The sequence below is a fragment of the Manacus candei genome, unplaced genomic scaffold (genome assembly GCF_025592945.1).
Source record: "Manacus candei isolate 608988 ecotype Guabito, Panama unplaced genomic scaffold, ASM2559294v1 h1tg000148l, whole genome shotgun sequence".
In the NCBI taxonomy this organism is placed as follows: domain Eukaryota; kingdom Metazoa; phylum Chordata; class Aves; order Passeriformes; family Pipridae; genus Manacus; species Manacus candei.
The window spans coordinates 922,347-983,294 of NW_026138196.1; the positions used below are offsets into that span (position 1 = coordinate 922,347).

The 60,948-nt window shown below is 49.2% G+C and overlaps 3 protein-coding genes across 9 annotated transcripts in view; all 3 read right to left on the reverse strand.

Annotated features, from left to right (window-relative positions):
• Positions 1–1,029, reverse strand: part of LOC127462997 (lymphocyte antigen 6E-like) — a 4,776-nt gene extending 3,747 nt beyond the window's left edge. The window contains exon 1 of the mRNA XM_051771965.1: positions 853–1,029. Within this exon, the coding sequence (XP_051627925.1) occupies positions 853–904 (52 nt within the window). The 5' untranslated portion in view covers positions 905–1,029. The remainder of the gene's footprint in view (positions 1–852) is intronic.
• Positions 1,030–18,681: 17,652 nt separating this feature from the next.
• On the reverse strand, positions 18,682–22,528 carry LOC127462981 (lymphocyte antigen 6E-like). Its single transcript, XM_051771919.1, has 3 exons — positions 22,477–22,528; positions 19,966–20,085; positions 18,682–18,839 (listed from the first exon to the last, which is right to left on the reverse strand). The coding sequence occupies exons 1-3, from the start codon at positions 22,526–22,528 to the stop codon at positions 18,682–18,684; spliced, it is 330 nt and encodes a 109-aa protein (XP_051627879.1).
• A 14,930-nt stretch (positions 22,529–37,458) lies between these two features.
• Positions 37,459–60,208, reverse strand: TOP1MT (DNA topoisomerase I mitochondrial). 7 transcript variants are annotated; one of them, XM_051771950.1, is made up of 21 exons: positions 60,127–60,208; positions 59,417–59,513; positions 59,065–59,155; positions 58,841–58,929; positions 58,314–58,404; positions 56,675–56,733; positions 54,303–54,375; positions 53,318–54,165; positions 50,119–50,234; positions 48,227–48,348; positions 47,476–47,598; positions 46,545–46,732; positions 45,370–45,514; positions 44,338–44,481; positions 43,380–43,565; positions 42,202–42,270; positions 40,972–41,086; positions 40,388–40,515; positions 39,583–39,677; positions 38,941–39,090; positions 37,459–37,845 (listed from the first exon to the last, which is right to left on the reverse strand). In XM_051771950.1, the coding sequence occupies exons 2-21, from the start codon at positions 59,455–59,457 to the stop codon at positions 37,743–37,745; spliced, it is 2,976 nt and encodes a 991-aa protein (XP_051627910.1). In that variant the 5' UTR covers positions 59,458–59,513; positions 60,127–60,208; the 3' UTR covers positions 37,459–37,742. The 7 variants fall into 7 exon arrangements, with proteins under 7 accessions (XP_051627910.1, XP_051627908.1, XP_051627914.1 ...); XM_051771948.1 differs by having other exon boundaries at positions 58,314–58,407; XM_051771954.1 differs by lacking the exons at positions 50,119–50,234; positions 53,318–54,165; positions 54,303–54,375; ... (4 more) ...; positions 59,417–59,513; positions 60,127–60,208 and adding an exon at positions 49,597–50,109.
• Between the last annotated feature and the right edge of the window lie 740 nt (positions 60,209–60,948).

A 60,948-nucleotide genomic window follows, 5' to 3' on the forward strand; every position in this document is an offset into this window, starting at 1 on the left:
TCACTCAGAAAAAAGACTAAATCACACAAAATATTTCCAGGCAACTCTGCAGAACTCACCCAGAAACTAAGATTAAACCTCACTAAATATTTCCAAGTACCTTGGCATAACTCACCCAGAAAAAAGACTAAATCACACAAAATATTTGCAGGTGCCTCTGTAAAACACACAAAAACTAAGACTAAACCACACAAAATATCTCCAGATACCTCTGCAGAACTCACCCAGCAACTAAGACTTAACCACACTAAATATCCCCAGGTACCTCTGCAGAACTCACCCAGAAAAAAGACTAAATCACACAAAATATTTCCAGGTACCTTTGCAGAACTCACCCAGAAACTAAGACTTAACCACACTAAATATCCCCAGGTACCTCTGCAGAACTCACCCAGAAAAAAGACTAAATCACACAAAATATTTCCAGGTGCCTTTGCAGAACTCACCCAGAAACTAAGATTAAACCACACTAAATATTTCCAGGTACCTCTACAGAACTCACCCAGAAAAAAGACTAAATCACACAAAATATTTCCAGGTATCTCTACAGAACTCACCCAGAAAGTAAGACTAAACCACCCCAAATATCTCCAGGTGCCTTTGCAGAACTCACCCAGAAACAAAGACTAAACCACCCCAAATATTCCTCGACGTGCCCAATGCAAAACTTCCCCCCCAAGACCTCACCAGCTGCACTAAAAGCTGCCAAACGCTCTTGTCCCTAAGTTAACCTGGATTTCTCTTCTGGTGTTCCCATTCCCAAAACCCTCTTGTCCCTGAGTTAACCTGAATTTCTCTCCTGATGTTCCCATTCCCATCCTGGTTCTCCCAAAAGCCTCCCAAGCTCCTTACCTTGCTGGGCACACAGGACGGCCGCCAGCAGGGCAACCAGAAAAGCCTTCATGGTTGAAGGAGAGCCCTCAGAGCCCCAAAGGTGTGGGACGGGGCACCACAGGAAGGTTTTATACCGGGACTGAGTTGTCTTTTCCTTCCCTTGATTGCAGTAATTTGAGGGTTGGGGAGTGACAGCACCCAAGGTGTGATCAGGGCTGGGTGTGTTCGTGCGTAGGAACCTGTTACAAAGCTGCAGGGGTAGAGGTGTTTTCTTCCATCTCATCTCCAGATCCAATCTTTTCTTTTTTTTTTTTTTTTTTCCCTGCTGACCTTGCCTGCATTGCTAATTTGGGGAGCAATTTATCTGATTCCAAGGCGGGACTCCCTTCTCGGGCTTGAACCGCGAAACTCGGAGCCGGGTTGTCTGGAATCCTCCATCCTTCCTCTCTGCCATGGAATGGGAGCTGAATATTTGTGGGAAGTGGGAGAGGAGGAGATTTTTTTTTTTGCTGGGTTGTCCACAATCACCCAGCTTTCTCTCGCTTGCCCAAAGAAACTTCAAACAGAAACCAGCAGTGACCACAGAATCGGGGGAAGGTTTGGGTTGGAAGGGACCTCAAAGCTCACCCAGTTCCAACCCTGATGCCACTCTTGTGCCTGGAGGTTGTCCCTCAGAGGCTTCCATGCTCCAGGCAGGGATGGGGACTGATGTTCTTGTTTTGTTCTGCTCCCCTGTCCTCCAGAACCATCTGGGGTTTCCAAGCAACAATGTTTGTTGTTACCTGTCAACCAGCTCTGGGCTCTGTCAGGTTTTTCCAGTCCCTCGTGACCTCTCCAATCTTTCTGGGCTCCCTCCTTCTGCTCCCACAACACCTCTTGGCAGATGACTCAGGATGCAGAAGAGGGACATGGAAACATCATGGAAACATGGAAACATCATGGAAACACCTGCAGGAGTTCAACTGTGGAATGGGAGTGAAAAAGACTGAGAAATAAAACAAGTCCTGGTCAAGGAGACACCTCAGCAGGACCTTTGGTCTTTAGAGAGAGAAAGGACCAAGGGAAGCTCAAAGTAAAGGGTTGTAAGGTCACAAATGGGGTGGAAACAGAATAAAGAACATCCAGTTGCTCTTTGAGTCCCCAAATTGCTCATCAAATCACAGATTATCCTGAGCTGGGAGAGACCCATTGAGCCCAGCTCCTGGCCCTGCACAGGACAACCCAAAAAGTCCCACCACGTGCCTCAGAGTGTTGGCCAAACACTTAGACTCTGGCAGGGTTGGTTCCATGATCACTCCCCTGGGGAGCCCAGAAACCAACTTCCCAAGAGTCTCTGATCGCCTTCCTGCAGGATCCTGGGCAGCTGGACCCATTCCCAACCCCTGGGATGTCTTTTCCTTCTGGTCATTCCTCCTTTTGCCCAGTTCCTCCTTTCCTGCAGCAGTTTTAACCCTCAGTGGTTTCTGTCTCCATGTCCAGGGAAGGTTGGAGGGGATGAACATCCTCTTCGCCAAGTTTTCCACTCTGTTCTCTGACCTTGAGCACAAATCTTTAACTCCCCTTTTAGCCAGGATGTGAAAGACCCACGGGACAGATAATGTGGCAACAATATTTCAGAAATAATCTGTGAAAAAAAACCCCAAAACATCCTTTCCAAACAAGATTCTTTATAAATACAACATCAGGTTGGAAAAATGCTGGAGCATGGAGGGAAGGAGTGGGTATTAATCTACATGTTTGTTTTATTTATAATACCAGGGTTGTCTCAGGCAGCTGGGAAAATGGAAAATGGGACTTTCTACACTTTCTACTCTTCCATCCCATCAAAAAACCCCAAATGAAAATGAATTATCCCACAAAATCCGGCTCATCTTGGAGCAAATCGAGCAGAAAAATGCAGCTCCTCAGCAGGAGTGAAGCCCAAACACAGCCCAAGACAGGGGAGGAGAGGAAAGGCTTGGAAATGAAAGCAAATAAATGAACAGTAAATAAATGAGGCTGTTAAAGCAAAGTGCAGCTGAACAGAAAAATCTGCAAGTGAGAAATTGGGCCGGAGGAAGTGGAAATGTGAGAAAGCATTTAAATAGATTAGAGAAAAGGGGAAGTTAATAATAATAAACAAGATGAATATTTCACCCAGACAAGAGAGAAGGAGGGAGGGAGGGTGAGGAAATATTGGTGCAAAGCAAAATAAATCAAAGCAAACACACTAAGTTTGAGGGGAAATAATTAAACACAAGAAAAGTGAGGGTCAGAAATAAGATGGGAATGAGATTCACTGTTGTTCCTGTGGTGGCATCATTCAGTGCTGTGCAAAATGTACATTTTGTTATGTGCAGACACTCTTTAAGTATTAAAATCATTTTTTTAAGGTTCTGGGGGTTGTAGAATTCCCCAAATCCCAGTTTAACCAGCTGCTGGAGCCAAAGCAAACACACAAAGTGAGGGTCAGAAATAAGATGGGAATGGGAATGTTGTTCCTGTGGTGGCAACACTCAGTGCTGTGAAAAATGGACATTTTGTTATGTGCAGACACTGTTTAGGTGTTAAAAACAGTTCTTCAGGAGTCTGGGAAGGGTGGAACTCCCAAAAATCTCAGTTTAACCAGCCACTGGAGCCAAAGCAAACACACAAAGTTGGGGGGGAAATAATTAAAGACAAGAAAAGTGAGGGTAAGAAATAAGATGGAAATGGGATTCATCATTGCTCCTGTGGTGGCAACACTCAGTGCTGCGAAAAATGGACACCTTGTTACGTGCAGACACTGTTTAGGTGTAAAAATCAGTTCTTCAGGGGTCTGGGAAGGGTGGAACTCCCAAAAATCTCAGTTTAACCAGCCACTGGAGCCAAAGCAAACACACAAAGTTGGGGGGGAAATAATTAAACACAAGAAAAGTGAGGGTAAGAAATAAGATGGAAATGGGATTCATCATTGCTCCTGTGGTGGCAACACTCAGTGCTGCGAAAAATGGACACCTTGTTACGTGTAGACACTGTTTAGGTGTAAAAATCAGTTCTTTAAGATTCTGGGGGTTTGTACAATTCCCCAAATCCCAGTTTCACCAGCTGCTGGAGCCAAAGCAAACACACAAAGTTGGGGGGGAAATAATTAAACACAAGAAAAGTGAGGGTAAGAAATAAGATGGGAATGGGATTCAGTGTCGTTCCTGTGGTGGCATCATTCAGTGCTGTGAAAAATGTACCTCTTGTTATGTGCAGACACTGTTTAGGTGTTAAAAACAGTTCTTCAGGGGCCTGGGAAGGGTGGAACTCCCAAAATCCCAGTTTAACCAGCCACTGGAATCAAAGCAAACACACAAAGTTGGGGGAGAAACAAACACCAAGTGAGGGTAAGAAATAAGATGGGATGGGATTCACTGCTGTTCCTGTGGTGGCAACACTCAGTGCTGTGAAAAATGGACATTTTGTTATGTGCAGGCACTGTTTAGGTGTTAAAATCAGTTCTTTAAGATTCTGGGGGGGTTGTACAATTCCCCAAATCCCGGGTTTACCAGCCACTGGAATCAAAGCAAACACACAAAGTTGGGGGGGAAATAATTAAACAAGGAAAGTGCGGGTAATCACTAAGATGGGAGGGGCTTCAGCGTCGTTCCTGTGGTGTCGTTTTCAGTGCTGTGAAAAATGTTACCTCTTGTTATGTGCAGACACTGTTTAAGTATTAAAATCAGTTCTTTAAGGTTTGAGGGTGTGTAGAATTCCCCAAATCCTGGTTTAACCAGCTGCTGGAGCCAAAGAAACCACGCAAAGTGAGGGTCAGAAATAAGATGGGAATGGGATTCACTGTTGCTCCTGTGGTGGCATCACTCAGTGCTGTGAAAAATGTACATTTTGTTATGTGCAGACACTGTTTAGGTGTTAAAAACATGTCTTCAAGTGTCTGGGGAGGTGTAGAACTCCCCAAATCCCGGTTTAACCAGCCCCTGGGGGAGCTCCTGTGCGACCTGGCTGGTGAAAGCATCAGGGGCATCACTTGGCCCCCATCACTGTGTCCCTGCAGGACACTGTCAAAACTTTGGGAGCCAGACTGGGGGCTGGCAATGTCCCAAAGCCACAGTGCTATTCTGGGGCACTGTTGCTATTGCAGTCACACCCAGGGCCACTGCAAGGTCTCCACCAGCACCATGGTGGTGCCTCTGGAAGCAGAGAACAGCCTGGTTTTTCCAAGTAAAGGGGTGGAGAGAGCTGGAAGAAAATCCAGGGCAAAGCCAACTGAGGGAGTGGGAGGGCAGATGGTGCCAGGAGAACACAGAGGGGAGGTGTTAAAACATTTCCCAGGGACATAAAAAAAGGAGAGGGGAGGGAGGGGAGGGGGTGAATCTCACAGTAGAAACTGGGCCGGGCGGGTGTCACGAGGGGGATCGGGGAGTTAACGGAGCCTGGGAGTTTGGAGAAAGGAAAACCTTCACCCACTTGGAGCTTGGCAGCCAACAGGGTGTGTTTGTGCCAGACCTTGGCAGTGGGTTGTGCAAGGCCAGTCCTTTTTGTGTAACTGGAGTCGCACAAAGCGTGTTTTCAACCCATGATGGAGCGAGTGCCAGATCCAGGGACGTTTAAATGTCAGCTCTCCCCACTTTCTTCCCTTTTTTGTTTCCCCTGTCTGGAGGGTGGCTGTGACCTCAGATCTCCCCCCTGGTGCAGAGGGGAAGCTCTGTTTCAGCTCAGGGTGGTCAGGGGGAGTTCAGGAGGGGAGCAAGGGGCCGTGGGACAAGCTGAGGAGGTTCCAGGCGTGGATGGTTCTCCTGGTCTTCCTGAGTCATGCAGATGGGGCACAGAGGGCAGGAGGGCCAGCCTGGCTCCTGACAACACCAGGTTGACCTGGGCACATCATCTCCTCCTTCCTTGGAGGGTCAGGGAAGGCTGAATTGCTTCATTTAGATGTGCAATGACAACATGGTTTGGTGAAGGAGAACAGGGAAATTGGGGAATACAGAAATACCAGTTAAAAAAAAAGGAAGACCCCAGTAGGACCTTTTGGAAAACCACCTGAGGCCTGTTGCAGGCAGCTGCTCTGTTCACCCCTTGCCAAAACACAGCTGGGTTTGTAACTGTTCTGGGAGGCTCCAGACAGCAGGACAGAGCTCCTCAGGTCACTCCCACAGCAGAATGACCAAGTTAGGAAAGATTGGAAGAGCCCAAATCCACCAAGTCTGGCTGAAATACCAGGGGGATCCACGCTGGTTTCAAGGCCAGGTCAGGTGGAGCTTGGAGCAACCTCATCTAGTGCTTGGCAACCCCACTCATGGAGGGGGGAATGGAACAGGATGGTGTCTAAGGCCCCTTCCAACCCAAACCATTCCATGATTCCATGTTGCTGTGGCTTCCACGGCAGCTGTGTCAGCCACCAGGAGCTTTGATATCGATATTGAGTCCTTTGGAGCCTCAGCCAAAGCCATTTTGTCACATTCCCTTAAACTCCAAGGTCCTAAGGGGTGTTCCAGTCCCCATTTCCAGTCCCATGAGCTCGGAGATATCAACCAGCACCATCACACCCGGAGCCAACCCCCTTTGATTCCCAACCCCACCAAAGTCCTGATGGAAGGGCCAGGCCCAGCCCAGCTCCCCAGACAGGGCCCAAGCCCAGCCCAGACGCCATCTGTGCCATCAAGGGCATCCATCAGACATGGCTTGGGCACACCCCAAACAGCATCACCCTGCCCAGGGCCCTCACACGGGGGATGGAACCACCCTGCTTGGAGAGGGAAGAGCTGGAGAGTCAGGGGGGTGAATCATCCTTCTTGCATCCAGGGCCAAGGCTTGTTGTTCTGGATCCTGGTGTTTTCTCTCTTTTCTTCCACATCACCATCCCACAGCTTTGCAGGCCTCAGTCCTACAAGGAAAGATCCCATGGGATGGTTCAAACTGGTGGATCCCAGTGCTTTCCCTCTTTTCTCCCTTCCCACATCACCATCCCACGACCTTGCAGGCCTCGGTCCTACAAGGAAAGATCCCATGGGATGGTTCAAACCAGAACAACAAGCCTGGAGACCTGCAGGGTCTGAGAGGATGGTTGGGAGGGGGAAGAAGAGGCGAGACAGAAACCCCAGTGCCCTCTTGGAATTCCCCCCAAATATTTAACCCCAGTCCTTCCCGAGGAGGACACCACTGGCTACAACTCTATCTGGGGAGAAATAACACTGCTTGGTTGATAATTCTCGTTGTTTTTTCCACTGGAAGTAGGAATTTCCCCTTGTCACAGGCCCAGCCCTCCTGATCCTCTTTCATAACATGAGCAGTCAACGTGAGGGCACTGGAATGGGACCATCCCCTCCACCACGAGACCTCACAGGTCCTGACAGGAGAGGCTCTGATGTCTCTTGGGAAATCTTGGCCTGTGAGAGGCATCTCAAGCCCGCCAGGAAAAATATTTACAACAACACCGCCAAGAACCTCGTGAAGGAAGGTTTTGGCCCAACCTTTTGAGGAAGAAGAGTGGGTGACAGCTCTTGTGTTTGTCTTCACAACCGTCTCAGTGATCACTGGGGGCAGGGAGGGGGGGTTGTGTTTGTCTTGTGGGTGTTTTTAGAATAAATTTGAAGATCTTCGAGATGCAGGGTGGTGGAGAGAGTAGGCATTTGAACCTGCCGGGCCAGTGATACATGAAAATCATCCATGACACAGCTGTGGTGGCATCAGGCTTTGTGGGAGCTCTCCATGGAGCCTCCAAGACAACCCTGAGTCTTCTCATCCATTTTGCTTCCATCAGAACCACAATTTTCCAGGTCTACCCATTTTTTTGTGCTTTGGGTTCTGGACTTGTCTCTCCCGTGATGGGCCTGAAAATGATCCTCAGCACTGACACCCAAGAGCTGAAATTCCCAAGGATGAGGGAAAGCTGAGAAGAAAACGATATAAATAAGTTTTTCTCTCTGTGGAAAAAAGTTGTGAGGAGCTCCATGGACAACCTTTGTAATCTTCACAGCATCACAGAATGGTTTGGGTTGGAAGGATTCCTAAGGATTGTGGAATTCCAACCTGCCTGCCATGGGCAGGGACACCTTCCACTATCCCAGGATGCTCCAACCTGACCTTGAACACTTCCAGGGATGGGGCAGCCACAGCTTCTCTCGGAATTCTATTCCAGCACGTCACCACCCTCCTAAGGAGGAATTTCTTCCCGATATCTCTTCTAATCCCATTCTTTTTCAGTTTCAATCCATTCCCTGTTGTGCCATCACTACCCTTAATTCATTTTAGCTTCTCTGCATCTGGTTTTTTTGGTTTTTTTTTTTTCACAAGAGGGTCCCAACTGAGAGTGGGAAAACCCAACAAGAGCGGGAAAAACTCGTGGGAAGATCGGGATGCTCCGGTTTCTCTCCTGCCCTGCTCCTGCTGACCCAGCCAGGCATGGTGCGAACAAGAGCTTGGGCCAGCCCTTGTTACGTCTCGAAACTGGTCCCACCTCATGTAATAGCCCTGCTGAAACCTCCAGCAGTGCCCAGGCAGGGCCAGGAGAGCAGGGTCTGTCCCCTGGGAGAGCCCACACTGGCTCAGGGGCAGGAGCAAGGAAACATCCTTGGCTGAAACCATTCCAGGAGCAAGGAAACATCCTTGGCTGAAACCATTCCAAGAGTAGGGAAACATCCTGGCTGAAAACATTCCAGGAGAAGGGAAACATCCTTGGCTGAAACCATCCCAGGAGCAGGGAAACATCCTTGGCTGAAACCATTCCAGGAGCAGAGAAACAACCTGGCTGAAATCTTCTCAGGCTGATGGGTGTGTTCTCCAGGGCCCAGGAACAAACAGAGCCCTATCTGAGATCACAATCAAATCCCTCACTGGGAAGGCACCCGGGCATTTTCCCAGCAGGATTGGCCAAAAATTCCTGGTTGTGTGTTGCTTGGGTTTGGATTTTTTTTTAAATATTGTTGCTTTGGAAGATCAGGGAATGGTTTGGTTGGGGTTCATCGGTGCTGGTGGGAAGGTAGAAGGTGGGAAAGGCTTTGTTCCACCTCAGGAGCATCTCTGCAAACTCCAGTTGGGTTTGGATTCTCCCACCCCATTCCCAGCCACTCGTGGGGTATGGTGAGAGCAGCTCCACCAGCAGAGCATCCCCTTTGATCCCAAAATCACAAACAAGGGCTTGTAAAGCTCCTGGATGGCAGCCACGGGAACCCAAAGCCACCCACGCCAAACCAGGGAGAAAAATAGGAAGGTGAAAAAGCCATCCTGGGGTTTCAGGCACCCCAAGGAAAGGGTGTGGGAGGAATGACTCACCCCATCTCCATTTTGGACATGGTGAACCAGGCTTTGACTCACCCCTAACTTGTTAAACCATCAGAAAAGGGACAACCATGTCTTGGAGGGACTTTAGGATGTTCCAGCAAAGGTTTGCAGAGCCTTAAAATTACTGAGTTTTTAAGCCTGAGTGAGGAGTGATGTGTCCAAAGTCACAGGCCTGGGAGAGCGGTGGCCTTGGCTCTTCAGCCTCCCTCCAGCTTTGCTTTGCAACCCAACTGCTGCTTGAGGAAGGAAACAGGATCTCTGGTGGAAAAAGAGGTCCATGAAGCTTTCTTTTCTCTGCTAGCAAGGCCCAGATGTGTCCCCTTCTCCCATTTCTGGGCTGTAAACACAGTGTTTGGCATCAGGGCCTGGTTTTGCTCTCTCAGCCACCCTCTTCTGCCTTCCCACATGGAAGAAAACTCACTTTTGTAGGGAGATGGGGTGAAGGAAGTGCCAACAGAAAGGAATTTGGGATGGGGTCGGCACCAGGAGACCAAAAGCTCATCCTGTGTCCTCCAGGCACAGATTTCCCAGCGGACATGGTGGGTGTCTCTTCTCCTCGACATCCATAGCAACAAGAAGTGCCTCTGGTGTCACTTCCACAGCCAAAACCCAGCCACGACACCTCTGGTGTCCTCATCCTGCTGGTGGGATGTCCCAACCACCCACTCTGATCCACCTCATTCCCCTGTGGAAGGAGGAGGATTCACGACCATCCAAGTGTTCCCTGCATGGGCTGGAGTCAGGCATTGCTTCCTTTGGGTTCCTCCTGCCGGCTGTACCACCCAGTGGAGTCCTGGCCAGACCCACAGAGAGCTCTGGCACAAAAAAGAGTTGTGAAGCCACTTCCACACCAATAAATAAGTCAAAGACTCGGCACGTTCCCCTCTCAGCACTCTCCCATGCCAAGAAACACTTCCCAACCCATGTCCAGGAACAGCCCATGGACCATTTGGGTGTGATCACCCTGTTTTGGGAATGGAAAGGGTGTCACAAACAGGTCACACCATGTGTCCTTACAGCTGGGGGACACCCCTTGCCCTGTTTTCCCTGTGTGGGTGGAGCCTTTCCCTGTAGGATTTCACCTCAGGATCTTGCTTTCACCCTTTTGTTTCTTCCCATTCCTGTGGGGCAGAATTTAGGGAGGAGGATTTAGGGTGGAGGCGCTGCTGTGATAGTCCCCAGCCCAGCTCCCTCTTGCTCCAGAGAAGAGGAAGGATCAGTTCAGGAAAGCCTGGGAGATGCTGAGCAATCCCTTCTGCCGGTTTTCTTGGAAGCAAGGCAGCATCTCCAGGGAGCTCTGCCACCAAACCTTGGTGACTGTGGGTATTTTGGGAAATGAAATATGGTCAGGCACAGAAAATCACCCAGCTCTGCTCCCCCTGAGCCCTTCAGCCCCACAGCAGCAGGAAACCTTGGGAAGAGCATCTGAATCCAGACACATCCACCCCGGGAGCGAGGACCACGTGCCAAGGGAAAGCTTTGAACCCCTCCAAGCACAGGGAAAAAAGCAGCTTTTAAACTAAAAGAGGAGAGGTTTGGATTAGATATTAGGAAGGAATTCTTCCCTGGGAGGGTGGGGAGGCCCTGGAATGGATTTCCCAGAGAAACTATGGCTGCCTCATCCCTGGAAGTGTCCAAGGCCAGGTTGGAGCAACCTGGTCTCTGAAAGGTGTCCCTGCCCATGGCAGGGGGGTAGAATGAGATGATCTTTAAGGTCCCTTCCAACCCAAACCCTTCTATGATTCTGTGAGGGTTTTTTTTCCTGTGGAAAGAGGGTAAAAGCACCACCTTCCTTCTCATCCCTGCTGACTTCCAGCTGGGAGCTTGGGATGAGCAGACGAGCCAGTTCTCCAGCTTTTTCAGGGTGGAGCTCATTCCCAACTCCTTCTTGCTCTCCTGTCTGCTGGGCTCTGCCCTCCTTCTCTCCTGTGCCAGTGCTGGAGAGGGGGCATCTGCCTGCTGAAGGGGGAGACAGGCCAGTGGGACCTTCCTGCTCCCTTCCAGAGCTTTCTGAGGGCACAGGACTCTGCACCTCAGCCAGGCAGGAAGGGACCTGGGAGTTTGGATTGACAGGAAGTTGAACATGAGCCAGAGTGTGCCCAGGGGGCCAAGAAGGCCGATGGATCCTGGCCTGGATCAGGAGCAGTGTGGCAGTAGGAGCAGAGAAGGGATTCCCCCCTGGACTCAGCACTGGTGAGGCCTCCCCTGGAGTGCTGTGTCCAGCTCTGGGCCCTCAGCTCAGGAAGGACATGGAGGGGCTGGAGCAGGTGCAGAGAAGAGCAATGAGGCTGGGGAAGGGTCTGGAGCACAATTGCCATGAGGAGAGGCTGAGGGAGCTGGGGGGGCTCAGCCTGGAGAGGAGGAGGCTCAGGGGAGACCTCCTCACTCTCTGCAACTCCCTGACAGGAGGGGGGAGCCGGGGGATGACGGGCTCTTCTCACAGGCAACTATCATTTGGACAAGAGGATTTGGTCTTCAGCTGTGCCAGAGGAGGTTTAGGTTGGATATTAGGAAGAAATTCTTTCCAGAGAGGGTAATCAGCCATTGGAATGGGCTGCCCAGGGAGGTAGTGGGTTCTCCGTCCCTAGAGGTGTTTAAGGACAGACTGGATGTGGCATCAGTGCCATGGGCTGGGAACCACGGCAGGGTTGGATCAAGGGTTGGACTTGATGATCTCAGAGGTCCTTTCCAACCCGTCTGATTCTATGATTCTGCGATTTTATGATTCTATGATTCTATGATTCTGTGATTCTGTGATTCTATGATTCCATGATTCCATGCTTCTATGATTCTGTGATTCTATGATTTTATGATTCTATGATTCTATGGTTCTATGATTCTGTGATTCTATGATTCTATGATTCTGTGATTCTGTGATTCTATGATTCTACAATTCTATACCTCACCCTGACAGAGGGCTCATTCCAGACACCAACCCCGGGTTCATTCCAGAGACCAATCCTGCTCTCAGAGCTCCTCTGTTTACACTGCCAGGAGACTCAAAGCTGACCAAGGGGTCCTGGATGCCACCAGACCTGCTGAGCAGCCTCAGCCCAGCAGGAGCCCCATCACCCTGATGCCACCAACTTGGCAGCGGCACCGGGCGATGCCCACACCCTTGTCTTCACCTCTGTGTCTCCATCCAGCCATTGTCAAAGCTCCTTTGTGCTGGGGCAGCAGGACAAGGATGTCTTTGGGCAATGTTGGCATGCCCGGCTCCTGAAGAACTCCCAACCAAAGCTCTCCAGTGAGTCAAAGAACAGCATTTCTGGGGGAGGGAGCAGCGTGGGAGCAGCCCTGGCTCTGCCACAGCAGGTTTGTGCCTGGTGGTGTGGAAAGAAGGAGTGTTCCTGCCAGGCAGAGTGGCACAGAGCTGAGGGAGAGGCAGATCTGGGGGCACACATACCGTGGGTAGGCACCTGAGCCTTCCTGGGCCTGGCCTAAGGTCCTGGACCAGCTGGGGGGGCTCAGCCTGGGGAGGAGGAGGCTCGGGGGAGACCTCCTCACTCTCTGGGACTCCCTGACAGGAGGTTTAGGTTGAACATTGGGAAGAAGTTCTTTCCAGAGAGAGGGATCAGCCCTTGGAATGGGCTGCCCAGCGAGGGGGTGGAGTCCCTGTCCCTGGGGGTGCTGAAGCAGAGCCTGGACGTGGCACTCGGTGCCATGGGCTGGGTGCCAAGGTGGGGTTGGGGCACGAGTTGGACTCAATGATCTCAGGGGTCTTTCCCAAGCCTTGTTGATCCTGTGAAACATCCCCAAGACACTGAGTGCTGAGATCCAAAGAGTCCTCCAGGTCAGGGAGAGAAGCCCTGAGTTATCTCCACCTTCAGCACATGAATCAGAGGCACCCAGTGACTCTTCCAAGGTCACACATGGGGAAGTGGTGGCAGAGCTCAGTTTGGAGTCTCACCTGGGTCACCATGTCCTTGAAGAACTTGGAGAACTTCCCTGCTCTGCTCCCACAGAACTGCTGGAGGCCTCAAGCAGGTTGAAGACAGGGTTAGAACCCACAAAAGGAGGAGAGAAAAAGGGGAATTTCCCTTATTTTGATGCATGGTGGGTTGTAGGCACTTGTGTTTCCAGAGGGATTTAGTGGAATTTAGTACTGGAGTGGCAGGAAGAGGCTCAGGGAGTCACTGCAGAGAGGGAATCTGTAGGAAAATCAGGAGGATTTTCACCCAGAATGGGGCAAAAAAGCACAGCACCATCTGTTTTGATCCCCTCTTTATTCCCCAAGCCCTCACAGATACCAAGAAAACAAGATTCCCAGGCCCATCCCAACAATTTTGGGCACTTCCAAGAGCGTCGCAGCCATAGGAGGTGGGGGGGGACAGAGCCACCCACTTCCAAGCACTCCATGGGTTAACTCTGGGTTAAATCTTGCAGGGCTTTGGCATTTGGATGTAAAATATCTTCTCCTAGCACAGGATATTCCGTGCTCCAGAATTATCCCACAATCCAAACCAAGGCACGTCCCGGTTGCCGCCGGCTTGGGACGAGAGGAGCCTGGAGCGTGGCCAGGACCCGCTGGCACCTCAGCACAGTTGGCACGGGTTGGCACCCAAAGCCACCCTTCTCCGGGTTCTTTCCAGCCCAGCAGCCTCATCCCTCCCTCGGCTGCTCGTTTTCCCCCCTGGAATTTGCTCCGGGAGCAGAGGCACCAGCTCCCCCTCGTGGGCTTCGTCGTGCGCTTCCAGCTCCTCGTGCTGGAAACCAGCCAGAATTTCCCGGGAAAGCGGGTTTTATTTTGTTGTTATGTCTCCCCTCTCAACATTAGTGCACCAGACCTGGAAATTTCTTGGAAACGCTCCAACTTCCATCAAATTTCGCCTCGTAGGTGTGTGTGGTTTTATTCTTTTTTTTTTTCATAATTTTGCCATCTTTTTCTTAATTTATTTTATTTCTCTCACCAAGTCTGGGATTTGTAACAACTAATTTAGGTATGATCTCTCTGATTCACTTGCCCAGAGGGGCCGGGAAAAAAAAAGTTGGGAATCTCCACTGAGCCCTTCAAATGCTACTTGTGGTGCCTGTGCCAGGAAGGGGGGTGGGCACAGACTGGGGCATCCAGCATTTAAATAAGTGAATTAAGGCCCAAACACGAGTCCCCAAAGGCTGTTTCAGGTGGAAGTGCTTGAAAGCAAATGTGCTTTATGAAGTCAAAAGTCAAGAAAGAAAAGGAGAATTCCAGTTTTTTTAAAAAAAAAAAAAACCTCTTTTGATTTGTTCTGAGCAGCGCCAGGGATTTCAGCTTTTGGAAAAATTTGGAGCTGGAATTTCCCCCAGAGCTGCGTTTCCTGCAGTTTTTCCATACAAACCCCAACGGGAAGGGATCGCAAGCCCAGAGAGGTGTTTGTCCACTCTGGGGACATCCAGATCACTTGTCCCCTCTCCATCCTCTCTGGTTCCTGTGACCCAGCAGGTCTCTCCAACAGTCACCCTGCAACACAAACAAAGACCTCACCCCCTTCTTGGAACCCTCCAAAGAATTTAGGCAACACATCTGGGGCTGCTGCAGCTCCCAACGGTGGTTTGGTGTTTTCCTGCCTGGAACAATCCACATCTCAGTGGTGTGAGGGCCACGTGTCCTCATGGGATGTCCCCTCTCCCACAAATCCCTGTCTGGGGAACTTCTCCTCCTTTTTCAAGGCTCAATAGCTCCATCCCAATTCTTCTCCAGCCCCGCCCACACACACATCTCGGCACAGGGATAAATTTATCCCTGGATTTGGCTGTTGGAGGCTCTGATAGCAAAGGTGAAGGGTGGCAACCACACACAGCGATTCCAAGTGTCCCCCATCCCGAAGGAACCACGTCACAGCCACCCCTGATGTCCACCCAGTGCATCCCTCAGGCATTTAAACTGCTGGTTATTATCTCTAACCAGGCATTTATGATTCCATTTGGAATTGTTCGTTGCCTCATCCCGATCCCACGTGTTCCTGCTGCTGGAAGGACTCTGTGTCCACTTCATGCTGCCTCTTCCAAGCTCCAACCTCAGGCACTTCTTTCTCCAAGGACCTTTTTCCAGGCCTTGGAGGACAACAGCTGGCTCTTCCCTCTCTCTGCATGTCCAGATAATTGGGGATCCCCTCCCCGAATTCCTGTGTGCCGAGATCTCCGTGGATTCTTTGTCCTTCATCTCTCTCCCACCATCCCCATCACGTTTTTGGATGGGTCAGACAAGTCTGGAGCGACGAGAACAAGTTCTTTTCCAACCTCTTTTTGTTGCAACTTTGCAGCCCAAAGGGGTGGATTCTGCCAGGAGTGACACAGCCGAGGGGAAAGGCTCAACGGGACTGAATCCCTGGAATGTCTCTGGGATCAAAACCGGCCCCAATTCCTCGTTAAAATTAGTGGTTTGGAATCACACCCTCCTCTTCTTCCTCCTGGGGCATCTCAGATGTATCAGAGAGGAGTCATTACCACCAGGACAGGTTTGGACCACTGGAGAAGGCCAGATTTCCATGGGCTTGAGCTGCAGTGCCCCTTAGGCAAGGGAATCCTGGAATTTTATGAAATGGCAGAAGGGCAGATTTCCACAGGCTCCAGCTGCAGTGGCCTTTGGGCAAGGGAAACATGGAATTTTATGGACTGGGAGAAGGGCAGATTTCCACAGGCTTGAGCTGCAGTGGCCTTTGGGCAAGGGAATCATGGAATCATGGAATGATTTTATTTGGAAGGGACCTTAAAGACAATCCAGTTCCACTCCCCTGCCATGGGCAGGGACATCTCCCACTATCCCAGGTTGCTCCAAGCCCTGTCCAACCTGGCCTTAGACACTTCCAGGGATGGAACAGCCACAGCTCCTCTGGGCAACCTGTGCCAGGGCCTCCCCACCCTCAAATTAAAGATTTTCTTCCTAATATTCCATGTAAACCTCCTCTCTTTTAGTTTAAAGCCATTCCCCCTTGTCCTGTCACCATAAAAAAGTACCCCTTTGCTCCTCAGCCCTGCCCAGGGCGATTTATTTCCCCTCATATCACCCAGGGGATATAAAAGAGGGGTTGTTTTGCTGCAAAGGAACAGCAAATCAAGTCAAAAAAAAAAAAAACCAAAAAAACAAAAAACTGAAACCCAGCCAGTTTTAGCTTTAAAGCAGCAAAAAAACATCGTTTTGTGTTTTCCTGCAGGCTGGGGGTGGGGTGGGGGGAGCTCCGCTACTGCAGGACTTGTAAATCCAATCCAATGAAATATTAATTATTAGAGTCTGTCCAACTGGGACTCCTCGGTGCTTTCAGAGAGCTGAATAATTCCAGCCCACAGGAGGAAAACCACACAACTCCCTTTTTTTTTAATTATTATTTTGTCATTGTTTTTCTTCTTCTTTTTATGAGAAAACATCATGTGATGGGTAAATTAGAGCTTCGAGTGGAGGGAGGGGAGGGGGCTTGGGTTGCTTCAGGGTAAGAAATGTGGATTCCTAAAGAGGATTTGGGAGGGATGGGGATCTAAAAAAGGACTAGAAGGGGGTGAATTGCCTACAGGACTTGTGCTCCAGTCCCTTCACCAGCCTTGTTGCTCTTCTCTGGACTTTTTTTTTGTTGTTTTGGTTTGTTTTTTTTTTTTTAAATAAAAAAATTTTGATTTTATCTCATTTCTGCAGCAGAGAGGGGAAAATACAACACCCGACCTGGCTTTAAAATCAACCGGGACAAAGGGTCGAGATCGTGTTTTAAATTAATTCTTAAATAGGGGCTTGACAGGGGTTTAATTAACCCTTAAATAGAGGCTCATTAGGGGTTTAATTAACCCCTAAATAGGGGCTTGACAGGGGTTTAATTAACCCCCAACACAGAGGGATCCAGCTTCAAGAAATCCAGCTTATAAATCACTTGACAATTAAAACCAAGAAATCCAGGTTGGAAATTATTTTTCCCCACTCCAGCTCTGGAGGGATGGAAGTGCCTTTCCCTGGGCAGCACCCAGGTGGGCTGGAGAGAAGTGGATTAATTAGAGAGAGAGACACACATCTCTGAGGGTTCCTGTTCTGCAGCACTTGAGAAGAAAAGCTCCAGCAGCCCGAGGCGGCCCCGCTCAGCTGGGCTCAAAGTCTCTTTTGTCCCCCTTGTTTACCGAGGGTTGGGTTCCAAACACAACACAGAACGTCACCCCTTGGCTCACAAACGGTTTGTGCACTCGGGAGCCCGAGCTGAACAGAGTTAAAGCACTTTCCAGAGCAAAATTCTGCCCCCCTCCCAAAAAAAATGCTGCCTGGGGGAAAACAGAGACGCTTCGGCAATGAAAAAAAATCTCTGCTGTCATCGTCGTTCTTTTCTGCTTCTTTTTACCCTCATTTCTCTGCAGGCTCTGGAAACATCTGCATGAAATATTTGGCTGCTGTGAAATCTCTTTTTTTTTCCTTACAAAACCTCTGGAATGTTCCTCAGCAGCTCGACCCAAATAGTTTTCACGAGGGGAGGCAAAGGAGCAGCTCCGATCTCTGCTCTCTTGGAGCAGCGACAGGACCAGAGGGAACGGCTGGAGCTGTTTCAGGGGAGGGTTAGGCTGGATTTTAGGAAAAGGTTCTTCATCCAGAGGGTGGTTGGGCACTGGAACAATCTCCTCAGGGAAGTGGTCACAGCCCCAAGCCTGCCAGAGTTCCAGGAGCGCTTGGAAAAAGCTCTCAGGCACGTGGTGGGATTCTTGGGGTTGGACTTGGATGATCCTCGTGGTTGCCTTCCAACTCAGGACATTCCACGGTTCTGTGATTACTCTGCAGTCGATTTTGGGGGGATGTCAGAGGGAAGGATAAATGAAGGGGTTTCTGGAAGACACAATTCCAAGTGGGAAGGCTGGGGCAGTGCTGGCCCGAGGTGAGGCCACTCGGCTCCAGCAACAAAAGGGCAATGTGGAGAAAGGGATTCCCAGGGATGCTGGAAGTGGAGGTGGGGCCAAAACCAAGCAGATGTTTGTGCAGATGTGCAGAGAAGCATCATTTTGAGAAGAAATGTGGCACCCGAGGCAGAGCCAAGAGGAAGAGGAGGGGTGTGGGTGATGTGTCTGCCTGTTCCTGGGGTTCTGGGGGTGTCACTGTGCCCAAGCTGGGGAGGGAGAGGATGGACAGAGCAGGGTGAGAGGTGCAAGGGGGGAGCTGTGACTCTCACTCATCACAGGCTCAGGCTCTTTCACCCAGGAAGCTTTTCCCCTTCCCTGGTAACAAACCCACGAGTTTGCACAGTTTCCCCTCTGAGTTGGTTGTTATTTTTGCCCCCTCCCCTCCCTCAGCCTGGAAGCTGCCGCTCCATGGCTCCAGCTGCACCCAAAATAAGACAAAACTGCAGCAGAAACCCCTCTAGAGATGCAGGAGATGCAGAAGCAGCACCTCCCTGCCCCAGGTAGCAGGATAGAGCAGGGCCATTCCTCCAGGAAGCTGCTGAGGTGACAGAGCTCGGGTGTGAGAATCGAGTGAGAAGCCACAGGTCAGGAGGCAACACAGGGCAGGAGGTGCTGACCATAATATTTTATCTATTCCACAGCATGTTCCATGGCCATGCCCTCCTGGGGGAATCTGGCCACGTTCTTCAGGCCTTCAGGAACCCCCTTTCTTCCCTCAGCATGGAGCAGGTGAAGAAGGACACCGGAATGGGGCTCCCTGGCACCTCACTGCCGGGCCAGCCTGGGCCCCGGACACGCACTCAGGTTGCACAGGAAGGTTTGGCAGCAGTAGGAGGTGTAGGAAGCCAGGCCCAGGCTGAAGTTGTGGTGTGGGCAGGTCTCAGAGCACTTCTTGGTGATCCTCTTCCACAGAGACAAAAAGCCTTGGCCGAGGGAGGGAGGGAGAGAGCGGGGTCAGTGACGAGAGTTTGGGGAGTTCTCCTCCAGCTTTCACAGGAGGGAGATGGATTAATGGGTCCCACTGTTCCCCCATGAGACCCACCCCAGTCCCACCACAGCCCAACAATTGTTGGTGACCCCCACACAAGGCATTCAATGTCCTTGCTGGGCACTTCCCAGTGTGAACCCTCGTGTCCAAGGTGTAGGGTGGGATCCGTGAGACAACGTTCATCCCTGGATTGGAAACACATTCCCAGGCTTCTCTGCCTGAAGGAAATAATTCTGTTCTCCTCTCTATCTGCCTTGTGTCAGAAATAGTGTGACCTGCAGGACCAGGGAAGGGATCCTTCCCCTCTCCTGGCGCTGGTGAGGCCACACCTCAAATCCTGGGATCAGTTTTGGGCGCCTCATGACAATAAGGACATTGAGGGGCTGGAGAGTGTCCAGAGAAGGGAATGGAGCTGGGGAAGGGGCTGGAGCAGCTGAGGCAGCTGGGGGGGCTCATCCTGGAGAAAAGGAGGCTCAGGGGGGACCTTTTTGCTCTCTCCAACTCCCTGACAGGAGGGGGGAGCCAGGGGAGGTCGGGCTCTGCTCCCAGGGAACAAGGGACAATGCCCAGGGCAGTGGTGGACTCACCATCCCTGGAAGTGTTCAAAAAATGTGTGGATTTGACATTTGAGGACGTGGTTTAGTGGTGAACATAGTGGTGGTGCACTGATGGTTGGATTTGATGACCTTAGAGGTCTTTTCCAGCTTTAACAATTCCCTGATTCTCCATCTCTCTAGACCTTCTCATCCACCCCCACTACTCGTTTTTTTCCATCTCCTTGTCTAACCAAGGTTCAAATTTACTTATTCTTTCTCTGAAGGATCCTTCCCCTTCTCCCACTGTCCCCCTGCCTTTCATGCAGGAATGAAACAAAGGACAATCTCAGTGTGGTGGGGAGGAGCATTTCAAACCTTCAGCACTGCCAGGCTGGGCCACCAAGGACTCCACTTCCCAGTGACTCCTCCACCCATCCATCACCACAGGGCAACCATGACAAATCCAGCCCAAACCCCACATCCCATTCCCGAGTCCCCAGGAGGGGACACACAACCAGCACCTACCAATCCCTACAGAGGCCACATTGGTCACACAGTACTCGTCCTTCTCCGAGCACTTCTCGGCCTTCAGGCAGCTCCAGTTGCTTTGTTCCCAGTTGCAGGTGTAGCAATACAGGGCATTGGCTGCAGGAGGGGACACAAGACATGGAAGGTGGAGGAAAAAATCATCAGAAAATCAGAGAAGGAGTTGTCCCTCTGTATTTGACACTGATGAGGCCACACCTCAAATCCTGGAATCGGTTTTAGGCCCCTCAGGACAAGAAAGACATTGAGGGGCTGGAGCGTGTCCAGGGAAGGGAAATGGAGCTGGGAAGGGGCTGGAGCAGCTGAGGGAGCTGGAGGGGCTCATCCTGGAGAAAAGGAGGCTCAGGGGGGACCTTCTGGATCTCTGCAACTCCCTGACAAGAGGGGGAGCTGGTTGGGCTCTGCTCCCAGGGAACAAGGGACAGGAGAGGAAACAGCCTCAAGGTGCACCAGGAGAGGTTCAGTTTGGACATCAGGATGAATTTCTTCATGGAAAGGGTTGTCAGACACTGGAAGGGGCTGCCCAGAGAGGTTTGGAGTCCCCATCCCTGAAGGTGTCCAAGGAAGGCCTGGACATAGCACTCAGTGCCCTGGGCTGGGGGACAAGGTGGGGATGGGTCACAGGCTGGACTTGATGACCTTGGAGGTCTTTTCCAACCTGAAGGATTTTGGGATTCTGTGAAATGCCACCAGCCCTGGCAGCAAAAATTATCACCTTCTTTTCCCTGAGTCTCAAATACATGAGGTGCAGGTCTGATGGGAGGGATGGAGCTCAAAGACCCAATCCACTCTTCCATCCCCACACTGGAATATTTGCACCAACACGTGGGTCAGGGACACACATCTGTGCACACACCCACCATGTCCTACCCTGCACTCCAAATAACACCCCAAAGGGCCAGGGGGCTCAAAATAACACAACAATCATAGAATCATGGCATGGTTTGGGTTGCAAGGGACCTGAAAGATCATCCAGTTCCAACCTGCCATGGGCAAGGACACCTTCCACTAGCCCAGGTCGCTCCAAGCCCCATCCAAGCTGGCCTTGGACACTTCCAGGGATGGGGCAGCCCCAGCTTCTCTGGGCAACCTGTGCCAGGGCCTCCCCTCCCTGCCAGGGAAGAATTTCTTCCCAATATCTAAACTAAATTTCCCTCCTTCAGTTTGATGGGGCAAGGACACTGAGTTTGATGTGATGCCTGGAGCAGGGAAGGGCAGGAACTGCTGGAGGATCTACAACGGTGTCCCAAGGCCTGGGGTCACCCTTTCTAGTTCTGGAGATCATTAGGCTGCAGCCTAATTAGGCAGAAAGCCTAAGACAGATGAAGAGCATTAATTGGGACCTCCACAGCCTAAAGAAGTCAGGCTCCCATGCCCTCGTCCTTCGGTGGGACGTCAATACCCTCAAAAATACACCCAATACCTGGATTAAGGAAAAAAGAAGGGGAGGAGAAGGGCTTTTAACTCTTTGCTGGGAGAACTCAGCCCTAAAACACGTGCAATGTAACACTTCATTTTTCCTGCCTGGATTATCCAGCATGGATTAGCCCAGTCTTCATTTTGGCACCGAGGACAAACTCTCTGTCTCCCAGGCCTTGTTAACGCTTGGAAATCTGTCAGAACCTCTATTCTGGTGAGTGAACAAAGCTAAATAGCAGAAAGGTATTCTTAGGCCACAATGAGACAGAAATAACTATTCCAAGGAATTCTTTCTCTGCACCAGACAACGTGGCAGAATTCCAAGCGCTGGCAAGCCCCGTCCCTCTTTACAAAGTGAGGATAAGATTTAATTCTCTCTGGTTGCTGGATTGTCTGGTCTAGAGAGGACATAAGATCCCATTCCTTAAAAGGGCTTTGATTTAATTTACCACCACACTGTGAAATAAAATGAATCATCTACAGCACAAATAAGATGCAAAAACCAAATATCCCACCATAAAGCTGCTTAACCCTTTCAGTCCATGACTTCTCCTTAACCCCCAACTTTTTCCCGAAAATCTCTGAAATCAGGGAGCTTTCCGGGTCTCCGAGATGGGTAGGAAGAGCTGCACAAGGCCAGATGTTGTAGGTGTGGCCCTATCCAGCTGCTGCTTCCAGAGTGGGAACCAACTGTTCAGAGTTGCTGTCGTGTCATGTCGTCTTCATCAAGATTTAGAAACGACCACAATCTTGCACCACCTCAACAGGCAAACTCCCGGCAAAGTCTCTTAGAGGCAGAGCAGTGGCAACTGCTTCCTTTTTTTTTTTTTTGTCTTGTTTCCATAAAAATCCCATAAAAAAATCCATAAAAACCCTTGACGGGGAAATTTCCAGGCGGAAAATCTGCGCCTTCTGCCCGAGATGACGAATGATAAAACCCAAAGAGGAGCCCCATGTCCTTCAGCTGCTGCAACACAAGAGTTGAGGCTGAACCTCTCCCATGGATAGGAATGTCCCTGCCTCTAAACCACTCCAGGATATTTTATCCGGGAGCCAAGGGTGTCACCTCACCTGGAGCCGCGCAGAGGATCAAAGCCAGCACCGCAAGGAGAGAGCCCTTCATCTTCTCCCCGTCGTCTCCCCAGCCCAGGAAAAACACCCTCACCTGGGGACAGGATATATATCTTCCCTGCCTTTGAGCTGGCTGATGATGAAGACAGCGATTTGGAAACAGTGGGCAGGGATCACGAGCTGGGTGAGAGGCCAGGAATGCACGTGGGTTGTTTTCTCACCTCCAGGCTGAGAGGAGTGAAAGCCCCACGGGAATTCGCCCCATTTGTTGGATTTAATGCTTTAATTTACCCTTGGTCAGGCTGGAAGTGCTGCTGGTGCACCAAGTGGGGGTTTTGTTCTGCTTGGCTCCATCTGATCTGTGGTTGGAGAGTTCAGTGAAGGTAAACACTCAAAGGAAAAGGGCATAAATTAAGGGCTTCGTCCCGGTGGATTTATGCCAAGGGCGTTTCCAGGGTTTAGACCTGGAGAAGTCTCAATATCTACAGTCAGGTTAAACTCATTTTAGATTATTACCCATTTATGGTGACAATCTAAACAAGAAATGTCTTACAATGCCTTCTTTGCCTCTAAAAGCTGCTAGTTACCTACAAAGTCCTAAATCATAGAATCACAGGATGGGTTGGAAGAGACATTGAAGACCATCTTGTTTCATCCCTCTGCCGTGGGCAGGGACACCTTCCATTAGACCACCTCAAATCCCCGCCCAACCTGGCCTTGAACACTTCCAGCAAGAGTTCAAAATATCTTTGTGCCCCTTCTCTACATGGAGCATCCAATTCCAAGCCCTGCCAGATCCCAGCCAGACCTGATGTTCTCAGCCTTGAGGACTTCTCCGCAGGATTATGGTTTAGGTGGAGCTGGAGCTGAGAACTTCACCCATTCCAGGGCTTCCCTTTGCCTGCCTGTCCCACTTCTGCTTCCAAGGAAAGAGTTCTCAGGAGGTTTAGTGCTGGATATCAGATTCATCTCCGTGAATCACCAACTCATCAAGCCACCGAGGAGCAGGGAGGGTGAAGCAGGAGGAGCCCCTTGGAGAGAAGCCACTTGTGCAATCAGGTGTCTGCTCATCCCTTTCCTCCTCCACCCTGCAAGGAAAGGGAACAGAGACCCACTGCAACTCCCAGCCTGGCATTTAGAAGATGGAGAAGCAGAAGGAGAAGAGGCAGAGGACTCCAAAAACAGGTGGAAGAAAGATTAGATGGACGAGGGTGAGGGTTAAATGATTGGGGGCAACATTAGTCTCTTGTCAGGAGATAAATCAGATGAGCAAGAGCTCCTCAAGGAGCTCATCCAAGGTATTTAGAACATCTATGGGATCAATCATTGCCCATCACAGTGAAGGCATGGCCAGAGGAAGTTCAAGGAGACACCAAACCCAGAGCAGATTCCTCTTCAAGGAGAAAAACATGTGGAAGAAGGATTGGATGGATGAGGTGAGGGTTTAATGATTGGGACCAACATTGGTTTCTTGGCAGGAGATAAATCACATGAGCAAGAATTCCTCAAGGAGGGGTGATGCTCATCCAAAACATTTGGAACATCTGGTAGGACCAATCATTGCAACTCTCAGACTGGGATTTAGAAGATGGACAAGCAGAAGAAGAAGAGAGAGAGGCTCCAAAAACATGTGGAAGATTAGATGGGTTGAGCTGAGGGTTAAATATTTGGGGGCCAGCATCAGTTTCTTGGCAGGAGATAAATCAGATGAGCAAGAGCTCCTCAAGGAGAGGTGATGCTCATCCAAGGTATTTAGAACATTTATGGGATCCATCATTGCCCATCACAGTGAAGGCATGGCCAGAGGAGGCTCAAGGAGACCCCAAACCCAGAGCAGCTTCCTTTTCAAGGAGAAAAACGTGTGGAAGAAAGATTAGATGGACAAGGTGAGGTTTTAATGATTGGGGGCAACATTGGTTTCTTGGCAGGAGATAAATCACATGAGCAAGAATTCCTCAAGGAGGGGTGATGCTCATCCAAAACATTTGGAACATCTGGTGGGACCAATCATTGCAACTCCCAGACTGGGATTTAGAAGATGGACAAGCAGAAGAAGAAGAGAGAGAGGCTCCAAAAACATGTGGAAGATTAGATGGATGAGCTGAGGGTTAAATATTTGGGCGCCAGCATCAGTTTCTTGGCAGGAGATAAATCAGATGAGCAAGAGCTCCTCAAGGAGGGGTGATGCTCATCCAAGGTATTTAGACCATCTGGCAGGACCAGTCACTGCCCATCACAGAGAAGGCATGGCCAGAGGAAGTTCAAGGAGACCCCAAACCTCAGAGCAGCTTCTTTTTCAAGGGGAAAAAAAAAAAAGTGGGGGGTTATTGCACTGAGCATTTTTTGGGGTGGATTCACAGCTATTTTTGAGGTTTCTGCCCCCGATGTTGAACCACCAGCTCTGCTGACGTCAAACAAGATCAACAGGATGGTGAAGTCAGCCCTGATAACCCCAAGAGCTCCAACCATTCCTCTCCGATGGCCAGACACGTGGGTGTGGGGAGGAGAAGCCACAGCTCTTGCCCAAGAGATGGAATGCTGCCAGGCTCAGGACCGGGATGCCAGTGGGAATAGGGAGGGAATGCCAATGGGAATACCAGGGGAGGTGTGTCACTGCTCCCAGATGTCACAAGGTAGTGACCCAAGAGCAGGACCTGTTCCAGGGAATAGGGGCTGACCAATGTGATTCATCTGGCAGGGATGAGTCTGGAAGTCAGCCTGGGAAGCCAAGGCTCCATGTCTTGTGGCAGTGGGAGCATCCTGGAAAAGCTCTGTGCTGATAAAGCAGGGTTTGATCTGGTTTGATCTAAATTGGACTGTTTTTTGATGGGAAAAATGGAAAAATAATTGTGTTACTCTTCAGGAGTGGTTGTGGACGACTCATCCATGCAAGTGTCCAAGGCCAGCTTGGATGGGGCTTGGAGCAAACTGGGATAGTGGAAGGTGTCCCTGCCCATGGCAGGGGTTGGATGGGGCTTGGAGCAAGCTGGGATAGTGGAAGGTGTCCCTGCCCATGGCAGGGGGTGGAACGGGATGATCCCGAAGTTCCCTTGCAGTTAAATCCTTTCTGTGATTAACAAGGTTTGTTCCCTCGATTCCAAGGACTGGTGGCACAAACATATCCCGGAGAGGAATGACCAGCTCCAGGGATTCAGATCTGCTCCTCAGGGATAGCAGGGCCATGGGAAGTGCTCCAGCACGGCTCTGCTGGCAGGAGGGGTTGGATGGACAAGTGGGATGGTGGACAAAGGTCCAAAATTGGCCACTTGGTATTTTAGGGGTTATGGAGCTGTAAATTTGGGATAGTTATTTGGGAAGTTCCCATCCCAGGCTCGGGTATGTGTGAGGCAGGTGGGAGGGTGGCAGTGCCATGGCTGGAATTTCCTTGGAGGTACACGGGACACTGAGGGTGGTGGTGCCACCTCAGGTGGCACAACTGGAGTATGGAAGGCAGTGCCTGGCTGGGAAAGGGCAGGGAGCTGGAAAAATGTGTGCCAGGATCTGGGATAACGAGGCAGAAACGAGGCTGGAAATGAAATATATCCAATATAAATAAATATATATGTGCAAGATATAAATATAAATTATATATATATAGTGTAATTATAAATATGTCCAATGAGATGGAAATTAAATATATCTAATATAAATAAATATATATCCAATAAATAAGTATAAATTATATATAATACATGTAATATATATTACTATATATATTATATATATATTAATATATATAATTGTAAATAGAAATCTATCCAATGAGCTGGAAATTAAATATATCCAATATAGATAAATATATATCCAACATATAAATATTAATTATATATATGAAATATATAATTGTAAATATAACTATATCCAATGAGCTGGAAATTAAATATATCCAATATAAATAAATATCCCTCCAATATATAGGTTATGTAATATATATTATATCATTATAATTAAAAATGTAAATATGCATATATCAATCGACCTGGAAGTTAAATATATCTAATACATAAATATAAATTATATATAGTATATATTATATAATTATAATAATAAATATATCTAATGAGCTGGAAATTAAATATATCCAATATAAAAACATATATATACACCCAATATATAAATATACATTATATAATATACATTATATCATTATCATTATAAATATAAAAAATATATCCAATGAGCATCAAGGAAGGACAGGAACATCTGGGCTTGGTCTCATGGGATCTCTTCCTCTTCTTTTGGGATTTCTCCCTTTTCTTTTGGGACCTCTCCCTTTTCTTTTGGGATCTCTCCCTTTTCTTTTGGGATCTCTCCCTTTTCTTTGCCCTGATGTTTTTAACTACTGGGCTTCCCTGTGGTCACCTCACTCCTTAGGTGACACCTCAGAAGGTTCCCACATAACTCCATCTCTCCCAATCCACGTGTCCCTGTTTCCCACCCGATTTCCACCACACCAGGAGCTGCAGGATGAAATTGGTTCCACGATGGCACCACCAGGGATTTTCCAGCCCTAAATAAAACCCTTTGGAACAACTGCAGAATTTAACCCTGTCTGGGTCATTTTGGGCAGGTTTGGTGGGAGGAAGAGGCTGAGCCAACACAGAACCCTCCTCCTTCTCCTGCTTCTCCCATTTTTTGGCAGGGAAAACACACTTTGGAGCACTCCAGGGAGGAGAAGAGGTGGCTCTGTGTGTTGAGCAGCTCCTGGGGGAGTTCAAGCTCCAGCTTTTCCCTTCCTTGGGTCTGGTGACAGTGGATGAAGGATGATTTTTTTTCCTTCTTTTTCTCTATCTTTCCCCTTCTCTGCAGGGATTTACCACAACACAAGTCTCGTTCTTCGTATCCTTCACGGTTGTCACCTCCCCAAAATCAGGACAGCATAGTGAGGGGTCACCCCCACCCCTCTGCCACAGATCTGTCATCTCAGACTCTCACAGGTGTCCCACGCTCAGCTGCCAGGAAGCCAAGAGGAATTTGGAGCCGATCCCACCCCTGGATTTGCTGCAAACTAACCCAGGTTTCGACCCTTTCCGTGTCAAACCATCGAAGAACTCGGTCCCTGGGGCTGCTCCTGCTGATCTCCCGCACATTCCCCATTCCAGGTGCTTCCAGTGGGAGTCATAGAATCATGGAATCAGCTGGGTTGGAAGGGACCTCTGAGATCATCAAGTCCAACCCTTGATCCAACCCCGCTGTGGTTCCCAGAACATGGCACTGATGCCACATCCAGTCTCATCTTACAAACCTCCAGGGACAGAGAATCCACCACTTCCCTGGGCAGCCCATTCCAATGGCTGATTATCCCCTCTGGAAAGAAATTCTTTCTAGTATCCAATCTAAACCTCCCCTGGCACAGCTGAAGACCGAGCCCTCTTGTCTTGCTGAGAGTTGCCTGGGAAAAGAGCCCGACCCCCACCTGGCTACAACCTCCTGTCAGGGAGTTGCAGAGAGTGAGGAGGTCTCCCCTGAGCCTCCTCTTCTCCAGGCTGAACAGTCCCAGCTCCCTCAGCCTCTCCTCATGGGAATTGTGCTCCAGTCCCTTCCCCAGCCTCGTTGCTCTTCTTTGGACCTGCTCCAGCCCCTCCATGTCCTTCCTGAACTGAGAGGCCCAGAACTGGACACAGCACTTGAGGTGTGGCCTCACCAGTGCTGAGTCCAGGGGAAGAATCACTTCCTTGGACCTGTTGGCCACACTGTTCCTGAGCCAGGCCAGGATCCATTGGCCTTCTTGCCCACCTGGGCACACTCTGGCTCCTGTTCAGCTTCTTGTCAATCCAAACTCCCAGGTCCCTTCCTGCCTGGCTGCTCTCCAGCCACTCTGTCCCAGCCCGTGGGGCTACCGGGGGTTGTTGTGGCCAAAGTGCAGGACCCAGCACTTGGCCTTGTTGAACCTCATCCCACTGGAATCAGCTCAACTCTCCAACCTATCCAGGTCCCTCTGCAGAGCCCTCCTGCCTTCCAGCAGATCAACACTCTCCCCCAGCTTAGTGTCATCTGCAAATTTGCTGATGGTTCACTTGATCCCCTCATCCAGATCATCAATAAAGACATTAAACAGAACTGGGCCCAGCACTGATCCCTGGGGACACCACTGGTGACCGGATCCCAACTGGATGCAGCCCTGTTCCCCACCACTCTCTGGGCCTGGCCCTCCAGCCAGTTCCTAACCCAGGACAGGGTGCCCCTGTGGGGAAGAGACACTCCAGGTCAGGATCCAAGCATGGGTCAGATCACACCAAGGTGTTGAAATCCTCCTGAGAACCTGCCCTTTGGCTTCCTCTTTTCAAGCAGAGCAGGGAAATGGTGCCCCAGAGCCATCCCAGACCTCTGGTTAGGAGGATTCCCTGATTTCAGGGTGTCTCTGGAACTCCTGGATTGCCCAAATCCCAGCTGGGTCTGGATTAAGTCAGATAAAGGATTATACCTGTAATTATACATTAATGGGTGTATCCAAGTGGTGAGAAGCTCCAGAGGATGTCACCACATCCAGAGGATGTTTCCAGCTGCCCTGGGGCTGGAATGACACCACAGAGGATCTCTCCCGGCGCCAGTTATGTCCATATCCATAACACATGGAAAATCCATGCCCAGCCCCACAACTGCCCCCATTGTTTCATTCTTCCCACTCTTTTGACCTGACTATCCCTGAAAATCCCATCTCTGCTTTCCAATCGGGATTTTGGATTCATCCTTCTTATTTTAGAGGGAGAGAAATCCTTTCATGGAGAGTCACCAGTTGACTCCACGGCCAGGAAGTGTCCTGAGGTGTTTTGTTTCCTGATATTCCTTCCCCATGATCTTATCAAGACCAAACTAGAACAATACCATTAGAAATCCAAACACATTATTTTTCCAGGCTTTTTTTTTCCTGTAAGGTTTCAGGAATCTCTGCCTGCCTGAAACACTGAGGGACACATTCAGATCTAGGGCTGGATTGGATCCTCCTCCTACAAATCCACCTCAATTTGTATTTCCATGAACAACCTGTTCCAAACCCTGCTGTGAGTCAGCTCTCCATAAAAAAAAAAAAGAGAATAAATAACAAACATTTTGGAATTATTTTATCTGGATGCTGAGGGAATGTTAGGATGAGACACTGGGAAGAAATTCTTCCCTGGGAGGGTGGTGAAGTGCTGGAATAGAAATCCCAGAGAAGCTGTGGCTGCTCCATCCCTGGAAGTGTCCAAGGCCAGGTTGGAGCATTCTGGGATAGTGGAAGGTTATATATTCAATATAAATAAATATGTGTATATATATCCAACACAGAAGTATAAATTATGTATTATATATATTATATAATTGTAATTATAAATATATCCAGTGAGCTGGAAATTAAATATATCCAATATAAACATATATATCCAATACATAAATATAAACTATATATAACATATATAAACATAAACATAAACAAAAATATAAATATATCCAGTGAGCTGGAAATTAAATATATCCAGTATAAATATATACATCTCCAATACATAAATATAAATTATATATAACATATATTACATAAATATAAATATATCCAGTGAACTGGAAATTAAATATTTCCAATATAAATATATATATACCTCCAATACATAAACATAAATTATGTATAACATATATTACATAAATATAAATATATCCAGTGAGCTGGAAATTAAATATATCCAATATAAATATATATATATCCACTACATAAATATAAATTATATACAACATATATTACATAAATATAGATATAAATATATCCAGTGAGCTGGAAATTAAATCTGTCCCGTGGCAGAGGGTTGGAATTCCATGATCTTTAGGATCCCTTCCAACCCAAACCATTCTGTGATGCTGGGAAGAGCACAAAGGTTGTCCAGGGAGCTCCTCACACCTTTTCCACAGAGAGAAAAACTTATTTATCTCGTTTTCTTCTCAGCTTTCCCTCATCCTTGGGAATTCCAGCTCTTGGGATCATTTTCAGGCCCATTGTGGGAGAGAAGAGTCCAGAACCCAAAGCACATAAAAATGGGTAGACCTGGAAAATTGTTGTTCTGGTGGAAGCAAAATTGTGTTTATGAATCTTGTCTCTTTTTTTTTTAACTGATTTTTTAACTGATTTTAACTGATTTTTTTAACTGATTTTAACTGATTTTTTTAACTGATTTTAACTGATTTTTTTAACTGATTTTAACTGATTTTTTTAACTGATTTTAACTGATTTTTTTAACTGATTTTAACTGATTTTTTTAACTGATTTTAACTGATTTTAACTGCTCTGCAGCCCTTTGTTACATCTCAATTTACCCCAGGCCGTGATTTTCCATGTGTCAGGTGCTCCTTTTTTCCCTGTTTATTATCCCTAAACCCAGGCCAGTTCAGCTCCAGCTCTTCAATTCTCCAGCTGAGTGAACAATTTCCAGCCAAGGGATCTCCAGTTCCATCCCAAGCCCCATCCCATCACCCCATCCCTCCCTCCTCTGTGCCACATCCCACATCTCCACTCCTCTTCTCTCTGTCCTTGGCTCAGAGTGACAAATATCTCATTTTGCAGGGAATTATGGTTTGGTTTTTGCTGTTTCTATAAATCTACGGCCCCTCAACACAAAGATGCCCAAAAGTCCAGCAGATGAACCAGAACCACTCGATTAATTCAAAAAATTGCTCTTCCCACTCAGCCAAGATTAAAAAAAATAAACCCTCAGGCAGCTCAAGAGGAGCTCACTCAGAGCCAATCCAACCAGGTTCAATCCAGATGTTTTACAAACTTGGGAGAAAGTTGAGGGTCCATCAAAATCCCAGGATGATTTGGAAGGGACCTTAAAAACCATCTCATTCCATAGGCAGGAATACCTCCTGCTATCCCAGGTTACTCCAACCTGGCCTTGGACAATTCCAGGGATGGGGCAGCCACAGCTTTGCTGGGAATTCCATTCCAGCCCCTCAACACCCTCCCAGCCAAGAATTCCTTCCCAATATCCCATCTAACCCTCTGGCACTGGGAAGCCATTCCCTGGGTCCTGTCCCTCCATCCCTTGTCCCAAATCCCTCTCCAGCTCTCCTGGAGCTCCTTTAGGCCCTGGAAGGAGCTCTCAGGTCTCCCTGGAGCCTTCCCTTCTCCAGGTTGGACATTCCCAGCTCTCCCAGCCTGGCTCCAGAGCTGAGGGGCTCCAGCCTTTGGAGCATCTCCATGGCCTCCTCTGGACCTGCTCCAGCAGCTCCACATCCTTCTTATTCTGGGAAACCCCAGAGCTGGATCCTGTGCTACAAATGGGATTTTTGGGAAAAAGAATTACCCCGAAGACAACATCCAATTAAAGCAGCACAGGATAAAAAACAACCCTGTCTTGGACTTTCAAAAGGGAAAAACTGGACCAAGTTCTTCCCTGTTCTATTTTTGGAATTAAATCTCTCAGTTTTGTCACTTTTGTGTTGTTATTTTGTTTTTCACCCAGCACACAGGAAGGGACTCCGAGGATGACCCAGCACAGCCCTTGTGGAAGTTCTTTGAAAGGTGATAATAGAAAGAAAAATAATAAAGAAGAAGGAAATAAAAGGAAAATGGAACTAAATCATGGCTGTGTGATTCTGTATAGGATCCCATGGGAGAAGGAGGAGAAGGCCAATTAAAAAAAACAGGATTCTGAAAAGTTCCTGGGCAGGGAAGAGTGGTCAGAACTTCTGGGTCCAGTTCACATCCCCTCACCTCCTTCAAATCCCCCCTCAGCCCCTTCAAATGTCCCCTCATCCCTTCAAATGTCACCTCACTCCCCTCAAATGTCCCCTCACCCCTTTGAATCTCCCCTCACCCCCTTCAAATGTCACCTCACCCCTCTCAAATGTCCCCTCATCCCTTCAAATGTTCCCTCACCACCCTCAAATGTCCCCTCACCACCCTCAAATGTCCCCTCATTCCCTTCAAATCTCCCCCAAAACCCTTCAAATCTCCCCCAAACCCCTTCAACTCTTCCCCAAAACCCTTCAAATCTACCCCCAAGCAACAGATTTTCTTCTTCAGGGCACCTAAGTTCCTGCCAGGCCTCTTTTTGACAGAAATCCTTCTGAATAAAGAACTGGAGACAATGTGGGATTCAAGGATGCTCAGGAGAGGGGTGGAGGGGGAGATTTAACCCCTTCAGGATCTCCCTCCAACCCAAGTGTTGCTTCCAGCACCAGGAATGAACTCTGGGAAGTCAGGATCTGTTCCTGCCTGGGGGACCCCCAAGGATGAACCAGGAGCACTAATTAAAACTGTTGAAGATAATTACCACCCCATTCCGGCCCACTTGGGCAAACCAAGCCTTGAGGGGTTAAAGAGTCCACTCAAAGCTTGAGAAATAGGTGGGAGAGATGACACAGAACAGCTTTAAAACCCAAACAAAAACCCCAAATCCATGAGCTCATTCGGCTCTAAGTGACCTCTGGGGTGGGATGAGAGACTTCCTTGTCTCTCCCACCTTGGCAGGAAAATCTCCTGCCCTGTTGGCAAGGGAGAGGCACCCCGAGTGCCACCACCCAGCTGGAATCACAGCATTTTTTTGGGAAGGCATCAGCTGTCTGCCTCCTGCACCACGGGGCAATCCCTGGGAACCTCTGGAAGCTCCACAGGGAGCTCACATCACATGGAAGAGGAATTTTTTACACCCACAGATCACTAGGACAGAGGGAATGGTTTCCCACTGCCAGAAGGCAGGGTTAGGTGGGATTTAGGGAAGGAATTTTTGGCTGGGAGGGTGGTGAGGGGCTGGAATGGAATTCCCAGAGAATTCCCAAAGAAGCTGTGGCTGCCCCATCCCTGGAAGTGTCCAAGGCCAGGCTGGAGCAACCTGGGCTCGTGGAAGGTGGCCCTGCCCATGGCAGGGGGTTGGAAGACAATGATTTTTCAGCTCCCTTCCAACCCAAACCATTCTATGATTCCATGATCCCTTTCTTTCCAGGCTCGTGGCAGCAGAAGGAACTTATGATCCCTCCTGCAGCTGGGAGAGCAACTTATCCAAAGGCTTCTTTCTGAGCCAAGCCAATCAATCATAATTGCAGCTTAATCCAGACCCAGATTAAGAATATTAACTAAGTAATTTATTGGGATTTCTCATGTCCCAGCTTGCAGAGGCTTGGGATTAAGGCCTGGAGAAGCCATTCTTGGAGCCTGGGACAAGCTCAGACGAGCTCTTCCTAAGTCTTTATTTTGATTTGAATAATCACTGGACAAAAAACCATCCCTGTTAGGGCTAAAAAAGCAACTTTAGGAAGAGCCAGGCTGTGTGTTATCCCCTCATTCCCAGTGGGATACCCTGGATATGCGGCCACCTCCTTCCTGAGCCCACAGCAAGTGTCAGTTCTCCTTCACAGGGCACAAACCTGATAGCCTGGAGTTGGATCCTTCCTTGGAAGCCCTTCCCCTGCCCCTCCTTAGCCAGTCCTCGGGTTTATCCCAGGGATCCAATTTCTCCCGGGGTTAATTGTTTGCTTCCCTGGGATCACCGGCAGAGCTGCACTTCCAGGCACGTGGCACAGGGGGATGTCTCTCCAATTCGGGCTTGTTTTACATCAGGCTGAGCTTGGCTGAGGGACAAAATAAACGCAGGGAGCTCCTCAAACACATATTTTATCGATGCCAAACCACAGACACGCTCCTGTCTGCCTCTAAAACATGTTGGGAAAGGAAATTCATGAGTTCAGAGACAGACTCTGAACCACAGCAGTGACAACTCAAATGTTTTCTCATCCATTTCCTCTCAGACCGATAAAAAACATCCCACTTGGAAGTTTCTGGTCCATTTTTCCCTATTTTTTTTTCTTTTTTCATTTTTTTGTGACATCAGACCCTTCTGGGAAGAAGGCAAGAGGAGAGAGAACCCTCTGGAAAGCCTTCCCCTTGCTCTCCCTCAAACCCTCACGAGGCTTTTCCCACCTCTCAGCGTCTGCCAGATCCCACTGGTTTGTTTTCCAACCCCCCCCTTCCCCAGGGAGCAGATCCAGCAGGAGGAGTTTTCATCCCACCCACTCCTCTCTCGGCACCAGCTGGGATGAATCAGCCAAAAACTCATCTCTCTGCAGCTCCTCCGCGGGAAGAAGCCATCCCTGAGCAGATAAAAGAGCCCAGGACTGTCCTTCCCCCGAGGAACCCTCAATTCCAGCATGGAAAGAGCAATAACCTGGAATAATCAGCCTCCCTGGGAACCCAGGCTGGAATCCTGTAGGGATGAGTCTCCACCTGAGCTCACCAATGAAGTTCTAAGACCTAAACCCACCTTCTATCCCTCAAAAAAACCCTCAATTCCAGCATAGGAAGAGCAGGAACCTGGGATAATCAGCCCCCCTGGGAACCCAGGCTGGAATCCTGTAGGGATGAGCTCACCAATGAAGTTCTAAGACCTAAACCCACCTGGTATCCCACAAAAAACACCTCAATTCCAGCATGGGAACAGTGGGAACCTGGAATACTCAGCTCCCTGAGAACCCAGGCTGGGATCCTGCAGGGATGAGTCTCCACTTGAGCTCCTGAAGACCAAAAACCACCTGGTATCCCTCAAAAAAACCCTCAATTCCAGCCTGGGAATAGCAAAACCCAGGCTGGAATCCTGTAGGGATGAGCCTCCACCTGAGCTTGCCAAGACCTAAAACCACCTGGTATCCCTCAAAAAAACCCCTCAATTCCCAATGGAGGGATTTAAAAGACTTGGAAAAGCAGCACTTGGGGACTTGGTGTGATGGTGAACACGGCAGGGAATGGTTGGATTGGAGGAACTTAAAGGTGTTTTCCAAGCTAAAGAATTCCACGACTCAGATCATCCCCCAGGGAATGGTGTTTCCAAGGCCAGGCTATGGAAAGTGGCTCTGGGAAAGAGGAAGCACAGTTTTCATCCTTGAGGATCATGTGTTGGCCCCACAGCATTCCCAGGAAAGAGCACCATGGGGGAAGATTCCTGCTGTCCACGGCTCTGTCCCGGGGATTTATGTTCCCGTGGCTCCAGGATGCTGATGGAGAAGCACCAGGAAGGGATGGAGCCCCTCTGGAGCCTCCAGCTGCTCAAAGAACTTTCATGGGGAGAGACTTTGGACACCCTCAAACCATCCTTATATCGGGGCACCAGAGCTGGAGTTCTGCATCCAGCTCTGGGATCATCAGCACAAGGATCTGGAGCTGCTGGAGCAGGTCCCGAGGAGGCCACGGAGATGCTCCAAGGGCTGGAGCCCCTCTGCTCTGGAGCCAGGCTGGGAGAGATGGGAATGTTCACTTGGAGAAGAGAAGGCTCCAGGGAGACCTGAGAGTCCCTTCCCATCCCTAAAGGAGCTCCAGGAGAGCTGGAGAGGGATTTGGAACAAGGGATGGAGGGACAGGACACAGGGAATGGCTTCCCAGGGTTAAACTGGGAGTCAACAAATAACCCCCAAAATGTTGGGCTGGGAGAGGGATCCCACTCTCGGGGGTGTGTGGTGAGGACACCATCCTCCTCCACAGGGGCCTGAGCAGCTCTTCTCTCACATGATGTTCTAGAGACCTTTTTTCCTGTAGGAAATTCTAAAAAAAGAATTAATAAATCTACTGGTTGGGTGGGAACATCCACAGTGATACAGAGACATCCCCAGTGCTCATCCCACTGCATCTTGCTCCTCTTTTTCCTGCTCCTGGGAGACAGGAGCACTGGTTTTGTGGGGATTTAGCTGGAATTATGTCCTTATTTTAGAGAATCACGGAATGGTTTGGATTGAAAGGAACCTTAAAGTTCATCCAGTTCCAATCCCCTGTTACAGGCAGAGACACCTTCCACTGCCCCAGGCTGCTCCAAGTCCTGTCTAACCTGAACAGTTCCAGGGATGGGGCAGCCACAGCTTCTCTAAGCATCCATCTGGGATGGAATAAAAATTTTCCATCCCACTTCATGACAAATATTCAGTTTAACCTCTTTGGAAAGCCCGAAAGCACTTCAAGGTGGGCAGAAAACCATCTCCCATCCACTGGGACTGAACTGGTTCCTTGTGTCTCAGAGCTCCAGACCCCAACACAGGGCTCAAGGAACATCACCTCAGCAGAACCACACCCTTGACGAGCTCCAAAAACCCTCCAGTCACCAATTCCCAGAAAAACAAACCACTCCCAGTTTTAAAGAAATGCATTTAAAACCCCAAATTCCCAACCAAAACAGCGACAGCTTAAACACAAGAACACGTGGGAAGCACCAGGAGCTTTGCACTGGAGCGACCTGAACATCAGCCCTGAGGTGCCAGAAGGCTTTTGCTGCCAATCCAACAGCTTGTTCACACCTGGGAGGCGCTGGGATGTGGGAATGTTGCCAGGGACATGCTGGGATCACTTTTTTTTTTAGGTCTAAAACCAGCTAATTAGGTAAAAAGCAGCACGAGCGGTCGGTGCCGTCGGTCCCTGCAGCAGTTGGAATGTCATCCCAACACAGGAAGAGCTCCATGAAGGTTGTACCACCTCCTCCAGCACACTCAAGAGTCTGGCCCAGCATCATCTTTCCTTACTGCCTGTTTTCTAGGAAATGACCCATTCCCTAAATCCGTGCCCAGGCAGTTTAACTTTGTGCCCCAGAGAAACTGAGACAAAGCCAACTGAAGGAATTTGGGATAAAAAAACTGCCACATTCCCAAGTGAGATGTTCTCTCCCAGACCAAGATTCACCCACCTAGGGGTGGTTAAAGTACACTTGGCTCATGCCAAGGTGAATTTTATCCCCCTGCAACGTGAAGCTGCTTTTTAATCCAGGATCCTTCTCCTCCCTCCCACATTTTTTCATTTCACATCCTTGCACCTGCACAACTTTCTCCTCTCCTGGAGGCGAAAGGGCACAAAACCCCCTGAAATGTAGAACTCTGAGATTTTCCCCTCCCTCTCATTTCACCCCCAATCCAAGCCTGGGTCTGACAGAGCAGCTTAAACCTGTTCTGGCACTGTCACCGCCTCGTATTTCCCACCCAGCCAATTCAAAAAGGGCTCCAACCATATCAAGGAGACAGGATTAAACTAGAGCTTGTTTATCAGCACAGTTAAGGCTCTCATTTAATCTTCTTCACAAAGGAAAAAAAGAAAAACAAAATCCCAAGCACTTGGCAGCTCCGAGGATGAATCAGGAGCTCCCTCAAAGTCACTCAGGGCAAGGGTCACAATCAGCAAAACCCGCTCGAAAAGAAACCAGAGGTTTTCTTCTGTCTTTACAAAAAAGGCATCAGATTCTTCTCCTGGACAACCCCTCAGCCCCCTGTAGTAGCAGGGAAAAAATAAAAGAAGCTTTCCAGCAGCACCAGATGAAGGATTGAAGGTGGAAGCAGGCTCAGAACTCAAAGTCCTCGTTGGCCATGGCGATGGCCCAGGCGAACTTCTCCCTCTGGGTCTTGTTGTAGATCTTCTCGATGGGCACCCCAAACTTCTTGCACCTGTGAGGAGCACAAGACACGGGGTGTGTTTGGTACCTCCCACCTCAGGGAGATGTTCCAACACTCCCCAGGCCCAACGACCACCCCCCCCCCCCCCCCCCCCCCCCCCCCGAGTGCTCCAGGCTGGAGGGGCAGAGACCTGGAGATGCTGGTGGACATGAGCCAGGTGTGCCCAGGTGGCCAAGAAGGACAGTGGCACCTGGCTTGGATCAGAAATAACGTGACCAGCAGGAGCAGGGCAGGGATTGTCCCCCTGTGCTGGGCACTGGAGAGGCCACACTTCAAATCCTGGGGTGGGTTTTGGGCCTCTCGTGAGAAGGAAGACATTGAGGGGCTGGAGCGTGTCCAGGGAAGGGAATGGAGCTGGGGAAGGTCTGGAGAATAAATGAGGAGCAGCTGAGGGAGCTGGGGGGGTTCAGTATGGAGAAAAGGAGGCTCAGGGGGGACCTTCTGGATCTCTGCAACTCCCTGAGAGGAGGAAGGAGCTGGGGGGGGTCGGGCTCTGCTCCCAGGGAACAAGGGACAGGACAAGAGGAAACAGCCTCAAGATGCACCAGGGGAGGGTCAGTTTGGACATCAGGAGGAATTTCTTCATGGAAAGAGTCGTCAGGCATTGGAATGGGATGCCCAGGGAGGTTTGGAGTCCCCATCCCTGGAGGTGTCCAAGGAAGGCCTGGACGTGGCACTCAGTGCTCTGGGCTGGGGGACAAGGAGGGGGTGGATCACAGGTTGGATTTGATGATCTTGGAGGTCTTTTCCAACCTCAGTGATTCTGGGATTCTGTGATTCAGTGTCCTCCCCGCTCCAGGTGCAGCATCTCCAACCCAAGTTCCTTAAGCAAATAACTCACTGTTGAAGACTTGCCAAGTGACCCCCTCTCGCCCTAAATCCAGTTATTTGTATCAACTGGAAGCCATAATTTGGGATTCACTGTCATGCCCCATCCCTGGAAGTGTCCAAGGCCAGGTTGGACAGGGCTTGGAGCAACCTGGGACAGTGGAAGGTGCTCCTGCCCATGGCAGGGAGTTGGAACCGGGTGAGCTTCAAGGTCCCTTCCAACTCAAACCATTCCATGACTGCACATCCAAGATTTACCAAGCAATGCTAATCCTGGGATCCAGGTAATTGAGCTTGGAAGTGCCCAGAGCTATCTGCTTGTTCTCCTCCTTATCTGTGGCCTGGACATTCAGCCTGGCCAGCTGCTCCTCCAGCCTCTTCAGCAGCTTCTTCTTCTTCTCCACATTCCTGAGGGCACAGGAAGAAAAAACACAGAGGAAAGGCCTAAGCTTAGAAATATTCCAGAATGGAAGAATCAAAAGAATCTTGACTTATTTCTCCAGGACTTTGACCTGATGAGATGCTTTTTTTTTAATATAAAATAATATCATTCCCACCACCAAAGATGGGCAGACACAAAATCCAACATCCAGAGACCATCACCCTCAAAACCTTGGGATGGGTTACCTGGAGAAGCTGTGGCTGCCCCATCCCTGGAAGTGTTCCAGGCTGGGTTGGATGGTTCTTGGAGCAACCTGCTCTAGTGGAAGGAACCATCCACATGATCTAATACCATCTTCCAGACTTCCATGGGCCAAGAGGCACCTGATACCCCCCCACCATGGGCATTCCTGTTCTCCTGAACTGCCAGGAGGGTGTTGGACCAAACCATCCCCACCCACGGGCTCTCCGTGCGGAGAATCCCTCTGCAAGACAGGATTCCAAGGAAGAGCCACTCACGCTTCTGCTTTGGCATCTTTTGTGTCTTCCAATTCATCTTCAGCTTTTTTCAGCTCTTGCTGGGCTTCCTCCACCTGTTTCTTCTTGGCATCGATCTGGGAAGATGAAAAGAAAGTCAGACCACACGCCTGTCTTTCCTGGAGGTTTCAGCTGCCTCCCTTTTCCCCTTCCCACACCATTCCTTAATTTCTTACCAGCCCTACCCCAGTCCCAAAAACCTGTCCCTGCAGCACCTGCTGGGCTCAAGCATTTCTTCGAATCTTGCCAAGAGATTCCAGAAACACTTGGAGCTCCTAAATCCGTTCATCTTGTGCCACTGCCTGAGACCAACTGGTTTGTGACAGACCCAGTCCCTCAGGGGAGTGTGAGCAAAAGGTGAGGACAATTAAAAGTGGTAATCTGAGGCATTTCCAGAGCAGATCCATGAAGTTTCCAGCTGGTCCTCCTGCAGTCAGGACAGGAAAACCAGTTTCCCTACTCCTGAGCCAGCTGTGCCAGAGCCGTGGTGTCACAAAGAGCTTGGTTTGCAGGCACCAAGTGATGAAAAAAGACCAAAACCACAAAAACTCACCCAAATTCTGTGCCAAGTGAGCTTTACTCTGCATTTGATCCTGGATCTTATCCCATCCCTCTCCACCCTGGGCACTGATGGCTCTGCACTGATTAAGCTCCACTATTCCCACTTCATTCCCCAATGAGCTTGATCGACTTGATCTTTGGGCATCACCTTCTCCCCCCCATCCCAAAAATAAAACTCAGAGGGTGAGATCAGGCCTGAGGGCTCTCAGCTTGGTCTCTCTCTCACCTTGGTCTGCAGGATTTCCATGGATTTGGCAAAGGTTTTGGGCACGGACCTCTGATGGTTGCACAGCACGGCCACAGCGCGGTTGGCTCGGTTGTAGGAGAGGAGCTTCCCAGCAACGTTGTCCTCAGCTGGGAATAAATGAAAGCATCACTCAGGCTCTTTCCTGGGATTTAGGGAAGGCAGAACAACAGCAAGGCATTTGCCTTTCCCATCTTTTCTCCAGGGAGAGTGATAAGGGGTGTGGGAATTGGGGAAGGACAACCGAGCACCACAATCTGCCGCTGTGACTCATCACTCACGTGTCCCAGGAGGCAAAAATCGTGCAACCAACCAGCAAAACAAGGAAGGGAGAGACAAACAGTCCCACCTTGGCTCGAAATTAGTCAGAGTATTCCTGAGTTAACTATTTGTCACTGTGGTTCCCAACCTGCTGCCCCGGAAGTGCTGCAATCCCATAAGTTACGTCCCGCCCTACAAGGTGGTGCCAAGGGGGGGGGACGCAGTTCCTGGGACCCCAGTGGACATTTCTGAGCCCACTGGCCATGTGAAGCAGCTGGTGAGAGCCCAACCAGAGTGTAACTCACAGTTGGTGAGGGCCTTGAGCTGCTCCTGCAGGGTGATGGAGGCGTTGTAGGTCCTGAACACCTTGGCCGTCAAACCGTCCATCAGGTGCTGGAGATGTTTGTTCAGGAAGGTTGTCTGGGGGAAAGAAGACAGGACAAAGGCTAGGGAAACCTCACAGCAGGAACTGGGGTGACAGGACAAGGGGGAATGGCTTCAAGCTGAAAAGAGTAGGTTTAGATGGGATATTGGGAAGAAATTCTTCCCTGGAAAGGTGGGGAGCTCCTGGCACAGGTTGCCCAGAGAAGCTGTGAACCCTTAGTGAACTTAAGCTGTGAACTTAGTTTGGGATTCAGTATCATGCTCCAGCCCTGGAAGTGTTCCAGGCCAGCTTGGATGGTTCTTAGAGCAATCTGGGATAGTGAAAGGTGTCCCTGCTCATGGCTGGAGGTGGAATTGGGTGATCTTTAAGGTCCCTTCCAACCCAAACCATTCCATGATTCTATGAAAGAGAAAGAACAGAACAAGCAGAAGACAGGAAAATAAAGCTCTTGTTTTTCACACCTGCTCCTGCCTAAGAAACCAAATTAAAACCCATGAAATTCTGAAGTTCGTAGATCCACTGGTCGGGTCAGGCCACCATCTACCCAAAACTGGCACAAATTCCACCTAAATCCACAAAGAATCTCCCTGGAAGTCAACAATTTCTGCCCAGCCACGTCCAAGAAGACACATCTTGGTCTGTGGGGACACCGTTTAGTGCTGAGTGTGGTTAATGCTTGGACTAGATGATCTTGGAGGGCTTTTCCAACCTTAATGATTCTGTGATATCACCCAATATATGATCTCAGATCTGTTTGACATGTTGGGGCCGCCCAGGGACCCCAGAGCCCACCCTGAGGCTACACAGGGACCCCACAACCCCATCCTGGGGCTCCCTATGGACCCCACAGCCCAGGGTAGAAAAATCCCAAGGAGATGAATGAGGAGGATCAAAGGAGCAGAAATCCACCCCCTTAGAAGGGCCACGAGCAGAGATGCCACCAGAGCACAGAGAAGATGGAAAACATCTCAGAGAACCCCCCCAGGTCCTTCCAACGGTGATAGTGGTGTCTCTGAGGGTGGAATGACTAAAAGCAGGGAAAGGGGTGGCACTGAGCAGCACCAAAGGCTGGCATGGGGTGGTCCCAGCTTTGCTTCTCCCCCCTCTGGGCCACCAGTGCTGGTTGAGAAGATCTGAGGTGACAACTCACGGTGAGCCTGTCAAAGAGGTCATCAGAGGGGTCCTTATTCTTTGTGAACAGCTGCAGGTTCTTGAAGACCTAAAGAGGGGGGGGAAAGGATGGTCCTGGTCAGGGACAAGGTGGAATTGCTTCCAGACACCTCCCTCATCTCTGTCTCCTCATCCAGATGGACTCAGATCCACGCCCATCCTGCCACACCACCAACCTTCTCAACTCCAAGGGCTGCCCCTGGTGCCACACTGGTGCTGTGCCCCCAAACCTTTCCCACCTCTGACACTCCAGTTTTCCCCCCAAAACGCCATTAAAATCATCCATTCCACAGGTAAAGCATTTTCATACTTTTAAATATATAAATACTTACACATAAATATATAAATACACATTAAATATAAATTTATATTTATATAATTAAATCTAAATGAAGACATTTCAAGTTCTGGTGCCAGGCAGCCAACTGAGGATGCTCCAGAAAGAGCTTGGGACCTCTCCCCCCCCTCCAAAGAGGGGGGAATTCTCCTCTCCCCCCCCTCCAAAGAGGGGGGAATTCTCCTCTCCCCCCCCTCCAAAGAGGGGGGAATTCTCCTCTCCCCCCCCTCCAAAGAGGGGGGAATTCTCCTCTCCCCCCCCTCCAAAGAGGGGGGAATTCTCCTCTCCCCCCCCTCCAAAGAGGGGGGAATTCTCCTCTCCCCCCCCTCCAAAGAGGGGGGAATTCTCCTCTCCCCCCCCTCCAAAGAGGGGGGAATTCTCCTCTCCCCCCCTTCCAAAGAGGTGGCAATTCTCCTCTCCCCCCCCAAAAGAGGTGGCAATTCTCCTCTCCCCCCCTCAAAAGAGGTGGCAATTCTCCTCTCCCCCTCTCAAAAGAGGTGGCAATTCTCCTCTTCCCCTCAAAAGAGGTGGGAGCTTCTTCTCCCTCCCTCAAAAGACTTCGGGACCTTTCCTCTCCCCCCTCAAAAGATTCAAGGACCTTTTCTCCCTCAACAGAGGTGGGAACTTCTCCCTCCAAAGATCTCAGGACCTTCATGGTCCCTGGGGCAGAACAACTTGGAAAGCCCCCCCTCCTCTGAAGTTTCTCCCCGTTCTCTAGGACAGGGAGGTGGTTTTAAGGCACAAGAGGTGTCTCCACGACAGGTTTCGGATGCAGATTTTGGGACCGATGGACCCGGAGACCTGGCACTGCCCCCGCTCACCTGTTTCTCCACGGCCACCTTGTTGTAGTAGCGGATGGAATCCTTCCCAAGGAAGTCCAACTCCACCACGTGCTCCTGCCCGTCCAGCCGGGGGTGCAGCCGGATGTGTTCCACGCGCAGGGAGCAGCAGCCGACCGTGTCCGCCGTCTCCCCTTCCTCCTTCTCGTTCCCGGCTCTCAGGGCCAGCTAGAAGGGAGACAGGGAGTCACCCACCCCCATCCCACCTCGATTCCCCCTTTCCAAGGTTATTAAAGTGGATGTGAACACACAGGGGAAGAGAATCATGGAATGGTTTGGGTTGGAAGGGACTTCAAAAATCATCTCGTTGCAACCCTCTGCCGTGGGCAGGGACACCTTCCACTACTGTGGGTTCCTCATCCCTGGAAGTGTTCAAGACCAGATTGGGTTAAAGCCTCATCCAACCTGGTCTTGAACACTTCCCTGTTCCAGAGCCTCATGGACAGCTCTCTCAGGGTGGTGTCTCACTGGAACCCTGGTGGAAATCAAACAGCAGCTGCCTCCAGCAGGAGAAACCCTAAAATATCTCCCCTCCAGACAAAGGTTCTTCATCTTCCCAGTGGGGATTTTGCCACCAGACGGAGACACAAGTGCAGGTGAAGCCCAGGAAGGACAGCACAGCTCCTGCTCTGCTCACAACTGCACCCTCAGGGAATAGTGGGAATCACCATCCATGGTCACACCCCATCCAGGCTGGACGGGCACTGGAGCAACCTGGTCCAGTGGAAGGTGTCCCTGCCCGTGACAAGAGGTTGGAACTGGATGATCTCAAAGGTCCCTTCCAACCCAAACCATTCCACGATCCCATAATCGCTGCCAAGATTCCTCACATAGAGTACTTGGAATCACCAAAAAAACAACTCCAGGGCGGGGTGGATCAGGCAATTCCCAACTTCCACATGGATGGGGGACCCGGGGACTGGGGTGAGGCTGTGGGTACCTTATCAATGAAGTAGAGGGCCACTGCTCTTTGCCTGTTCTTCATCTCCTTGGATTTCCAATCCGCTCGGTACCGAGCCCGGATTTCATGGACGACGTCCTTCAAGCGCCGAGCAACCTCATACTTCTGCCAGTCCTTCTCCCCCTGGAAAGGGAGGCCAACACATTCTTCAATCCATGTCCCACCTTTATTCAACCCCTTCCAGTCTAACCCTGCTCTGGGAACACCTCCAGCATCTAAATCCTGCTCCAATCCTGCTGTTTCCTTAGGAAATAAAGGGAGGTCAAGACATTTTTCACTGTGCCCCACCTTTATTCCACCCCTTCCAGTCTAACCCTGTTTTGGAAACACTTCCAGCTTCTAAATTCTGCTCAGAGCTCGTTGTTTTCTCAAGGAAAAATCCACAAAGTGGAAGAACTGGAGCAGAAGCAGCTCATCCAAGGTTTCTGTGCCCTCTGCTGGCTGAGCTGGATTTGGGATCGTGGCCAAGTCGAGGTGTTCTCCACCAGGAGTGCCCAGCAAGGAGCCAAAGTGGTCAAACACTGCGTGGCCACGGCCACCACTGCCTGGACACCACCAGGAAGGGACACAACACTCCCTGGGCTTTGCCCAGCTGGGATTCAGTGCCCTCATTTACTTGGAACACTGGAAAAAGCCTTAAATCTCCTTTGCTTTCTTCCCATGGCACTATAGACCATGATCCCACTTTTCCCCATGAGTGAACTCCACCCCATGGACTCTGGTCTCTGTGGACCCTCCTAGCTCATGCCAGGCTTCCAACAGCCTTCCCTGGACACACATGAGGAATGTGGCACAGGCAATATTGGAATGTTGGCTTTGCCAGCAGCAATCCTTCCCTGGAATAGGATTAATGCTTAACAACCACCTGTCCTTCTCCTCTCACCACCCAACGACACACAGATTCCTTTAGTTCACTCTGGTTTTTCTTTCGGGAAAGGTGGAAAAAAAACCCGGATTTTTGGTGCTGTGCCACATCTCTGCTTTCCCTGATCTTTCCACCACCATTCCAACCTTCAGCTTGGAGCTGGGGTTCAGCATGATGTACTTCAGGGTGTTCTGGATGTTCTCTGTCCACGAGGCCAACCAGGTCACCGTGTTGTCAAAGCGAACCTCCTTCCACTTGTGACCTTCTGGGGGCTCGGGAATCTTGGAATCCCTGTGGGAAGAACGGGATTAAAGCCCTGAGACCGTGAAGGAGATGGGGCTTCAGCTCAATTTCAGCGAGCCAAGGACGGTCACCACATCACCACAGAGTCCACCCAAAACTGCTCCACAGCATGGAATTGTTAAGGTTGGAAAAGTCCTTCAAGATCAGGAAGTTCAACCATTAAACCAGCACTTCCAGGTCCACCAATAAACCGTGTCCCCAAGTGCCACATCTACACATCTTTCAAATCCCTTCAGGGCTGGGGACTCCACCACCACCCTGAGCAGCCTTTTCTAGTGCCTGACAATCCTTTCTGGGAAGAGGTTTTCCCTCACATCCAACCTAAACCTCTCTCCTGGGACAACTTAAGTGATAGGACAAGAGGAAATGGTCTCATCTGGGAGAAGAGACCAACCCCCACCTGTCCACCCCTTTCTTTCAGGGAGCTGTAGAGAGAAATAAGGTCCATCCTGAGCCTCCTTTTCTCCAAGCTGAGCCCCCCCCAAGCTCCCTCAGCCACTCCTGGTGCTCCAGACCCTTCCCACCATCAGGTCTTTTATCATTTGGATGCTGAAGACAAAGGAGAACTTTCTGGAGGGGAATGTTTTGAATCAAAGTCTTCAAATGGGTGGTTTAAGACCAACCCAACTCATCTAATTTAGCACTTAGAGAAGACTCTTAACCCAGTCACTGCCTTCCTCCCTCCTCCAAGGACGATCCTGGTGCTTCCAGGCAGCGTGAGGGGTCCAAAAAATTAGGAGGGACGGAAATTAAGAGGAGCACAGAGTTGTCCCTTCTTCCAAGAGGCAGCAAGAGAACCACGGGTTGTTTATGGTTGATTTTGGATGAACCAGTGGGAGATGGAGCTGCTTGAGCAGCTTCCTGGCCACTGGAGATCCACAGAGGAATTCTGGAGGTGACCAAAGAGCTCCAGCAAGTCCTCAGGGCATGGAAAGCAGGGATTGCAGGAGATGGTGAAATCCCAGGATCCTGCTCCTCCCGGTCCCAAAACCGGCTCCAGGAGCTCATGGCAACTCACCTGCTGCAGTTGATGACCACATCTTCTGGCATGATCCTCTTCTTCAGCATCCCCATTTTGGGGTGGTCGCCACGGCCACGGAACAGCCCCGGTGGCTCCGTTTTGAAATTGCCGATCTTCTCGCGGTGCCCATCCAGGATGCAGTAGCCATATTCCTCCTGGATCTTGTCTGCCTCCTCCTTCAGCTTCTGAAAGAAGCACCAGGACACCAAAAAAAAAATAAAAAATCATGGAATGGTTGGAGTTGGAAGGGACCTCCAAATTTATCTCAGTCTTATTCCACCTCCCTGCCCTGGGCAAGGACACCTTCCACTAGCCCAGGTTGCTCCAAGCCCCATCCAACCTGGCCTTGGAGACTTCCAGGGATGGGGCAGCCACAGCTTCTCTGGGCAACTTGTGCCAGTGTCCCACCACCCTCCCAGTAAGGAATTTCTTCCCAACATCTAATCTAAACCTACTCTCATCCCACAGGATGAGTTTTAACCCCCATGGCTCGTGTTTACCCAACACCACCCCCCTTTCCCTGGAGAAAAGGAAGGCTGGGAAGGCAGAGCTCAGAGGGTGGGAGAAGGAGGCAACTCCATTCCCAAAAGGTGGTTCATCTCCATCCACTCTGCAAACCTTCCCAGTGATGCTGATGGAACAACCCCGAGGGCCACCAGTCCCTCAGCAAGGTCCACCATCCTCTGGATAGAGCAGGACCCAAAACCACGCTCCAAGGATGGTTGGCAGGTTGGAAAACCATGGAAAGGGCAGGACCTGCTGATAAAATTCACGAAGAGGAGGATGATGGTCATGGAGACAGAGCTGCTCCAAAGAGGTCCCAGGGCCTTCCAGCAGGAAAAAATGACAAGCAGGAGCCCAAACAACCCAAAGCTGGACCCCAAAACACCGTTATCCAGTCCCAGATGTCACAGGGATGAGTCCTGACCTGCTTCTCCTCCTTGGGGAGCGCTTTCCGTGCCTCACTTTTGTCCACAAAGTACTTGTGGATCTCACTGAAGTCACACTTGGCCAGCTCCTGGATTATCTCCTGCTCCTCTGAGGTCATCTCCTGGGGAAAAGGTGGGATGGGCTGGATAAAGCTGGGAGACCAAACTAACCTCACACAGTTTGTGCCTCTCCTTCCCAGAAAAGGGAACAGAGACCCATATTCCAGCTCTTTGGAAAAAAATCAGGAGGCACAGCCACATCCAGCTTCCACAGAGGGAGGTCTGGATGACCTTTAGATTCAACCAACACCCAGAGAAACAAAATGCAGCCAAAGCTGGGGTGGAACAACCTCTGACATGGAAAAAAAATCCCCAAAAAACCACTGCAGGAACTTCAGGGACTGCAGAAGGTGCACAAAAGGTATTTGGGGGGGGGGTGTAAATGCACCCTAGCAGGGCTTTTGGTTTTATTTAGGATCATGAGGTTGTTCCTTCAAGCCCCCAAACATTTGGGAAGCTGTTTGAAAGATCCAGCACCTCCTCCCATCACCAAAACTCGGGGGGAGCACAAGTGAAGCCCTCAAAGATGCTGCAGGCAGCAAATCCCAGCCCAAATTCCCTCCAAACCAAGGAAACAAATCAGAATTCAGGATTTCATAGTTATAAATAAGCCATAAAAGGCTCTCATTCCCTCCCATCCCACACCATGGACTGATGATGGATATCAAGGAAGCCTTCCCAGGGATGTACCTTCCTCCAGTCGTGGAAGAAGTTGTTCTGGAAGATCTCCTTGGTCGTGTATTCGTGGTCGAGCATTTTGGCATAAAATGTGGCGATTTCCTCCGTGGCCAAGCTCAGCTTCAGGGGTTTTCCTGGGAAAAGAGAGGACCTTCAGCATCAGTTAAGGGAACAGCCCAATCCCAGAGTCCTTTGGAGACTCCTCACATTCCACACTCCACCAAAACAGGGACAAAGGGGGAGGAGAGTCACTGGCAGGAGCTCAGCGCCTCCTGCTCCAGGATCAACATCCACAGCTCTTGGCACAGTGGGATGTTCCTGAATGCCACCAATTCCAGGAGGCAGGATCCTCCTTGGAGAGGTTTCACCTCATCCACACAGATAGAACAACCACGGGATGCTCCAAGTTGAAGTTTGTAAAAGACATAAGAGGCAAGAGCCTCTCCTGGTTGTCCAATGGATCCAAGAATCATGGAATAGTTTGGGTTGCAAGGGATTTTCAGTTCCAAAACCCCTGCCATGGGCAGGGACACCTTCCACTAGTCCAGGTTGCTCCAAGTCCTGTCCAACCGGGCCTTGGACACTTCCAGGGATGGGACAGGCACAGCTTCTCTGGGCAGAATCTGGGATCAGTTCTCTTGGGGGTTCTCCGGGTCTGGGATCGGTTCCAGGGGCTTCTCCGGGCCTGGGATCAGTCCCTGGAGGTGCCAAAGCCACCACCCTCTCCTGAGCTCTTCGCCCAGAGAAACACACTGAAACCAAGGAAGAACATCTTGGCTCATCCTAAGAATTCCTTGGAAACAGCCTTCCGAGGCAAGCTGGAGGAAAAGGAACCTGCAGAGATCCAGGGGATGGTCCAATCCCACCTGGACCACCGGGGTTTGGGGTTCCTGGACTGCAGGTCATGGGGAGTCACAGCCTCAGAGCAGCCCCATGACAACCCACAGGCACCACGTGGTCCCTTCCGTGATCTCCTCCTACTTGGGGTTGTTGTCTGTCCACAAACACTTTTCCATCCAGGAATGGTGATAACTTTTAAGGAAACGAGCCAAGATCAAAGATTCCAGGCCAAAGCCACCGGCCCCGATCCACACGGCACACAGGTGGATCTCCAACAACTTCAGAGGTCACAGAGAAGGTTCAAACCCTGCCAGGGATCCTCCTGAGAGATCCAAAAAGTCTCTGACAGCCCCATGGATGTCCCAGCAGTGCCCTCTGGTGTCTCCAGACACCTCATTCCCCAAAATTGGCCTTTTTCCTACTGGAAAAAAGGCACAGGAAGGCCCAGGGATGGAGCTGAGGAGCACCAAGACCCCCAGGGAATGCGGTCCCCTCCCATCTCCAGCACCCCTTTGGCCAAGCCCCAGGTTGCTCCTCCTTGCCTGGATCCACCAGAAATGAGTTCAGGGATGAAGCTGAGAGCAGGGAGAAGACATTCCAGCAGAAATGGGAGGAAAACAAGGACAGCAGAGCTCTGGATCTGTCCTGGATCAGCCCCTTGGCGACGCCGGAGTTGCTGTGAGTGATCCTTGGTGACCTTGGGGACACCAGGAGCCACGAGCAGGAGCTCAGAGCACCTCAACCAAAGCCTTCCAGATTTCACAGGACGAGTCACTGAGGCCATGGGACAGGAAAATCCTGGTTTTCCAGCCAGGATGAGCTTCAACTCATCCTTAAAACTCAACCCCAAAACGCACCTTAACGAGATAAAAAACGGTTCCTCAGGGAAAAAAAACAACCACCAGGATCAACTCCTGAATAACCCCAGAACTCCTTCCCCCTCCAGCTCCAAGCAATGCCTGCAGGCTTTATCCCATGGGATATTCCTATTCCATACAGCAGAAGACACCAGCTGTTTTTCCAGGGAAGAGACAACCCCAGGTGCCATCCCGAGGCAGACGTACCGGCGTAATAAAAGCGAACGTCTTCGGGAAGGGGCTCGTAAAGGGGGGCAAAGTAGGGGCCCCTGTGCTCCAACTGCGTCCACTTGACTCCATCTTCCTTCTTCTCCTCTTCCCACCTGGGAGAAGACACAAAGGGGGGAACGGTGAGAACATCCTAAACCCCCGGGGTGAAGTTCCAGACCCCAAGTTGGCCCAAACTCCAGGTGAAATCCCGTTTTCTCCGCTCCCGCCTCGGTTTTCCCGTTGTTTGAGATGAGGGAAGCTGCAAAGGAATCCAGGGAAAGGTGTTTTGAGGAAGGGGGGGGTGATATTGGAGGGATTCAGGAGAGTGAAGGGACCCCAAAGATCATCTCATTCCATGGGAAGAGACACCTTCCACTATCCCAGGTCGCTCCAAGCCCCACCCAATCCATCCTGAAGAATTCCAGGGATGAGGCAGCCACTGCTTCCTCTGGAAAACCCGGAGCTGTTCCTCAGGATCATTCAGAACTTGGATTTTGATGCAAATAAGATTTGAACACATCTCCCCCCTCAGCCAGAAGAAACAGGATTTTCAAGTCCCGTTTTCCGAGTCTCGGCTGGAGATTCAAAATCAATCAATCAATTAATTAATTAATTAATCAAATATAAAAGTTAAAAAGTGTCAGAACAACCTGAAAAAAAAATCAGAAAAGTATGAAAAGGGGAAAAAAAAAAGGTCAGGGATAAAAGAAGAGGTACAGCACAGAATGAGGCACTGGCCCTTTAATTCCAGCATCTCCAAGGGAAAAAAAAGCCAAGGATTGCTGGGAAAACACGGGCTGAGAGAGAGAAATTCCCGTTTCTTGCTCAGGAGGCGGCCCCGGAAGCATTTGGGATTTTTCTCCTTTCCCCTGGAAACGTGGAGGAACAGATGGGTTGTAGGAAAAGGTGGATTTTGTCAGAAAAACACGGGGGGAAAGAAGGATATTAAGGAAAAATCAATGAGTTATAGGAATTTTGGATGGGAAATAAATGGGGAATAAATCCAGTGTGGCAAAAGGTGGATTTTCACCACAAAAATACAGGGAAAATACAAGATATTAAGGAAAAAAAATCAATGAGCTACAGGAATTTTAGATGGGAAATGTGGAGGGATAAATCCAGTGTGGGAAAAGGTGGATTTTGGAAGCAAAAACACAGGGAAAATAAAAATATTAAGGAAAAAACAATGAGTTGCAGGAATTTTACTGGGAAATGTAGAGGAATAAATCCAGTGTGGGAAAAGGTGGATTTTGGAAATAAAAACACAGGGAAAATAAAAATATTAAGGAAAAATCAACAAGCTACAGGAATTTGGGATGGGAAACATGGAGGAATAAATCCAAATGCAAAGAAATCCAATTCCAAAAAGTGCATTTTCCAAGAAAAACACGGGGGGGGGAGGAAGATTTTTAACATATTTTACTTTTAGTTTTCTATATTATTATTTATTTTTATTTTCTATATTTTATATAGATTGTTTATATATTTTTCTATATTTTTATAATACATAATATTATAATATAATTATAACACATTATATTATATGTATACAAATATAATTATATACTACTTACAAATATTCTATTTTATATAGTATTATATATTACTTATATTGTATAAATATCAAATAATGTAATATTAAATATTTTATAAAATAGTTTACATTAATGTTTAATAACATTATCTAGTGTATACAAATATAAATATAATTATATTTATGTTTTTATTTTTTATATAGTTACCTTTATTTTTATTTATTATATATTTCTAGTTTCATATTTGTATCTTTCTATCTATTTATTATTATTTATTTAATATTTATTTAATATTTATCTTTATGTTTATTATTTATTTTATATTTTTATTTATTTATTATATTTATATCAAATAATACACATATTAAATATGTATTAAATATTAATATAAAATATTATACAGAACATATATATTATATACAAATATAAATATGATTCTATTTCTATTTATTTTTATGGTTTTATTATATATTTTATTTAAAATGCGTCTCTATATTTATTTTTATTTATTTAGTATATATTTATTGTTTAGTTATTTCATATTTGTATCTTCATAATATATCTTTAATTATTATATATTATTTATTTTATATTTGTATATTCATTTTTATTTATTTATTATATATTTATTATTTATTTTATATTTTGTATTTATATTTATTAGTTATTTTTATTTGTATATTTATTTTTTTATATTTTTTATTTCTATTTTTATATATAATATATATTATATTTATATTTTATTATATAATTTGGGCAAATTATTTCCTTGCACCAACTCCAAGCATCTCCCTTCCCTGGCTGGACAGTAGAAAAGGCATTTCTGGAGAAATAACTAAAACCAACTATTAAATAAATACCTTAAATAATAAATTATAAAGAAATAGCTTCAATTTTGCAGACACTGTTGGGTTTTCTCTCTCAGCCCCTTCGTCCTGCCAAGAGTGACGAGTTCAGGGTTTCAGAAAATCCAGCAAAAGAGGTAAAAAATGGCAACAAAATTCAATTTTCACACTTTTGCCCCAAGAAATAAAACTAAAAATTCAATTTTCAGTTTTACCTTAAGAAATAAAACTAAAATTGAATTTTCACACCTTTACCCAAAGAAATAAAACTCAAATTCAATTTTCACACTTTTGGCCTTAGAAAGAAAACCAAAAACTCAGTTTTCAGTTTTAGCCCAAGAAAGAAAACCAAAAATTCAATTTTCACACTTTTGCCCTAAAAAATAAAACTCAAAATTCCATTTTCACACTTTTACCCAAAGAAATATAACTACAATTGAATTTCCACACTTTTAGCCCTTAGAAATAAAACCAAAAATTCCATTTTCAGTTTTACCCCAAGAAATAAAACTCAAATTCAATTTTCACACTTTTGCCCAAAGAAATAAAACTAAAACTGAATTTTCAGTTTTATCCCAAAGAAATAAAACTAAAAATTCAATTTTCAACCTTTACCCAAAGAAATAAAGTTCAAAATTCAATTTTCAGTTTTACCCAAAGAAATAAAACAAAAAATTCAATTTTCACGCTTTTGCCCTAAAAAATAAAACTCAAAAATCCATTTTCACCCTTTTACCCAAAGAACTCAAACCAAAGCCCCCCCAAAGCATCCGGGTCGGCTCTTCCCGAGGGGCCAAAAGCACACGGAATATTTACCATTTCCACTTGTTTTCCACCTCTTTTCCCTCCTCTTTCCGCGCCTTTTTGTTGTTCTTTTCTCCTCCTCCTTCCTTGGATTTCCTTTTCCTGCTTTTCCCTGGAGTCTCCTCCTCTTCCCTCTTCTTCTCCTCCTTCTCTTGCTCTTCCCCTTCCAGCTTTTTCTTCCTGCTTTTCTTCTTTTTCTCTTTCTCTGGCCCATCTCCCTTCCCTTCCTCCTCCTCCTTTTCCTGCTCCATCCCCGTGCTCTGTGTCTCTCCCAACTTTTCCTCCTCCTTTACTCCTTTTCCATCCCCACTTCCCTTTCCCACCTCATCTTTTCCCTCCATTTCACCTCCCGCTCCTTCCTCTCTTTCCTCCTCCTCCTCCATCTTTTCCACCTCTTGCTCCTTTTCCTCTTCCAACACTTTTTCCTTCTTTATTCCCTTTTTTCCCACCTTTTCCGCCCCCTCAACTTTCCCCTTCTTGTGTTTCTTCACTTTTCCCATCTCCTGGTTTTCTCTCCCATCCCCCTGTCCCTGAAATCCGTTGCTTTTCCCTCTTTTGGCTCTTCCCTGTTCCCCTTCCCAATTCCTGCCCCCATCACTTTCCTCCTCCTCCTCAATTCCCTCCATCCCATTCCCAAATTTATCCTTCTTCCTCCCTCTTTTCCTCTTCGATCCCTTTTCCTGCTCTTTCTTTTCTTCTTGTTTCTTCTCTCGTCCTTTTTTGCTTTTCAGGACTTGGGAATCCCATTCCTTTTGTGGGACAGGGGGATCCAGCTCCTTCTCTTCATCCATCTCCAAATTCCCAGGATCTCCAGAGGGGGAGGAAATCCCACCAGCAACACCATCACTTGGCTTTGGGATCTGTGGGAAGCAGCCAGAAGGGAAGGAATGTTGAGGTTGGGAAAAGAGAGAGGTTATCCCAAAGCCCAGGAGTGGCTGAGGGATGTATTCCATGCAGGATCAGGTCCAGGGAATGTCATTCCCCCCAGATTTCCTACCCCAATTCCATTCTGGCTCTCCAAGAGCTGCTGTCCCACTGCAGGTCCTGCTTCCCGGGGTTTATCCTGGGACCTACAACGAAATTCCAGCCACTCCTCACCACCTTGGGGAGCACCAGCTCCACCTCTTCCATCCAAAATTAGGGAATTGCTCCCAAACAAGTCCTTGTTTCTCCTCCAGGGAAGCTCCACAGGTGGTGTGGCACATGGAGATATCCCAAAGAAGCAGTGGATTTTATCCACATTTTATCCCACACGGATTTGGTGGGATGAGGAAGCTCAAAAAAAGCAGGACCACGAGGTCTCCAGACCAAATGGGTGACATTCCAAGGGAATATTCCCAGAGAAACCTCAGGGGAAAAGTTTACAAGGTTTGGGAGCACCAACAGCACATGGGACAGGCGGGATCAGGTTGGATATCATGGATACAGCGGAGGAGGAGATGGGACTGCTGGGATTGTGGGGACAAGCTCCTTCATCCCAAGGCAGCCTGAGGATGGGAAGGGGGGGACAGGGGGGGACAGGGGGGGACAGGGGGGGACAGGGGGGGACAGGGGGGGACAGGGGGGGACAGGGGGGGACAGGGGGGGACAGGGGGGGACAGGGGGGGACAGGGGGGGACAGAACTTCACAACAATCTGCAGGACAAGGAGTGTCCAAATCCACAATTCCTTCCATCCACAATATGGGTGGGGAACATGGGAATGTTTCCCTGCTCAGCACAGAGATCACTGGAATTTCTGTGGGACTTGAGAAAGATTACAAATCACAACCTGTCCCTATAAAATAACTCCTCCCAAGGTTTCTCTGAGCCAGGCAGGGAATTGGGAACATCATCTTGGAGCTGCTCCTGTTCCCCCCCAAAAAAAAATCCAAGCAAAATAGGAAGGAAGGAGTAGCAAGCACAGCCTAAACCAAGCCTACATCTCCCCAGGGTGGATTTAAGATGGATATTGGGAAAATTCTTCACTGGAAGGGTGGGTAAGCAGTGGAATGGGCTGCCCAGGGAAGTGCTGGAATCACCATCCCTCCTGGAAGTGTCCAGGAAACATAAACGTGGCACTTGGGGATGTGGGATAGTGGTTGGACTTGATGATCTTGGATGTCTTTTCCAACCTTAATGATTCCATGAGGGTTGAGGTGATGGTGTCCCCTGGTCCCACATGGAAATCTGGGGTCTTTTCCAACCTCTGTGATTCCAGGCTGGAGGTGACTGTGCCTCCATGTCCACATGGAAACTTGTTTCTGTCCCTTTGGGGTCACTGTCACTTCCCAAGAAAGTTCTCCCTGCTGGACAAGGCTGGAGCTGAGCTCAGCCCATGGATCAGCCCCATTCCCTGCCTCTCCCAGCTGGATAAGGCTGGAGCTGAGCTCAGCCCATGGATCAGCCCCATTCCCTGCCTTTCCCAGCTCCTGGCACCCCTCAGCAGGACCATTTTGGAAGCACAGCCCTGATCCTACCCAGGAAAGAGCTGGAAAACCACATTCCTGCTCCCAAGGAAGAGGCTCAACAGAAGGGATGGGATGGCTCTCCTGGAATTCCAGGGGAGCCCAAACAGAAGAGCCACAAATTCCTGCTTTTATCCAAAACATCCCACACAGTATCTACAAGAGACAGTGGAGGGTTTGGCCCTTTTCTCCAAATTACTTTAGGCTGATCCTTAATTACCTTAATGTGGGACAACATGGGGCACAGGAATTTTTGGGATGGAAACAAAGCTCCCAAGGAAAAAAAACACCAAACCAGGAGCCAGATGCTTTTTCCAGCTGGAATGCACGTCAGACCATCCCCACTAAATTCATTAGGGAAAAATATCCCAGGAAAACAAGCTCAGCCCTTCCAATCTCATTAACAGATCCATGACTCAGGAGGCAAAGTCCTTCCTACCACCTTTTGGGATCAGCTCTTTATTCCAGAGGTCTCATTAGAGGCCTCTCAGTGGGCATTTTGAAGAGGCAAGAGAGGATTAACCTGCTTAGGCCCAGCTTTAGTCTGAGTTCAGCTTCTTATCTCCGCCCAGATCTAGCGCAGGGAGAGGGAAGGAACAGCCTTTTCCCAGGATTTGGGAGGCTGGTTGTTCCCACCTCTCCGTTCCTGGAGGTGTTTGCAGCTGAGCAATCCCACCCTGCTGACTCAGGGAGCTTGGATGGGGCAGGACCTTCCCTCTCCACCCTCAAATCCCAGGATTGGGCCTTAAATCCCCCTCAGGATGTTTTTGGAAAGGTGTCCCTGGTGAAGCTGCTCAGCGGAGGCACCAACTGCTGGTTTTGGTGGCCCAGGGCTGTGCAACCCCACAAAAAAAAAAAAGAAGAAAAAGGACAAAGTTCCCAATTCTCTGGGTAAAAATCATCCCAAAAGTGACTCAACTCACCCTGAAGAGTCTTGAAGCTCCACAGATGGCCCTTGGGGGAGGGTTCCTTTGGTCTCCTCCTGGAATATATTGGGAAAGGTGACCTGGAACAGGTATCCCAAGAGCAGCATCGTTCCCAAAAATCACCCAGCCCCTCACCCTGCAACCGTTTTCCCCTTCCTTGGCCTCCTTGGCTGGAAACCAGGAGCCAAAACCATCCAAGATTTTCCAAGCTTTGAGGTTTTTCTGGGGTTAGGAAATCCCTGCCTTCCTTCCAACACCACCATTAAAGTATTTTATGGAGTAAAAACCCGAAAGCTCTACCCCTCCCCAACCACCTGCTCCTTGGATGCACTGCTGGGATAGAATTCCAGGACTAACAGGAATGGGATGGTTCCAAAATAAAGATGCATCAAGTGCCAGCTTGGCACTTAGGAGGGGAAATCACCTTTGTAGTAGATGGCAAGAGGGAAAAAGGGGTGGGGACAAAGCCACAGGGTGGGAAACACAAGAAAGGGACAAAATAGAGGGAAAACTGGGATAGAACCTGGAAAAAAATGAGCTCAGAGGGGACACAAACCCTAAAATCTGCCCCTTGGAGGCCACCAGGAATCTTATTTTAATATCTGCACACTTGTTCTCAAAGCTGAAACCAGATTTTTTTCTGCTCCTGACCACACCAGACACCCTGAAACCCATCCCAAGCTCCTCCAACCCTCTCCAAGCATCCAGGCTCTCCTTAGAAATTCCGCCTTCCCGAGTTTCTCTTTCAAAGGAAACCAAAACCACAGAGGGATTTTTCTTGAAAGCAGCTGCTGGGTGAACTCATTAAAGGGGGAATCAAAACCTCAGTTAATTAGAGGTTGGTTAGGACAACGTAAACTTTCGTTCCCTGGGAATATTCCTGCTCTGGGATTCACAATCCTACAGCTGCTGGCAGGAGTCACGGCGGGAAATTCAGGAACGTGTAGCCACGACCTTCCAAAGGAAATCCTGCCTGTGGATTCCTGATGTTTGCACCAGGAACAGCAGGACACGGATCACAGGCCCCCCCGGGGGGGTTTTTCCAGGCTGTGGTTCCAGTTTTATCCCACCAGGAAAGAGTTTGCTGACATTTTAGATCCTTTTTGGAAAAAAAGCCTCTCTGCTGGTTTTCCACAAGAGGACAAATGGGAATTGTTAATGTGGGCAAAGCAAAACGTTGTAGGAATTAGCCAGGATCAGCCAAAAATCATGGAATGGTTTGGGTTGGAAGGAACCTTAAAGATTATCCAAATCCAACCTCCTGCCATGGGCAGGGACACTTCCCACTATCCCAGGTTGCTCCAAGCTCTGTCCAACCTGGCCTTGGACACTTCCAGGGATGGGGCAGGAAGCCCAAACCCCTCAGGAAAGATGCTGCAGGATGAGACCAATCCCAGCATCATGCTTGGGAAGTGACAGAGTCCCCTGTGTCCCGGTGCTCCCAGGAAAACACCAAAACGTGACTGATCCAACCCCCACGGCCACACAGGGAATTTACTCCTTAATTTAATTCCAGATGCTCCAAAAACAAGGGCTTTCCCACATCCTCAGGCTGTAGGACACCACCATCACAGATCCCTTGGGAACAAACCACGGGAGTGCTCCCAAATCCTTCAGCTCCAAGACCACCACATACCGAGCCCGGGGCAGCTCCTTCCTCAGCTTGGATCCCATTCCACGGGCTCGAGCCAAGACCTTTCCCTCCTGCAGCCTCCTGCTTTAGGGAGCTTCTTGGACACGGAGGAGACAGAAGGAAAACATGATTTTTAGGATCATGGAATGGTTTGGGTTGGAAGGGACCTTCGAGATCATCTCATTCCATGGGCAGGGACACCTCCCACTGGCCCGGGTTGCTCCAACCTGGCCTTGGACACTTCCAGGGATGGGGCAGCCACAGCTTCTCTGAGAATTCCATCCCAGCCCCCCCACCCCCCTCCCAGGGAAGAATTCCTTCCCAAAATCCAACTTAAACCCTCCCTCCTTCACCTTAAGCCCATCTCCCCTTGTCCTGTCACTCCATGCTCTTATTTCTCCCATTCTGATGATCCAGGCAGCACAAGGGAAGCAGAGCTGGATGTGGCATTCCCATGGGATGATCCCAGATGGAGGGAGCAGAGCCCTGGAGATCCCATCTCCTCCCTGGGGGGAGTTCCAAGGACTCACCTGCTGATGACGTTCTCCTGCAGGGGCTTCTCCTCGACCTCTGGTGGTTTCTTCTTCTTCTTCCCTTTCCCCCCTTTTCCTACAGGGAACTTTGCACCAGGATGGAGCAGCGTGAGGGAGAAGGAAGTTCATGCCATAGGGTTGTTGTTTTGTTTTTTTTTTTCCCCATCCATAAAACTTTTGGGACAGTCACCAAGGTCACCCCAGCAGGGAGAAAGAGGTACCTGCACTGAACATTCCGGCTCCTTCTTCCCAATCTTTGTCCTGAGTTCCTTTGGCACCTCCTGCCCTTTCTCCAACTCCTTCTTTCGCTTCCTGAGGACAAGGAAAAACTGATCCCGCTGAAGCCAAGCAGGGAATACCCACAGCAAACCCTTTAGTGGGGAAAATAATCCATGGTGTGATCCCACACTGCCCAACCCTGATATCCAGAAGCACCAAAAAAGGGCTCCCAAAAGGAAATTTAGAGGGATTTCTCTGCTTGATCCCTTAAGGCCTGAAATTCCCAGGAAATCCAGAGTGATCATGTAATGCTGGAGCCCCCCAAAATCCCCTGCCACGCCCCATGGGACCCACCTGCTGCTCTTTTTCATCCCACTATCCCTTGAGACTCCCATGGCTCCCTCATCCAGCAGTTCTTGGGAATGTTAAGGCAGAGTCCTCAAGGATGTCACTGCAACAACAGGGAGAAACCCCAGGGCTGGTAGAATCCCAAATTTTCTCCTGGAGTAAACCCCAAGAGCTCAACCCCAAAGGGTCAAGCTCAGCTTTAATAAGGACCCAAAGAGACCAAGAAACAGCAAATCCTTGAGTTCAGCCCCTGAGCTGCTCTGGGAGGTGGGAAAAATAAAATTCCTGCTAAAAACAAACAAACAAACAAACAAGGGAAATCCCCCCTAAAACGTGAATTTCAGGAGGAATTCCCAGCTCCTACTACACTGGAAAATAATTCAGCAGAGCAGAGAGACCCCTCAGCTCTCACCTCCCTTTCCTCGTGGCTGCAACATCCAGACCCTCCCAAATCCCTGCTCCCCATGGAAACCCAGAGGATGGAGGAAATAAGGCTCATATTAAACATCCAGCAGGTCCCAATCCATAGAAAACCTCCCCAGCTGAGGAAAAAAATGGGATTTCTCAACAAAAAAAAGAGCCAAAGCACCGTGAAACATCAGCTGAACTTTTCAAGGACTAGAAAACACTTGGAAAACTTCCATGTTTTCCCAGACTTTGTTGTACCAGGAGCACACAGAGCTGCTGGTGGGACCAAGTTCTTCCCCCAAACCTACCCAGAGTAGGGGAGACCTCACCCAGTCGCCTCCCCGAGGGAAATTCCCTCCTCCAGGAAGTTTACTTAAAGCCCCCCCCCCCCCCCCCCGAGCCTGATGGGAGGTTCCCAGCCCAAAATGCACCCTGGGAAAGGAAGTTTTAGCCCCAAATTTGGGGAGAGCCCCTTAAGCAACAGTGAGGAGACCCCGAGGGGGGAATACTTTGCACCCTCAGGTGGAGGATGGGGCCAAATATATGGATTTAAAAACAATTTAGGAAAACCCACCTTGCAGGAGATCCCCCCTTCTTCAATCACAGAATTAAATTATTCCCAAATCCAGCTGCTTTTCATCCATCATGTTGGATTTAGAGGGGTCTCAGAGCCCAAACAGTGGGTGCAGAGCCCAGATCCCATAGGACAGTGATTCCTGCTGCCTTCATCCTGAAGCCCTTCCCAGGGCTCCTCTCCAGCCCTATTCATGGGATGAGTCCATTGCTTCCACCTGCCCGTGGGGGTCATCAGGAACCTCGTTGCAGCTGAGCATGGAATGGTCTCATCCATCAGCAGCCGGGTCAAAGGAGAACATCTAGGAAGGGGATGGAGCAGAGGGACAACAGGAGTTGGGGCACAGGGACAACAGGGGTTTGCACAGTAAAGCTTTTCCCAAATTGGGAATGTCCAGCCTGGAGAAGGGAAGGATTCAGGGAGACCTGAGAGCCTCTTCCAGGGCCTAAAGGGGCTCCAGGAGAGCTGGAGAGGGACTTGGGACAAGGGATGGAGGGACAGGACACAGGGAATGGCTTTAAACTGACAGAGGGGAGGGTTAGGTGGGATCTTGGGA

What these genes read in the sequence shown, in the direction of transcription:
- LOC127462981 (XM_051771919.1), bottom strand. Translation starts at nt 22,528, where the DNA reads ATGAAGGGCTCTCTCCTTGCGGTGCTGGCTTTGATCCTCTGCGCGGCT. An exon ending in GATCCTCTGCGCGGCTCCAG is followed by an intron (nt 20,086 to 22,476) that starts GTGAGGTGACAC and finishes CCCCTCCTGCAG; the next exon opens with CCAATGCCCTGTATTGCTAC. An exon ending in TGTGGCCTCTGTAGGGATTG is followed by an intron (nt 18,840 to 19,965) that starts GTAGGTGCTGGT and finishes CCCTCGGCCAAG; the next exon opens with GCTTTTTGTCTCTGTGGAAG.
- TOP1MT (XM_051771948.1), bottom strand. Translation starts at nt 59,457, where the DNA reads ATGGGAGTCTCAAGGGATAGTGGGATGAAAAAGAGCAGCAG. An exon ending in AAGGAGCTGCCCCGGGCTCG is followed by an intron (nt 56,734 to 58,313) that starts GTATGTGGTGGT and finishes AATATATTCCAG; the next exon opens with GAGGAGACCAAAGGAACCCT. An exon ending in ACCTCTTTGACAGGCTCACC is followed by an intron (nt 41,087 to 42,201) that starts GTGAGTTGTCAC and finishes TCTTTCCCCCAG; the next exon opens with ACAACCTTCCTGAACAAACA.